At 47.4% G+C, this 56,680-nt stretch overlaps 1 protein-coding gene, 1 long non-coding RNA gene and 1 other non-coding gene across 6 annotated transcripts; all 3 read right to left on the reverse strand.

Moving 5' to 3' along the window:
- Positions 1-7,894: 7,894 nt before the first annotated feature.
- Positions 7,895-18,336, reverse strand: SNRPB (small nuclear ribonucleoprotein polypeptides B and B1). Of its 2 annotated transcripts, none has more exons than XM_019826739.2 (7): positions 18,178-18,336; positions 15,221-15,372; positions 12,243-12,354; positions 10,036-10,188; positions 9,354-9,492; positions 8,910-9,035; positions 7,895-8,044 (listed from the first exon to the last, which is right to left on the reverse strand). In XM_019826739.2, exons 1-7 carry the CDS (start codon positions 18,178-18,180, stop codon positions 8,007-8,009), a joined length of 723 nt encoding a protein of 240 aa, XP_019682298.1. In that variant the 5' UTR covers positions 18,181-18,336; the 3' UTR covers positions 7,895-8,006. The 2 variants fall into 2 exon arrangements, with proteins under 2 accessions (XP_019682298.1, XP_003983780.4); XM_003983731.6 differs by having other exon boundaries at positions 8,032-8,176.
- An 8,151-nt stretch (positions 18,337-26,487) lies between these two features.
- Positions 26,488-28,257, reverse strand: LOC105260424. The gene is made up of 2 exons (XR_002154621.2): positions 27,786-28,257; positions 26,488-26,615 (listed from the first exon to the last, which is right to left on the reverse strand). It is a non-coding gene; the product is annotated as an uncharacterized LOC105260424 (transcript).
- Positions 28,258-31,659: 3,402 nt separating this feature from the next.
- LOC102901908 lies at positions 31,660-38,862 on the reverse strand. 3 transcript variants are annotated; one of them, XR_002154614.2, is made up of 4 exons: positions 38,796-38,852; positions 36,263-36,348; positions 33,501-33,631; positions 31,660-31,805 (listed from the first exon to the last, which is right to left on the reverse strand). It is a non-coding gene; the product is annotated as an uncharacterized LOC102901908 (long non-coding RNA). The 3 variants fall into 3 exon arrangements; XR_002154613.2 differs by lacking the exon at positions 38,796-38,852 and adding an exon at positions 36,695-36,754; XR_002154618.2 differs by lacking the exon at positions 36,263-36,348 and having other exon boundaries at positions 38,796-38,862.
- Positions 38,863-56,680: the final 17,818 nt, after the last annotated feature.

The raw sequence follows: 56,680 nt of genomic DNA on the forward strand, positions 1-56,680 counted from the left end.
TCTTACAAAACCGCCCAAGACAGGTGCCTGGGGAGGCTGCTGGTCACGGGGTGCTTGCTGATGGCCGGTGCATTGCAGGCGCCAGTGCTAACAAAGCCATCTTCCCTGCGGAAGCCTGGTGCTGCCGAGACCACCGGGGCTGTGGGAGCCGGGCCCTGGGGAAGCAATGGAAACTGCAGAAGCCCGCCGAGAGCACGCCGGAAGCGAGAAAGCAAGCCCTCTCCATCCTGCAGTGTCTCTCCGGCGCCCTCTACTGACAAAGGTGGGTTTGGAGCCGAGATGGAATAAATTTGTAACTGGGGCTGTGCCCTTCTTGATGTTTTCTGAAAAATACAGAGCGCTCCGACCTCAGTGCCTTGGCAGTCGCTGTACCACCCACCTGGAACCCTTAGGGTCCATCCCCAACCAACACCTACCAGGTTTGCTCCCTTGTTCTAACAGGTTTCTGCTCAAACTGCTCTTTATCAGAAGACGGTCCCTGACCACCCTAATGTTCACAGCACTTTGCATCTCCCTTTCTGATTTGTTTTCCTCCGTAGCAATTGTTACCATTGGACATAATTTACTTACATGTTTATTATTTACTGTCCATCTCCCTCTTGGAGAATGTAAGTCCATCAAGTACAGAGAATTCTCCTATTTTGTTCATTCTTATACCCAGCAGAGTTGAATAGATCAGTGCCTAGTACATAGGAGGCATGCAGTAAATACTTATTGAATGAATGAATGAATGAATGAATGAATGAAAGTAAATCAGAAACATACAAAAAGAGGGGCGCCTGGGTGGCTCAGTCGGTTGAGCGTCCAACTTCAGCTCTGGTCATGACCTCATGGCTTGTGAGTTCGAGCCTCATGTCAGGCCCTGTGCTGACAGCTCAGAGCCTGGAACCTGCTTCGGATTCTGTGTCCCCTTCTCTCTCTGCCCCTCCCCCACTTGTGCTCTGTCTCTCAAAAATAAATAAATGTAAAAAAAAAAAAAAAAACATAAAGAGTTGGGAAAATACCAGCCAGTCTCCTCGCCTAGACACTACCACAGTTAGCATAGTGGGAAGCTTCCTTTTACATTTTCCCCCAATGAAAATTTCATTTTAATTTTTATAGGGGCTTAACATGCATACAAAAGTGTATTTATATCAAAAGTGTGCAGCATTGCTGCATTTTCACAAACAACCCACTTAGGTAACCGGCGCCCAGATTAAGAAATAGAATATTCCCAGCACCCCAGAAGCTCCCTTTGTGTCCCCTCCCAGAGTAACCATAATCCTAAATTGTGGAAGATTAGTGTTTGTGCTTTATATGAATGGAATTGCATATATGTATCTTTTATTTGGCCCTGACTCCTGTCACTTGACATTTCGTATAGAAGATTCATCTATATTGCTGCGAATTATTGTAGATCTGTCATATTCTTTGATGTGCAATATTGCACGGTGTGGGTATACTGCAATTTATCTTTCCTATCTTTCAAACTGTATACTACAATTTATCCCGCTTACTGTCGATGGATATTTAGGTGGTTTCCAGTTTGGGCTATTGTGTATGAATAGGGTTGCTATCTATATACATTCTTGTGTATTTCTTTTTGTGAGCATATGCCAGCATTTCTGTTGGGTACACATCTACGAGTGGAAATGCTGGATCATAGAACATGCATATGTTCAGCTTTACCAACCAGCCTCCCCACCCCACACCCCAGGGATATTCTCTCTCCTTCATGTCAACAAGCATTCCCTGACATAACACATGTGAAGCACCCAGCACTATCCAAGGCCCTCAATACAAGGCATTCTGGGAATGAGCATGTTCTATCTTTGATTTCATGCAAAGCACTGTAGCTAATCCACCGGGATGAAAAAAACAAGCCACATCCTACATAAGAGTAGCCAAACCCTGTAACTATAGATCCCACTCCTGAAAAAAAATATTCTAGGGTTATATTCAAAAGGAAAAAATCCCTTTACGAAGTTAAAATTGAAAGACTCAAGAACAATACTAATGACAAGTATTTACCGGCTTCCTTTGTGCTAACCTTATTATGTATATTATATAACGTCGTCTAATCTTCAGTGAGGTGCTGTTCCATCACCCTGTAATACAAAGTCCAATTTCATTTTTTTATGTTTCACTGCGAACAGCTTTGAAGCCCACAAGAAAGCCTTTGGGCTCCCTCCCTTGGCACGTGTGGTCCCTCTCAAGGGACCCTCACCACAGCCCCACCCTGTAAGCACAATAAAATGGGACAGTCACCTCTCCTTGCTCTCTCAAGCCATTTTCACACCTGCTTAGGAGCCTGCCCGCTCTGCCACAAAAGCCACTTTATGTCAACAATAAAAATTTTCATATCCCGTTGATGCGCGTGTAGGGTCATCAGTCCCAGCTATTCAATCAAATTTGGATGGGAGGGGTGTCAATCCCCCCAACAAGACAACGCTGGCATTTTACAAATGAGGAAACCAGAGCCTAGAAAATTTTTCATTCATTCAACATATGTGGAGTGCACAAAGCCATGGGAAACAACATGGATGAATTTCCTGCCCTCATTCGAGTGGGAAGAGTCTCTCACAAAAAAATAAATATACGAAAACATCACTATCCTTCCTTATAACTATTTACTAATTAAAACAAACCTTTTTTTAAATTTGTCAGATTGAACAAGATCTAACAATGTATCAACACACCGACTCGGCAAGGATGTGAGAAACAGGCACCTGCCTACACTGTTACAAACGGTGCAAGATAACACAATTGGAGGGTTATTTATTTGGTGTATCTATCAGCATTTTAAGCGTATCCATTCTCTCCTTTGGTAATCTACTTTCAGGAATTTATACACACGTACAGAGGCATGGCCCACAGCCAAAGAGGGGCAGGGCTTGACACTTCCTCCTTTGCTTAAATAAAGTGTAGTTTATCTCTGTGTGGGTCTTTGTAGAAAATCCGAACAATACAGAAGATGAGGAAGAAAAAAGATCAACCCACAATCCCAGCACAGGTGCAAGACTGAGCTCAGACACTGGAGGCTCCCTTCCTGACAGAGCAATGCTGCCTCCTGGTGGATTTGTTTTTAAGTACATTCATTATTCGCCATTTTTAACGTTTAAAACGTACTGAATTTTTTTAATGAGGTAATGCGCTCACATGGTTCGTAGTTTAAATGTTCTACATGGTATACAGTAGGAACTTCCTTTCATGTCTGTTCCCCTGGGACTAGATTCCTTTCCCCACAGGCAACCTAACTGGCTGGGCCCAGTACATAGCCCCTCCAGAGGGTGTAGGCACACGCCCCCATTCAGTAAACGAGAACTTCCTTCTTTCTAGTGCCCGCCTTTGAATCATGAGTATTTCTCCTAAAAACTTACAAAATCCAAAGAGAACGTATTTCTACACGCAATATTCATTACTGCCTGGTTGTAGTCATGAAAAATCAGAGATAGTATGAATTCCCAAAATAAGAAGGATCAGGTGACATCCATCCATCATCATTCTTAGGACTTAGGTAATAACAGGAAAACGTCTATCACAAAAGTTCTTTTCAAGACATACACAAAAGAGGAAATTGATAACTTAAGCTGCCTGGGTAGCTCAGCTGGTTGACTGTCCGACTCGATTTTGGCTCAGGTCATGATCCCAGGGTCATGGGATCCAGCCCCTCACTGGGCTCTAAGCAGAGCATGGAACCTGTATTGTATTCTTAGCCTGAGCTGGAAGGCATTCTCTCTCTCCCTCTCTCCCTCTGCTCCTCTCCCACACTGGCACTAAATAAATAAATAAAACCTACCACTTTGAAAAAAATAAAGAAAAAGAAATCCCCCCCTTGGAAATAAAAAGAACACAATGACATAACAACGATATACCATTTTCAGGAGCGTATTTCTTCTTAACGACAATTAGCAATTCTCAGGAGGATTCTGTGAAAAGTGTAGTCGTGTGTTTTGGAACAGGGCAAATCAACTCGGGTTTTAATAAAGTTAACGAAAACATCTGCAACCTTTGACTCAGAAACTCCTTTTGAATTACCTAAAAACAGAATGATCTTTATGCACAAGTACGATTATCACGTTATTTGACAGCGAAAACGCTAAATGTCCAACTGCAGAGATCTGGTTAAGTAAACAGTGATATGTTCAGTGTTCCCTTAATGAGACACTAAAGTCATTATAATGTTTGCAAAGATCTGGAGATGTTCTGATGTTAAAACAAACAGAAAGTTGAGGCTATAGCAAGATCACAAAACCCAAGGAGGCAAAGATTCACGTTGAACATTAAGAGTGCTAGGACCGAGTATTTTTTCTACATTCTTTTTTTTTTTAATTTTTTTTTTTAACATTTATTTATTTTTGAGACAGAGAGAGAGTATGAACAGGGGAGGGTCAGAGAAAGAGGGAGACACAGAATCTGAAACAGGCTCAGGCTCTGAGCTGTCAGCACAGAGCCCGACGTGGGGCTTGAACCCACGAACTGCGAGATCATGACGTGAGCCGAAGTCGGCCGCTTAACCGACTGAGCCACCCAGGCGCCCCTCTACAGTCATTCTTAAATGAACGCTTATACAATTAAATATTCTTAAAAGAAACCAGCAGAATATATAAACTATGGAATAGTATGCATATGGGTCTGACCAAGAATTTGGATGTAAACCCACAGCAAACCTGATGGTTTTACTCATGTTGTCTCTTTCAATCCTCAAGCCACAGACCAATTTACTAACTGAACTAATGTTAGAAAGGCTTAATACAAACACCGGAGCCGAGAAAAGCCTACAGGCAGGTCAAATGTACATTCAATCCCAAACCTCTTTCACCACCAGAGACACAGGAATTATCTTCAAGAGAAAATAGTTGGAATGCCCAGATGTCTGACAGCAGACTTTTTTTCTTTTTCTTGTTTAGTAAATGGTTCCTAAGGATTTTTCTGCATATGGTTGTATACACAGAACCACGCAGACCATACTTCAAGAGGGTTTTATGGATTTTCAAGGATAGTTGTAAGCATCTCGTAGTTTTACTTTGCTAATTGCTTGGCAATGCGTGACTCTCTATATTTTTCTTGTTGAAGAAAATGTTTTTTGTGTGTGGTAAAGTAAGAAAGAGTCTATGCCTTCCAGCTCAGGCTAAGAATACAAAACCCTTCTGGGTCACACCTGGCAGGCAAATGGGAAGCTAGCCGGGGGAGGGGGGCGGGTGCCTCAGCCTTGCTTTGCGGTTTGTGCAACTCAGGGTATAGGTTCCGGTGACATTGTCTGAGCCAGCCATTGATTTTTCTGCCAAAAATCTACTGCCAAGCACCTTACTCCTCGGCCTTTTCCTCTGCTAACATATCCCGCCCACAATAAAAAGCCTTGGTAAACTCTCCACAAAGAAACTGTCTCTTCCTTCCTTTTTAATTCAGGCAACATTCACCCAACATTAACAATTAACCACTTTAATGTGACCATTAGAAGCCAACTGTATTTAGTTGCATTCACTATGTTGTGCAATAACCAGCCATCTCTAGTTTCAAAACCTATTCATCACCAGGTAGAAACACCCCATATCCACTAAGTAATCAATCTCTATTTCCCTTGGCCCCATCCCTACGCCCTGGTAGCTTCTAATCTGCTGCCTCTGTGATCTTACCTATTCTGGACATTTCAAATAAAAGGAATCTTATAACGGGTCCTTTTGATTCTGGCTTCTTTCTCTTTGCTCAATGTTTTTGAGATTCATCCAGATAGTTCGTATCAATACTTACATTTCTTTTATGGCTGAATAATATTTTATTGAGCGTAATATCCCACAGTTTGTTTCTCCACTCATCCATCGACGGACCGTTGAGTTGTTTCCGCTTTGTGGCTATTATGATTCATGTACTGTAAACATTCACATACAAGTTTCTGTGTTGACATCTATTTTCATTTCTCTTGGGTATATACTTAGGAGTGGGACTGCCGGATCATATGGTATTTCTATGTTTAACTTTTTGACGAACCGCCAAACTGTTTTCCACTCTGGCTGCACCATTTTGTTTTGCCAGCAGAGCACAAGCGTTCATTTTCCCCCCATCCTCCCCAGCCCCACCTCTGGCCCTTTCTCTCCATGAAGGCCATCCAGTGGGTATGAAATGGTAGCTCATTGTGGTGTTAATTTGCATCTCTTTAATAACCAAGGATGTTAACCGTCCTTTTCCAGTGCCTGTTATCCATTTGTATACAGATCTTGTTTGAAGAAATGGCCATTCCTTTGCTTTTAAATTGGGCCGTCTATCTTTTTACTGTTGAGTCGTCAACGTTCCTTACAGAGTCTGGATATTAAACCCAAGTCAGATCTAGGATTTGCAAGTATTTTCTCCCCTTCTACAGACTGCCTTATCGCATTCTTGATAATATCCTTTGATGCACAAGAGTTGTTCTTTTGATACCAAATCGAAGAAACCATCACCAGACCCCAGGTCAAGATTTACCTGTTTTCTTCTAGTAGGTTTATAGTTTTAGCTTACAGACTGTTGATCCATTTTGAGTTAATGAGTGACATACGGAGTGAGGCACAGGTCTAACTTCATTCTTCTGCGTTGGCTATCCAATTGTCCCAGCACTGTTTGTTGGAGACTTCTTATACCAGCCGTGCACGCAAGGGTTTGTTTCTGGATTCTCAATTCTATTCCATTAGTCTATACGTCTACTCTTATGCCAGTACCGCATTGCTTGGATTACTGAAGCTTTGTACTAGGTTTTACAATCAGACATCAACTTTGAGCATTTTTCAAGATCATTTTTGCTAATTAGGGCCTCTTCCTTACAGCTTCATGCGAACTCCAGGATCCGCTTCTGTTCCTGAAAGAAACAAACAGAAAGAAGCCATTGGAATTTTGACAGATATAGCACTTGAATCTGTGGACCACTTTGGAGTGTATTGCCATTTTAACAGTATCAAGTCTTCCAAGTGGACCTTTCATTCTATATCCTTACCTAATTGCTGTGGCTGTAACCTCCAGGACAATGTTGAACAGCAGTGTTAAAAGCGGGCACGCTTACTGCTTCCTTCCACTAAAGGGAGAGTTTTCACTCCTATTCTGTTGGCTGTAGGTTTTTCAAATAAACCCGTCTGTTTACAAAGTTCCTTTCTATTCCTAATTTGTGGAGTGTCTATCACGCGTGTCAGAATTTTGTCAAATGTTTTTTCCCCATCTATTGACGTTAACGATTGGGTACTTTTTTCTTCTATTAATGTGGGGTATTCCATGGTTTGTGTTGAACCACCGTCACGTTCCTGGAGAAACTCCTAACACCCCAGTAGTGCATCACCTTTTTTCTTCAAGGGCTCCTTTGCATCTAGAATCGTCTTCCCCCAGACAGTAACCTAAGAGTAGCGTCCACTTCCTATTTCTGTAACCTCAAAGCTTGATGTACTAAGCACTACAGTACTGCTCAGTGACCATCAACTGAACATGGACTCTAGGGGGAAGAAATCACGGAGCCCCACGACTTAGGCTATATGCACGTGTGACAGTGGGAGAGTTATACTAAAACTGTTCCTCTTCCAGTGGGATTTTCATTTTTACTACTTGCCTCCTCCCTTATCATATAAAAATGATTATAATCTCAAGTAATGCACAAGAGGCTATCAAGGAGTGCCTTCCAAAAAGGATCTGCCAACTCACAACTGTCGCCAAGGGTATGTGAGTGTTTACTTCAACAAACTAATTTTGCCAGTCTGATACGTGGAAATGTCTCGCAGTTCAATGTTGCTAATTCTCTCAGTAGGAGAGAAGTTTGTGCTTCTCTGCAAATGCGCTGTAAAATATTTCATAAGGGAAGCAGCAGAGATTAGGGCTAGCTTTTCCAAGGCAACCTTTCCTGACTCTATTAACTACCCAACAAAGGCTTTCTAAAATTGAACAGACACACCAGACACGTTCATAATATTCTTGAGAGTTTATTATAAACTAGTTTCACAGGCCACAAGGAAGTAAAAGGACTATGTACAGCCTTACGGGAAACAGGCAGGGAGCTGAGGAGGGCCAAGATGAGTCTAGGGCCTTGGTGGGCGCATTCCCGGGGGAGGGGGCCCTGAAAGGGAAACCAGACAATCCCGTGAGACTCCGAGAACAACGGCATAACAAACAAACAGGTCTGTGGTAATCGGGCCCACGCCTCTGTGGAGCTACTTCCGTAACTCTGTGGCCAAGGGTCAAAGAAGGCCTGAAGCAAGAGTAAGAAGTTTAGTCAGTGCCTGATCTGCAACTCAAATCCCCAGCCCCACCCCAGCCTCCCACACCCTGCAGTTACCCGATGATCAGAGGGACATATACGACATATATGCTAACTAGGGACTTCTCTGGGACAGACTGGGCTCCTAGGCTTATAAAACCCATCAACAAAAAACCTGAACTAGAGACACAGGGGTCAACCAGTGTGGCTGTGGGTTATCTTCGAGACCACCATGGCTTGCTGCAAAGAACACCAATCTGGGAGCCAGGACACTAAGCTCTCGGGGCCCATTTCCTTATCTATAAAGTGAGAGGACGAGTCTGTCAGCATTTCTCAAATTGGAGTTAGAGAGATATACATAATAAGTAGTACGGCAACCTCTTCATTACCAGACATTGTCAAGCCAAAGGACACAGGACAATCCCATGACCTTTGTGGGGGACTCTCAGAATGCATGATTGCACAGTGCCCTGAGAACACCACCGTGGACACTGAGAAGTACCCGGGTGTAGGACTGCCCTAACTGCTCTAAGAGGGAGGGAAGGCCAATTTCAGAACTACTTTTCCCCTCTTCCCTTTCTGGACAAAGTTGCCCTCTAAGAGTGCATATCCTTAGGCTTAAGGCCTGAAAGCCCAGAGGGTATGGTCAAAATTCAACCTTCCTTCCATTCCCCATCCCAACATGCTTTCTAAGGAAGTCCAAATCACTGCTATTGGCACTTACCTCGCATCCCCGGGGGAGGGGGCCGCATCCCCGGAGGGGGCATGCCCATCGGAGTTCCCCGTCCAGGGGGGATCCCCATCGGGGGACCCATGGGAGGCCTCATGCCAGGTGGTGGGCCCATCATGCCTACGAGAGAAAAGCCCCAAGAACACAGCTCAAGTGTCTGTCTTGAAAAGGTAGCAGGGAACGTAACAAAACTGTCCACCAAGTTCTGAGGATGGACCATTCTACCCTCCCAGTCTCTGGGCCTTGAGCCAAAGAGGTGGGGCTCCCCATGGCTCCTGTCCAGCTAGTTCCGTGGTCAGTCAGTCAAGGCTGGATCTCAGAGTAATCCTGCTTAATTACACAAACTCATCACCAGTTTCAGTCAACGTTATGTCTCATCACGAATCCAGCGCAGGCACCTTCCATCAATTAGCAGGGGTCTCCTTACAGGCTTCTCACCTGGAGGGGGTGCCCCTCGGCCCATAGGTGGGGGAGGACCCCCACGGCCGGGTGGATACTGGGTTGGGGCCCCTGCAATACTGGCTGTGGCGGCGGCGGCGGCAGCAGCCACAGTGCCTCTTCCTTGCGGGGTCATCACCTAAGAAGACACGGGATCGGGGTCAGGCAGAACAGCAGAGGGCAATGCAGCATCCCACTCTCCTGCCCCCAACGTGGTTAAGACGGAGCCGACACCCAATCGATCCCCCACGCTGCAATTCCCGGCATCAGGCTATCTGAAACCACCTGCTAGAGAAGATCAAGCCTGAATGCTCAGTTCCCACCTTCTAGACCGGAGTTGAGGAGGCCCACTCCAAATCAGAGAAGGCAACTGCATTTTCAAGTATGACGGATAACCGGTTGTAAGAGAGCATTCCCTCACATGCCGTTGTGGAAACATTTTGCCCCAATGTGGTTGGCCAAAATACCTTTTGTGCATCTCTTTACTTCAGTAGCATCAACATTAATTTACAACGTTCGGTTTCCCTTCTCACGGGAGTCTGGGACTACATACGAAGGACAATGAAATACTGATGGCCTGAGAGTCACACGTTGGTCCTTCTGGACTCTTCCCGAACCGTGGGGCCCCTCTCCGTCCTCCATTTTAACCATGAGAAGTTGGTGCCCTTCCCCAACCCCTTACCTGTTGCGACGGCCCACCAACCCCTCGGACTGGCCCGGCAAGTCCTGCAGGAGCCTGCGGCATTGGAACACCAGCTGGGATTCCTCTGCCGGCAGCCCTGCCAATCCCTGGGCCCCCGGCAGCTCCAGCAAGTGGCACTCGGGCAATGCCAGTCTAAAAAATAAAGAAATATGCTAAAATGTGTAGGGCCTAGAGAATCCGTGCACTTTGGAACACCACTGCCAAGAGAGGCCCTCAGATTCACAGGACATCAAACCAAACAGCTTAAAAATACTACCTAGCCACCCACGTGTTAATGACATTCCTCTTCCATCCAAGATCATGTGCCTAGCTGTCACCCTTGCACAGGCTAGAGAAACTTAAGAGTAAGTCTAGAGAAAACACACCACAACTCAACCTACGTGCATTCCTATGAAAATTAAACCAACAAAGGGCCAGGGCTCCATTCAGAAGGGTATATACCACAGGGGCTCCTGGGTGGCTCAGTCGGTTGAGCACGTGACTCTTGATTTCGGCTCAGGTCATGATCCCGGGGTCATGGGATCGAGCCCTGTGTCGGGCTCTATGGGGAGTGTGAAGTCTGCTTGAGATTCTCCCTCTCCCTCTCTCTGTCCCTCTCCCCTGCCTGCTGGCACACCCTAAAATATAATAAAATTAAAATTACAAACATTTAAAAAAAAAAAAAGGGGGTATAGTAGTCAAGAGCACTTGACCTGGCATCAAAGAGAAATGAAGTCCAGTCCCAGCTCTGATTCTCACCTAGCAGGTGACAGTGGGCAAGTAATCCCACAGTTCTGGGGCTGTTTCCTCACCTGTAAATGATTGGGTTATAACAAAACCAGTTGCAGTCATGAAGATTTAGAGTGAGTAGCAACTTCTACTGGAAACAGACACCAGGAGTTACGAATACAGACGTATGCTTCAACCAAAAAATGTGATAAACCCCTTGCAGGCATTTGTAATTGGAAAGGCTCCCTATTCCCTTTGGATTCAATGTATGAGTCCAAAAAAGACAGAAATGACTAGGGGGCACCTGGGTGGCTCAGTTGGTTAAGCATCGACTCTGGATTTCCACTCAGGTCATGATCTCAAAGTTGGGGAGTTTGACCCCTGGGGGATCCGCTCTCTCCCTCCCAATATAAATTAAATACACATTAAAAAAGAGACAGGGAGATGACTAGGATAACTACTCTGTCCTCACTTAAGGGAATATTTTAAGTCATTAACATGCCTTTTAAAAAGCATACAGCAGGGGAGCCTGGGTGGCTCAGTCGGTTAAGAGTCCGACTCGAGTTCAGCTTAGGTCATGAACTCACAGTTCAAGCTCTGTGCTGAGTGTGGAGCCTGCCTGGGATTCTCTCTCTCCCTCTCTCTGTGTCCCTCCCCCATTCTCTCTCTCAAAATAAACAAACTTAAAAGAAAAAGAAAAAAATACAGCAATCAGAAGAATGTTTACAATGTTAAGGGAAAAAGCAGAACACAGTATTACACACATATTATGTGTTAAAAAAAACGTACATGGACAAAAATAAGAAAAATTATTTCTTTGATGACAATGTCTTAAAACGAAATCAAGAAAACTTGGTTAGATGCTCTAAAGTCTAGTCTATTTCTAAGTGCAGGCTGGTGTTTACAGAACCAAGATTGCCTGGGATCAAATGCCAGCCTCACCACTTAATGGCTGAGACACCTTGGGCAAGTTACTAACCCCCAGTTTGTTTTCTCTTAAGTGGGAATGATTTATCTCAAAAAACGGCTTACAAGAAGTGGCTAAAATACTGAAGTGCTTCGCACGGCAGACGTTTCATAAATGTTAACTAGTTTTCTCCGACTGTACAAAATATATACATTCTGCTGTTTGGAGTTAGGACTTTTTACTGTCCAGCTAGACTGCCATCACATTAAGAACTGACCAGATGGCCTTAAGTGCCTCTTCTTCTGACTCACTCTGTACATCAACTGAGGAAGAAGAGAGGGCTTTAAAGTTGGAAACCCTCAAATTCTAGTTCCCCATCGCTACTTCCTACTTAGAGGGTAACCTCTTGGAGACTCTATTGTCTATAAAAGGAGGACAAAAATCTGAGGATGCCTGTGAATTATGCAATGAAATGCAGAGAACCTAAGGCAGAGCCTGGCTCACAGCAGGGGCTCTCTTCTCCAAGGCTTCCTGGCCTTGCACTGGCGAGCTCTGCTCTACGCTGACTTACGTCTTTGGGAGGAGGTCCCTCTACAGTCATGGAGACTAGGTTCTCCCCGCGAAGCAGCACCAGACCGAGGACTCGCTTCTCTTCTCTTTCTGCTTGCTTTGAGTTCTTTGGCCTGGGGATGGGTTTAGGGAAAGAAACAAAAAAAGTAAGCATCAGAAAGAGGGTAAAGCTCCCGTTCACCTGCCTAGGGGCCTCCAAGATTTTTACACTGTATCTCTCGACAAATGGTACAAAAACTTTCTCTAAAGCAACTCCTCTGCACAGTCCTCACAGGCTGACTCATACATAACCCCTTAGGTGGCTGTCTCCCACGCCAAGAGGACGCACTGGCCAAGAGATAGGACAAGAGTTAAGAAAGCCCAGCCGTGGCTCAAATGTTACTCTGTAACCACGGTGAAGGTCTTTCCTCAGTCCACTCTTCTTTGCCATTACCCTATTCCCTCCCTTCAGCTTAAGGCCTCTTCTGTGTGAAGAGGCAGCCTGAACAACTCCAGTCGACCGAATCCCAGTCAGCCCTCTTGCGCGCAAGCCTCCTTCTGCCATCAAGTCAACCCCGCAGAACTATTAACTCCATCCCTCAGGTCACCTCAGAAGTAGAAGAGAGGAAAAATACCTTCATAGAAGTTACACCTCTATCCTCAAAGCACAAAAACAGAAAGTTCCAACGCAACAACCAGAAAAGGATGAACAAAACATACCGCTGACCCTTGAACAACCTGGGTCTAAACCGTGCGGGGCCACTTAGATGCGGATTTTTTTCTGATACAGTGCTATAAATGTATTTTCTCTTCCTTATGATTTTTAAAAACGTTTCTTTTACTTTACTGTAGGAACACAGTATATACAAAACAGAACACACTAATTACATGCTAATCAAACGTCTATCTTATTGGTAAGGCTTCCTGGCCAACAGTAGACTAGTAGTTCAGTTTGGGAGAAGTCAAGAGTTACACGTGGATTTTCAATGGTGTGGAGTCTGCACCCCAACTCCTGGGTTGTTCGAGGGTCAGCTGTAAATGTAAACTGGGAAATAAAATAACCGTAACAAGACAGGGGAAGGGAAGAAAAAGCCAAAACCAATACCCTAAGAATAAAGGAAAGACAAAATGCCTGGATTTTTAAAAGCTTAAAGGTTTCTGGGGCGCCGGGGTGGCTCAGTCGGTTAAGCGCCCGACTCTTGGTTTTAGCTCAAGTCATGACGTCACGGTTTATGAGGTCAAGCCACACACAGGGCTCCGTGCTGACAGTGCAGAGCCTGCATGGGATTCTCTCTCTCCCCCTCTCTCTGGCCCTCCCCCCGTCACTCTCTCTGTCAAAAATAAATAAACTGAAAAAAAATTTTTTAATTAACAAAAAAAAACGTAAAGGTTTCCTTTTAATGATATTTTTTATATTAAATTAAGAGTTTTCTGGGGGTAGATAGTTCTTCCTTTTCTTTTGGGCCTATCTTTATTTTCTCTTTCTTTCTTTCTTTTTTTTTTTTTTTTTATACTAAAAACACGTATTGTTCTTTCATTAAAAAAAAAAAGAAAGAAACAAACCTTTCTGGGTATTTAAATTTTTCCTCATATACTTTTATGTATTTTTAAAATGTATCTTCTAATAGACATTTTTTAATTATCAGAATAATTTCATTAAAAAAAAAATAAAAGATGGAGCGCCTGGGTGGCTCAGTCGGTTGAGTGTCCAACTTCAGCTCAGGTCATGGTCTCGCGGTCTGTGAGTTCGAGCCCCACGTCGGGCTCTGTGCTGACAGCTCGGGGCCTGGAGCCTGCTTCGGATTCTGTGTCTCCCTCCCTCTCTGCCCCTCCCCCGCTCATGCTCTGTCTCGCTCTCTCTCAAAAATAAACATTCAAAAAAAAAAAATTTAGGGGCGCCTGGGTGGCTCAGTCAGTTAAGCGTCCGACTTTGGCTCAGGTCATGATCGCACGATTTGTGAGTTCGAGCCCCGTGTCGGGCTCTGTGCTGACAGCTCAGAGCCTGGAGCCTGCTTCGGATTCTGTGTCTCCTTCTGTCTCTGCCCCTCCCCCACTTGTGCTCTGTCTCTATCAAAAATAAGTAAATGTAAAAAAAAAAAAATTTTTTTTTTTATTTAAAAAAATAAATAAATAAAAGACAGAAGAGACCATGTGGAATAGTTCTACACTGATCTGCTGGCCCCTCTCTACTGTGTCCCTGGCACTTGGCCATCCTTATTACACTGTATCCTGTACTTCTTGACCTCTTGCCACAAAAAGAAAACAACAGCCCCAAGGGGAATCAAAAGGAAATCACAGCCACCGACAACCTAATATGGACCACCGCATGGGGCAGAAGAGAGCTGACTGATCATGGAAGTCACGTAACCTCTTTGGGCCTCAAGATGCCTCGAATGTAATACGCACAAGCTAGCCCACGTCTTTTAAGAGGCCAGAAGCTCAAGATCTGTGAGTCGTGAGACAAGGGAGCTATCCAATTGCATATGGAATTGTAGAAAAGTAGAAAAGATCTGATCGTGTCTATAAACGCCAACAAAAATCACTGGCCCCAAACCCACACGGGAAGCTGAGCACTTACCCTGAAGAGGGTCAGAGGCTTCTTAAAGCAGTTTCAGACCAGGCTGCATTGGGAGAGCCCTTTAGGCTACAGCTTTACAAATAGGCAATGAGGCCAGAAAATCAAGCTCTCCCCCCTCACACACCTGTGGGGAGAACATGAGAGCCCTTTACCCCAGTACCCAGGGGCACACACAGTCAGAGAAACAAAAAGCCTAGCAGCCCTCCTTACAACGTGTACTCCGCTAGAACTAGAGAGCGAGGCTTGCTGGGCTAAGGAAGATTTCTTGGAGTCCAACGTCCCCATTTAAATCTGCCCTCTAACGCAGGAGAGCAGACCAAGGAACCAGCTAGAGCTACATCGACCACCTGTCGCTTGGCCCACCCACCCGCTCCACTTCCCTCGCAACTCACATCCCACCCCCCGTGCGGCCCACTTCTCACTTGATCTTCCTGAACTCATCACAGTCACAGAGGATCAAGTTCATGTGCTTGTCAAAAGCCTTGAAGGTGCCAATGAAGATGCGGCCGTCTTGCAGGATGCACCTCATCCTGTAGTCGATGTGCTGCAGCATCTTGCTGCTCTTGCCCACAGTCTGCAAGGAGAAAGCAACGGGATGAGAGGCCAGCTCTCTTGGACCTGTATATCCCCGGCGCTTCCTAAAACCTTCAGCTGTGACTTTCTTTTCCACCAGGCTATCTTGCTCCGTCGAGTCTTAGCTCTGTCTTCCAGCCACAGCCCTCCCCTGGGAATTCCCCTGCATCACCCTGTGCTCAGCCCTAACTTCTGCCCACTTGCCGGTTACTCCCTGCCCTTAAAATAAATCTTTTTCAAAAAAAAAAAAATCATCTTTACTTTCATTCAATTTTTTTTGAATGTTTATGATTTATTCTTTTTGAGACAGACAGAGAGAGAGACAGAATCGGAAGCAGGCTCCAGGCTCTGAGCTGTCAGCACAGAGCCCGATGCGGGGTTCGAACCCACGGACCACGAGATCATGACCTGAGCCGAAGTCGGACATCTAACTGACTGAACCACCCAGACGCCCCTAAAATCACCTCTTTTTTTAGGAACAGGCATATTACAATTGCCTATGTCTATGCTGTGTCAGTCTCAGGGGTGAGGGTGAAAAGTACCTCCAAATGAATCCAGCACTCCCCTCCACCAAATTAGCCATCTGCCACTGTGCAGATTATAGGTGTGTGACTCCAGTGCCGTGGAACACCCACAGCCCGTTTAAAAGACAGAGTAAAGGGACACCTGGGTGGCTCTGTCAGTTAAGCATCTGACTTCGGCTCAAGTCATGTTTTGCAGTCTGAGTTCGAACCCCACATGGGGCTCTGTGCTGACAGCTCAGAGCCTGGGGCCTGATTCAGATTCTGGGTCTCCCTCTCTCTCTGCCCCTTGCCTGCTCATACTCGGGGTGTCTCGGTCTCAAAAATAAACATTAAAAAAAGTTTTTTTTAAATAAACAAATAAATAAATTAAAGACCAAGTAAAAGAGGTGCTGGAATGATTGGCACTCAAATCCAATCATTGAGAAATCGTCATCAGAAAGGAGATGATGGGCTTGGAGGCAAGAGGCATGGAATCTCTAAAACAAAAACATGGGCGTGCCTCCAAGACTACCTTTAAGAGGGAGACCTTCTGGTGGTCAGGGCGCTAATCAGTTCGAACACATAATGGTCTTTAAGAATAAAGAACTTGCTTTCACTTCTTTATTAACCCAACAACCTTTTTTACTTTGTAGGCCGGATTCCAATGTAGCTTTGCTAAGAGACAAAATAGATCTTGCAGTGCAAGCTGTCAGATGTCTTTGGCAGTTCTCTCTCTCTCTCTCTCTCTCTCTCTCTCTCTCAATAAACAACCTGGCATTTCGTTTGCAGATCAGTCTCCTGTCAGCCTGATTGGTGTGGGCCAGTCCTAACTCACCCAAGTACCTTCTTTGTGGCAGGCACCGTGCTTGCTGTTCATCTCTGTGAGCTTAGACCAGAACAGGGTTTTGAGCGCACAAATGTATGGATCAGAACCTTGACTGACACCCTGTAGACCCTGGTTATGTGGTTTACTCTCCCTCAAACGACTATTTTAACCGGCTTGTAACTGCACAGCTTCGAGCCACACAGATCTGAACCTCTATGGTCTACCTTGTAGTAGCTTAACGCTTCCTTGGTGCTCACTGTGTACCAGGCACTGTGACAAGCACTACACATCTCATTTAATTCGAGAAATCAGAACTGTTATTCCTGTTTTACCGACAACAGCCACTGAAGCCAGGAGAGGTTAAGTAGCTTGTCCTGTCTCACAGCCAGGAAGCCGGGTTGGAACCTAGACAGACTGAATCCAGTGCCCACTCTTCCAACCAATCCCACAAACAATTCCCTGCTTTCAGTTCCCCCCAAGTGTAACAGCTACAGAACGCAGTGATCTTTCTGAACACAACTAAGTTTGTGTTATTTTGCTGGCTAAATCCTTGACTGGTATACCTCATCATCCACAGGATTGTACGTAACAGCACGTAAAATTCCTCCCGCCTTCCTCCTCTCTTCCTCCTTCAGAAACTTTCAATAGTGCTACCCTTCCTGCTTCGCTCTTGTAGTCCTTCCAAACTAGAATATTCCCTTCCATTTTCGCTGGGAAGACGCTTCTAACGACGTCTAAGGGCTCTGCTCAGGAATCCTCTACTCCAGACGGCCTTCTTACCCCGCCCCTCCCTCGCCGTTACTTTTACGTAATGCCTAACTACCTATCACTCTGGATTAGATTATCTGTGTCCCCACCGAGAAAGTGAACTGGGTGAGGGAAGGAAGCATTTCATTATGTAGCTCCAGGGCCTGAAAAGTCAGGCATACTTAAAACACACAGACACGCGGAACAAACGAGCTGAATTCTTCCCCCCAAACATTGCCGTTCACCCTCCCAGTCGCTCCTATCTACCGGACCCAAGCACTCTCTCTAGATTCGGCCACAAGTCTTCCCCACCTCTTTCCGCAACTCCTCCTCAGACCCCGTTTCACACGTCTGAGTCTCTCACCGGGTCTTCCCCAGTCCTCCCGCGGCTCTAAATGCCTGCTCCGAAACCCCAGACGTGCATTTATTCTGCAAAAGTTTACTTCGTGCCTGCAGGAACCCAAGCACTGTGGCTACAGCGGCGTGGAGGGCCGGAGTGCTATCCTCGCCACCACCGAGCGACTCAGGCCTCCGTTCCTCAGTTCCAGCCTTCCCCTCCCCCACCCTACCGAATGGCCAAGGTCCGGGTCTCCCCTGCCCGGACCGGGCGGCCGCGGCCCGGGCCTTCACCGCCATGAACCCCCAACCCGTGACCTCCTCCCGATCAGTCGCGGCCCCCACTCCACAACAGACTCGGAAGTTCCCGCGCCTCCCGCCTGCGCCTCCTCACCATGGTGGCGGTTCTGATGGCTCCGATTCCCGCCGGATTCCCCTCGGCAGAGGCCTAAACGCCCGCCAGTAATCCGCTTCCCGCCGCCGCTACCGGAAGAGCGGCCTCGTATAAAATGGGGTCGGGCGGAAGCTACTTCCGGTCCCTGCGCGGGCTCAAGAGTTCCGGCCAAAAGGCGGAGCTGTGAGCAGGGAGCCCTCCGGGGCTTGGGGCGGGGCTTGGGGCGGGGGTTGGGGCGGGGCTAACGTCAAGGAGAACTTCGCGGAGATGTTTGGTCACCTTCCTAGTTTCAGTCCGTTCCTGAGATACTCCTCCACACTTTCCTTTCTGTCCTCCACCCCGTGTCCCGGCCCATTCTGTCTTGGTCCTCATCTCCCACCACTCTCCCCCGGCTCTCCTGAAGCCACCGCCCTTGCTTTCCTGTTAACTTGCTTGACGCGCTCCTACCTTAGCATGCTTGCGTTTGCTGTCGCCTCTGCCTGGAATGCTAGTCTTCCAGGTATGTGCACAACTTCACTTCCTTGAAGACTTAAGCTCAAATAACATTTTCCCACTGAGGACTTCCCTAGCCATCCTGTTGAAAACTGCAGCCTTCCCACCCATCCCTGCTTTACCTTTCTCCTTAACAATGATCCCTAATATACTATATATTTGTTATTTTTCCTCCCCATTAGAATGGAAATTCTGAGGGTACAGATTTTCCTTTGTGTATTTTTTGTTACTGCAATGCCTAGAACACTGCTTAGCACAAAACAAGGGCTCAAAACATATTTGAATGAATGAATGAATGAGTCAATCAACCAATCCCATCCAGTCCTATGACCTTTGAATATTACGTAAATGCTCAGGAATCTCAAATTTATTCCTCTGACCCTGGGTTCTTCATTTAACTCTTGGCCTTTTACATCCACCGCCTGCTTGATCTGGATGTCTAATAGGTATCCTAAATTTAACACAGTGAAAATTGGATTCTTGATTGTTGTATTCCCTTTTCTTCCCAAACCCACTTCTTACCAGTGTTCCCGATCTCAGGAGTTTCTCGAGTTAAAAAACAAAAAGCAAAATGACAAACTTGGGAGCATCCTTGATTCCTCTATTTCTCTCCCACCTCATAATCAATCAGTCAGCAAATCCTGGGGACCTCACTTACAAAGTGCCTTGAATCTGACTGTTGTCATCTGTTCCACGGCTAACATGCCAGTCCTAGCCACCATCAGCCTGTTAATTTCCACAAACGAGGACAAGGGGGTCATGAATTCACTTGGCCTTTGGTAAAGTGTTCTTAAGATTCAGTCTAGAACAGGGACTGACAACCTTTTCCAGCTAGTATTTTATGGTTTGTGGGCCACGTGGTCCCTGCTGCTATTACTCAACTCAACCATTATAGGATGAAAGCAGCTATAGACAGCATAAATATATGGCTGTGTTACAATAAAACTTTACAGACACACATACTTTTCTTCTTTTGATTCTTTCAACCATTTAAAATGGAAAAATCACTCTTAGTTCACACGCTTTACAAAAACAGGTGGCAGGCCAGATTTGGCCTTCAGGCCTGTAGTTTCCCCTCACAGGGTCCAAACCATTATATTTCTGTGTCTGGGTTCAGGGCCATAGCCCCAGCTAGTAGTAACAATAACTTTGACTTGCATTGTTTCTTTGGCTTATCGCCGGGTTCACTGAAGATACAAAGTTCATGCTTTTGCTTTCATACAAAAGCTATACACATGTGGGGCGCCTGGGTGGCTCAGTCGGTTAAGTGTCTGACTGTGGCTCAGGTCATGATCTCTCGGTTTGTGAGTTCAAGCCCTGCACCGGGCTCTATGCTGACAGCTCAGAGCCTGAAGCCCGCTTTGGATTCTGTGTCTCCCTGTCTCTCTGCTTCTCCCCTGCTCATGCTCAGTCTCTCTCTCCTTCAAAAATAAACACTCAAAAAAAATTTTTAATATTTATTTGTTTTTTAATTTCCATCCAAGTTAGTTAGTATATAGTGCAACAATGATTTCAGAAGTAGATTCCTTAATGCCCCCTTACTCATTTAGCCCATCTCCCCCCACAACCCTTCCAGCAACCCTCTGTTTGTTCTCCATATTTAAGAGTCTCTTATGTTTTGTCCCCCTCCCTGTTTTCATATTATTTTTGCTTCCCTTCCCTTACGTTCATCTGTTCTGTGTCTTAAAGTCCTCATATGAGTGAAGTCATATGATATTTGTCTTTATCTGACTAATTTCGCTTAGCATAATACCCTCCAGTTCCATCCACGTAGTTGCAAATGGCAAGATTTCATTCTTTTTGATTGCCGAGTAATACTCCATTGTATATATATACCACATCCTCTTTATCCATTCATCCATCAATGGACATTTGGGCTCTTTCCATACTTTGGCTATTGTTGATAGTGCTGCTATAAACATGGGGGTGCATGTGCCCCTTTGAAACATCACACCAGTATCCCTTGGATAAATACCTAGTAGTGCAATTGCTGGATCGTAGGGTAGTCTATTTTTAATTTTTTGAGGAACCTCCATACTGTTTTCCAGAGTGGCTGTACCAGTTTGCATTCCTACCAGCAGTGCAAAAGAGGTCCTCTTTCTCCGCATCCTCGCCAACATCTGTTGTTGCCTGAGTTGTTAATGTAAGCCATTCTGACAGGTGTGAGGTGGTATCTCATTGTGGTTTTGATTTGTATTTCCCTGATGAGGAGTGACGTTGAGCATCTTTTCATGTGTTGGTTGGCCATCTGGATGTCTTCTTTGGAGAAGTGTCTATTCATGTCTTGTGCCCATTTCTTCCCTGGATTGTTTGGGTTTTGGGTGTTGAGTTTGATGAGTTCTTTATAGATTTTGGATACTAACCCTTTATCTGACATGTCATTTGCAAATATCTTCTCCCATTCTGTCGGTTGCCTTTTAGTTTTGCTGATTGTTTCCTTCGCTCTGCAGAAGCTTTTTATTTTGATGAAGTCCCAATAGTTCATTTTGGCTTTTGTCTCCCTTGCCTCCAGATGTGTTGAGTAAGAAGTTGCTGCGGCCAAGGTCAAACAGGTTTTTGCCTGCTTTCTCCTCTAGGATTTTGATGGCTTCCTGTCTTACGTTTAGGTCTTTCATCCATTTTGAGTTTATTTTTGTGTATGGTGTAAGAAAGTGGTCCAGGTTCATTTTTCTGCATGTCGCTGTCCAGTTTTCCCAGCACCACTTGCTGAAGAGACTGTCTTTATTCCATCGGATATTCTTTCCTGCTTTGTCAAAGAGTAGTTGGCCATACATTGTGGGTCCATTTCTGAGTGTTTGGCTATTCTCCAAAACAATTTCTAGATTGAAATTAGTGATGAGGATACAGGGCTAGACAAAAATAATCTTTACATAAGGAGAACATGGATTTTTATCCCTTATACATATCATACATATTAGGAGAAAATAAAAAAGCATAGCATGGTATTATAGCACATTCCCATTAGGAAAAAGATTATGCTGTGAATCTCAGTGCTGAAAAACAAGGGCAGGTGTATGACTAGGCTGTCTGTCTTTGACCAGTGAGTAGAGGGATGATGGTGGGGTCACTAGCAGGACTGGCTCTGAGGAATGGAGGGCTGAGTGGACACCATATTGGAGCCATGCTTAGGGGTCTTTAGACATATGAACTGACATGGGGAATAGCTAAGCAACCCAAAGCAACGATTCATGGCTGGAGAACAGGTTGGGTGTGGTTAAAGGACCTGACCCTGGAATCTGGAAGGCCGCAGAAGGAATGTGGTTAAAGGATCCCCAGAACTGGAGGACATAAACAGACGATTAAGGAACAGCAGTGCTTCCAGAGGGTAGAGAAGGATTCAGCAGGGACCTGAAGAGAGACCAGAAAGAAGGAAGGAAGGGAACGTTCCCGAGAAAGGAGCTGTCACAGAAACCAGAGGGAGATCTGGTTAGGAGATCTCCAGTTAGGAGACCAGTTAGGAGAGGAGACAACCTGTCCCCCAGAGACCTGGGAGGGCCCTCCCTTCAGCTGGCATGTCTCCAGAACCTAGGTGGTCCTCCCCATGCAAAGGCTCAGATTTCCCTACAAATCTATTGGATTGATTCGGGACTCCTTTATTCTCAAGGGTTGAATTCATGCAGGAAATCCAGGTTGTGGACTTGAATTCCTTTCCAGGTTGCTCAGAGACGAAGGCACACAGCCTGAGCTTGTCAAAGATTTCAGTAGAACAAAAGGACAAGAGGACCTGGGAAAGAATCGGTGTATGAAAATTAAACGAGACCGTTCTTGGATTACTTAAATAAAGCCTTCCACGTTTTTATTCCATCTGACCACAAACAGTGGAAAACCCAGGTCTCTAGCTGTGAGTGCCATCTTCCCTCTCATCAAGACTTCTGAAAGCCCCTTAGAGGTGAGTGACGTAGTGGTCTGCGGCGGCCAGTCTCTGTCCTCGTGAGTCTGTCCAGAAGAGACATCAGGATAAAGTTCCACCCGGGAGCCCTCCCTGAGCGTGTCCGCTGGCGCGAGATGGGGCCTCACATCCTGCTTAAGCCTCTCAAAGCTTCCCTCCTTGCCCACGGAAGGCTTCTCCCACACGAGCTATTTTCTGGTGGATACGGAGGCTTTCCCCGAGCCCTTGCTCACCCTCCCACACACACACAGCTTCTCTTTGGTATACCCTGGGGTCTGTTGAGGGGTGACGTGTGGCCAAAGCCTTGTCCACACTCCTCGCACGCTCAGGATGTCTCGGAGTGGATTCCCCGGAGAGACCATGAAATGGGGGTTGAGTGGTTTACTGGGGGAATGAAGGCGGGACTGGGCAGAGGAAGCAGCAGCCCTGCGACATGTTTGCAACCAAATCACTCAGTCTGATGGGGGCCTCTGGATCTGAGATGACCCTCTGGGATCGTCCCTACTGGATCAAGCGTTGGAGTTCTGTCGCCCCGTATCAATCGGTCACTGGCCAGGAGCCCCCGCCGTGGGGAGGGTGAAGTTCCCTGTGGCTGCAAGCAAGTCCTAGTGAGGAACTCCTCTGTGCAGCCACCAGGGGCGGTAATCTGACCCCTGAATGGGTCATCTGGACGGAGTTCCCCAGGATCTCCACGTACGGATTACCCTTCCGGTGTGTGAAGAAGGCTGACTGAGCACGAGAGTCTTACACCCCCTGCAAGCACACGGCTCCTCCCCGAAGGTGCCACCTGGTGCCCGCCTGCCTGCTCTTTTCCGAAGGTCTCTGAACACAGGCCGCCTCTCCCAAGTCGGCCGCTGGATGTTCAGTGAATCCGGATTTATCGCTGAAGCCCCACCCGCGCGGTCCCTGCACACACAGCACTTCCCACCTACGTGCATCCTTTTTGTTCGGTGAGGGTTGACTTACAGCTGCCGAGTTGCCCACACTCTGCACAGATAAGCCTCCTCTCCTGAATGTGTCCTTGAAGGCTGTTGAGGACCAACATGCCTCTGAAGCTTTACTCACACTCCGTGCACAGATAGGGATGCCTCCCCATCTGTCTCTCTGGTGCATGATGAGGTTTGACTGATTAATAGAGTCCTGCCCAGGATCCACCCCCCCCCCCCACAGAAGCCTTGTCGCCTCAGCGTATCCTCTGGCGTCTGATAAGATTCAACGTGGGGCACCTGGGGTGGCTCAGTCGGTTAAGCATCTGACTTCGGCTCAGGTCATGATCTCGCGGTTCATGGGTTGGAGCCCTGTGTCAGGCTCTGTGCTGACGGCTCAGAGCCTGGAGCCTGCTTCAGATTCTGTGTCTCCTTCTCTCTCTGTTCCTCCCCTGCTCTCTCTCTCTCTCTCTCTCTCTCTCTCTCTCAAAAATAAATAAAAATTAAAAAAAAATTTTTTTTCACATTTGCCTTATGGCTAAAGCCTCGCCCACACTCCAGGCATGCGTAGTGTTTCTCCCGGGAGCAGGAGCGTGTCCTCTGATGTCTGACGAAGGAGGACTTCTCGCTGAAGGCTCACCCACACTTGCCGCAAACATAAGGCTTCTCCACAGAGTGAATCCACTGATGTCCAATGAGGACTGACTTATTTCTAAAGCTCCCCCCACACTCCCCGCACACATAAAGCTTCTCCCCTGAGCATGTCCGATGGTGTCTGATGAGGGTTGAGTTCACTTTAAAGCCTCACCCGCACTCCCTGCAAACATCGGGTTTCTCCTGGAAGTGGGCCGTCTGCTTTGTAATGAGGTCCGATTTGGGGCTACGGTCTAGTTCACATTCCGTACAGCTGGCTGCTCCAGATCTTGTGGCTTTTTTCACTCCTTTGTCTGTTTGCACACGGGCTAGGGCTGAGGGGGGCCCTCTCTCGACCCGCCACGTTGCCTTCTCTAGTTCTTGCGGAGCGTCCTCGGGGCGGGATGGGGAATGCGCCCAAAGTCTCCGTCTCCTCTGTCCTTGCACACCAGGGAGGCCACCTTGCCTCCCATGACCTTCTGTGTCTCCAGTGCAAAAGCTCTGAGCAGAATACTGCTGCTCTTGATGCCCTGGGCCAGGACCCCCTGGATGGGAGTGATGCCCTACACAGAAGCCCAGAAAGATCTGAGGCACATGTTGGCTGAGAAGTTGCCGGCAGGAGACGGCTAGAAGGCAGGAGGCATGGGGGTAGATTTCTGCCTTTGGTTCTGGTGAAGAGAGTTTTTCAGTTAGAGAAGCCCTCAGTGGGGCCGCTGGGCTGCTTTGCCTTATCCTAGGACAGCGCGTCTTATGGCCACATCTATAATTAGTAATAAACATACAGCACAATTTGTTCCTCACCAGTAATCCTTCACAGTCCATTTCCGCACATTCCATTTTCTACTGCAATCTGCAAAGTCGGGCAAAATCATCTTCTACACGTGAGCGTAGGAACCTTGCGAGTAGCCACTGTGTGCTATAAGCAGCTTCAATTACCCTTAGCCTTTCCTTTCTACTAAATAAGCCATCGGCACTCACAGTGATACGTACTGTCCACAGTTCAGTTCTGCTTGGACGTAGCAAGTCTCTGTGACCTATGTGGACACCTTCATGAGTTTTCTTATTATAAAACAAGACTGATACACATAAAAAGCCACGGGGTCTGGGGCGCCTGGGTGGCCCAGTTGGTTAAGCAGCCAACTTCGGCTCAGGTCGTGATCTTGCAGTTCACGAGTTCGAGCCCCACGAAACCTGGCTTTCTGGGCTCTCTGGAGAGTCTACAAACTAAGAATGGCTCAGAAATTGTTAAATAGTTGGGGAAAAGTCAAAAGAATAATAATATTTCATGACACATAAACCTGATATGAAATTCGGAATTCAGGGTCCGCAAATAAAGTCTTATTGGAACACAGCCTCGCTCATTCATTTACATGCTGTCTGCATTTAGCACTGCAAGGGAAGACCTGGGAACAGCCACAGACAGACCATACAGTTACTATGTGGCCCTTTTACAGAAAAAGCCGGCCAACTCCTGATCCAGGGGAATGTCCTAATTGAAAGTGTTTACCAATCTAGGTTTAAACAACCAATGTAAGTTTTTAAATAAGTGAAAACGCAAAAAACAGGACTTATGAAACCCCCAAAGCCATACAAACTGACACGTAATTGTCCCTTCCACTGCAGAAGGCACCTCTCTCTTCTCTCCCCCTCGCGGACTGTGTCTCCAGTCTCACTGGCCTCCTGGCGGGCTCCTCATGGCCACAGGCACAGCCCTTCCTAAAGGTCTTAGCACCGAGTCCCTGCCCCTGAAATGCTCTTCCCCCACATCCCCAGAGTTCTAACTCCCTCACCACGTTATATTTTGGGTCCCATGGTCCCTCCTCATTGATTCCAAATCCCCAACTGCAAAAGTCAGCCAGCCACCCTCTCGCACTCCATACTCCTTTATCCTGCTCTGGTTTATTATGATTTTATACTATGTAGCGTTTATCACTTTCCAACCTACCATGTTGTGATATTCCTGGGTATGAAGCTTATGGTTTATTGCCTGTCTCCACACCCTAGAAAGTAAAGATCAGAAGGCGGTTACTAGTAAAGACTAGGAAGGGATTACTATTTTGTTACTTACGTGTTCTAAGTGTCTGGAACATTTTCTGGCACGTAGTAGGTAGCCAATAAATCTCTACAATTTTTTTTAATGTTTATTTTTGAAAAAGAGAGCACAAGCGGGAGAGTGGCAGAGAGAGAGGGAGACACAGACTCTGAAGCAGGCTCCAGGCCCTGAGCTGTCAGCACAGACAGAGCCCAATGCAAGGCTGGAACTCAGGAACAGGGAGATTATGACCCGAACCAAAGTCAGACGCCCAACTGACTGAGCCACCAAGGCGTCCCAAATCTCGGCAATATAAATAAAGGAAAGAACACAGCCTCGCCCAACAGAGCAGATTCCTGTAATTCTCCAGCATCACTTCTTTGTGTAGGTTCCTCTGCTCAGAGCTCAGTCCCTTCCATTCTGAATCTGCGAAGACCACAGCCACATCCTGGAATGTAAGCGGCACCTACAAATAAGCAGTAAGTTAACGGACAGCAAATCCCCATCCATTTTCTTTTTTTTTTTTTAATGTTTATTTATTTTTGAGACAGGGAGAGACAGAGCATGAACGGGGGAGGGGCAGAGAGAGGGAGACACAGAATCGGAAACAGGCTCCAGGCTCTGAGCCGTCAGCACAGAGCCCGACGCGGGGCTCGAACTCACGGACCGCGAGATCGTGACCTGGGCCGAAGTCGGCCACTTAACCGACTGAGCCACCCAGGCGCCCCAACCACCCATTTTCTCAGAGTGGGAGGTGTTATCTGGTGGCCCTGGAGAGCCCGGATATGTGAGAAATTGATCTAGTTCTCTGAAAGCACACGGTTCTCCCTATAAAGCTCTTCTAGGCATTCCTAGGCTTTGTGTTAACATCTGAGGGACGCACAGCTGATGCATGAAACACACTTCTGGCCCTCAGACGCTTGGGATTTCCTCGCGGAAATGATCGGTGACTCGACCTGCAAACCTCAAGCAGTGCCGGGGAAAGTGACCTTGAGGATCATTCTGGGGGAATTCTGAGGTGGAAGCATGGGGCCTGGGCTGAAGAAGGAAAGAAGCACGGGGCTTGTGCTGGGCATCAGGGGATGATGAAGATTTAGCGGAGAAAACGGAACAATCTTCAGCTATAGAGAAAAGCGGGAGTGAACAGACGGGGACCACAGTGAGAATGTTTGAGGGATGCAGGTCACTAAGTGGGATCTGTAAAAAGCTGTCTTTGCCTGCTATTTTAAAAATAAAGTCCTGGGGCGCCTGGGTGGCTCAGTCGGTTAAGCAGTTAAGCATCTGACTCTTGATTCTGGCTCAGGTCATGATCTCATGGTTCTTGAGCTCCAGCCCCAGGTCTGGCTCTATGCTAATAGCACAGAGACTGCTTGGGATTCTCTCTCTCTCTCTCTCTCTCTCTCTCTCTCTCTCTTTCTGCCCCTCCCCCGTGCCCACTCTCTCTCCCTCTCTCTCAAAATAAGCCCCTAATGCTTCACTCATCACGTAGCGCAGTATGTCACATATGCAAAACAGCTGGCAAGGGGAATGGCAGGGATCGTCAAGGAAAGGGGCACTTACAGATCATTTCATCTCTTTCAAAAATCTGACGCTTTATCAAGATATAATTCAAAATGCACGGCTTCCTAAAACTCACCCCTTCCTTTCAAGTACAGGCACCCCTTGCTTTGCACGGTTCCGATGTGCACAAATCGGAGTCGCCACGGTTTAGCTGAATAACACCAGACCCCGACCACAAGGGTTCAAACGTCAGTTACTGCGATATGGCGACCGCAAGCGCGAGCTCTGCCGCTAGCTCTCCAGTCCGCCAATCACTATGTAAGCGACAGATGGCGTCGTGACCAGTAACCAATCACAGCACTTCTGGGGAAGGCTCCCTTCCCGCAGCTCCCCTTTGCTAGAAGGCCACCGTCTATGTGCTGGCCTATTTCTGTACGCTCTTCTGTGCCACTGGTCTACCCGTCTGTCTTTATGCCAATCCCCTGCTGCCTTAATGACACTGGCACCATGACAGATCTTTCTCCAGCTTTGGTTCTTCTTCAAGAATACCCTGGCTAGTTGGGGCCTTTGCGTATGAAAACAAGCTGCAGTGCAAAAGGAGGTACGAATCTTACCACAAACGAATCCCAGACACAAGGTTGAATAAAAGAAGCCAAACGCGGAAGAGTGCGGACGATGTGATGACATTCATTAAAAACCAAATAGGAAGCGTAATCTGTGATGCTAGGGGTCAGGATAGAGTTACCCTCGGGGGAGACCGGAGGACTGGAAGGCTTACACGCCTGTAATGCTCACAAGTGGCAGTGTTCTGCATCTCGATCTGGTCCCATGGCTGTGTTCGCTTTCGGAAAATCAGAGTACGTTTTTTTTTTTTTTTAATGTTTTTTTTTTTTTTTCAACGTTTATTTATTTTTGGGACAGAGAGAGACAGAGCATGAACGGGGGAGGGGCAGAGAGAGAGGGAGACACAGAATCCGAAACAGGCTCCAGGCTCCGAGCCATCAGCCCAGAGCCCGACGCGGGGCTCGAACTCACGGACCGCAAGATCGCGACCTGGCTGAAGTCGGACGCTTAACCGACTGCGCCACCCAGGCGCCCCATGGAGTACGTTTTTTTAATGTTTATTTGTTTTTGAGAGAGAGAGCGCAAGCAGGGGAGGGGCGGGGGGGGGGGGGGGGGGGGGGAGGGACAGCGGCTCTGAAGCGGGCTCTGCGCTGACTGTGGAGAACCTGAAGCGGGTTTGAACTCACAAACCGTGAGATCATGACCTGAGCCCACGTCAGATGCTCAACCGACTGAGCCACTGAGGCGCCCTGAGTACATTTTTGAACTACGCACTGTGTTAACTATGACACTTCCATCAAATTTCAAACAAACAGAAGAAACACCTTGCCCGGGCCGGGCGAGAGAGTTCGTGCTTTCCTGACATTTAAATTGCTTCTTTCCCAGAAAACTGCTGACGACAGCATTCCATATGCGTCGTTCGTCAAATAATTACAGACCCGTTCCTGAGGGCTGGAAAATATGCTCCCACATTTTTTAGATTGGGATTTATGTTGCAGCAAGAAGGCTATTCAACACATTAGAAGATATAGGAGCTTAGGAGTCAAGGAAAACCGGGTTTAAATCCTGGCTCCACCGTGTGGTAGAGGAGTGTGGCCAGGTACCAGTCACACGCCCCTCCAGGCCAGACTTTCTCCTTCTGAAATAAATTGTATTACCACCACCACCACCACCACCCTTTTACAGCTCTTATTAAGAATTACTGAGCCTGGGTGGCTCAGTCGGCTAAGCGTCCAACTTCGGCTCAGGTCATGATCTCACGGCTCGTGAGTTCAAGCCCCACCTCGGGCTCTGTGCTGCCAGCTCGGAGCCTGGAGCCTGCTTCGGATTCTGTGTCCCTCTCTCGCTCTCCCCCTCCTCGCTCATGCTCTCTCTCCCCCTCTCTCTAAGAATAAATAAAACATTAAAAAAAATTTTTTTTAAAGAATTATGGAAGAAATGTTATCGTGTCCAAGACTTGTCTCTAAAATAATCCAATGAGGGAAGTGAGGGATCGAAATGGCATAAGACTGGCCATTATAGGTGACTACTGAAGCTGTATTGACGGGACCTGAGGCCTTATTACAACTTTGCTCCTACTTCTCTGTATGTTCCAAAACTTCAGCGATAACAAGGTAGAAAGATGTCCAGGGCACGATAGCATTAGATAGGGTGGATATGGGGTCAAACTTGACAGTACACTTAGAATGTTCAATACTCGGTTTTTCAAAAATACCCCGCGTGTTGAAAAGTCTCCTGAACCCTTAATATTAATCTTGGATACATTTTTCAACAAAGACAATCAAACACAGCAACACAGCCCCTCATTGTGAAGTGAGTCAGTGTCTGACGCAGGCATGGACGACCGCCTTTCCCCTTTTCACGAGAGAGAATAGATGCTGTTCTCTGGGAAACAAGCCAGCATTTCGGGGAGGGCGGTGGGGAAGTAACCCACCTCCCCAGCATTTGGGGCTTGTCCTCTTTCTCAGAGCCGGTCAGTAGCACAAGAAGGCAGCCCCGGGGAAAGGGGCAGCAGCAGCTGTGGGGCGCCAGGCGGCCCATGGGCATTTCCAAGGCAGCGACTCCAGGCCCCGCAGGGAGGAAGGAGCCCCTGGGCGCACCTGTGGTCACTGGGGCGCTCTTGCTGAACCCGAGCTCGCTTCCCCCCACCACGGTGCCTCTCCAGACCCACCAGCTCTCACCTTCTGCTGTATGATTTTGGTCTGTGTCTTCATGGCCTCAAGTGCCTTCCCTGCCCTCCAGAGGCAACACCTGCCCCCCGGTCCTGCTCGCAGTGGGCAGAAGGATCAGGCAATGCCGGGGCCCCACGGATAGCCCGGAGTCTGCCTTGAAACTCTGCCAGAGGGCCGGGGAGAAGTTACTTTGTCTCAACTTCTGCTGTCTGGGGTGACTTCTCAGAGCCTTACTTGTGAAAGCCCGTCTTGCTTCCACGAAGCCAGGACGTGTGCGATGGAAAAGTCACTCAACGTTGCCGGGAGCTGTACCGTGGGCCCTGAGCCCATGCCTCCTGGACAGGGGCCCTGTCCTCTCACGTCTCCTCATTCAACATGGCGCCTCGGGCTTCAGGACTTACTCGGATTCCTTTACTTCACCCCTTTCCAGCCTCTACGCCCTCAAGTCTGTCCCCCGCCCCTCTTCCTCAGCTGTCAAAATATACAATTCCTATCCACCCTCACGCTGCGGATTCAAACTCCATGTCTCTGCTCCCTGGAGCGTGAGTCAGAGTGAAGACGTGGCATAATGCCTGTGGATAAAGAGGCACAGAATGTCTCCTCCCAGACCAATCTGGGCATGCAGAACTCAGCTCCCGCCTCCCTTGGCCCTGGTTCCAGCTGTGTTGAATCCCACGTCCCTGAACTCTTGAGGGCTCGGGGTCTCAACTGAGTTCTTCCTCTTTAGGTCATGCTCCAGGCCTCACGGTGACTCTGTGAAGGTAGCCCCCACCTTCCTTATCACCTGGCCTTATCAGAACGGTGCATCTGTGTCTCCAGATGAACCCAAGAGGAGATCCTCCATTCATGCGGTCCCAAAGGAGGCAGGTGGCGTCGAAGCTAAACTACCATCAGAAGCAACTCGGACGGCCCGCCCAGGATCTCAGCCCCGAGGACTGTGGTCGCCCTGTTGCCAGTACTCTTTGGAGGCTGGCCAGGTCCCCCTTAGGATTCATCCCTTAATTCCATAGGCAGAGACTCACTCCCTCTTCTGTCCAACCTGGGCATCTCACCTTCTTCACACCACGTTGCAAAGTTTCTATTTATTTGACTACCTTCACTAGATTCTGAGCCTCTTGTAAGAAGAAACATATCTCAGTCATTTTGCTAATCCTAGGGACTAGGATAAAAGAGGCCTTTATGGTGGATTTTTACCACTGTTCCCAATTATTTATTTCTCTATACAAAGACGGCCCCTCCCTGCCCCTGACATCAGGCTTGGCCTTGTGACTTGCCTTGGATGATGAAATGTGACTGAAGGCCGCCGTGCCACTTCTAAGCACTGCCTGATTCCACCATCGCTCACGTTCTGAAAGAAGCATGCCCCCAGAAGGGGCTTTGGTTTCTACTGTAAAAGATCACGGTACAGAGCCAAAGCCGACCTACGAAGGAAGAGGAATTAGACTGGGGTTAAGGTCAGATAGCTGGGTGGGCCACGGAGAGTTGGGGGTCACGTGTCACTGCAGCACAGCTTGGCCTAAGCTGATAGAGCCCTCTGCTCCTAGTAATACCAACATCTATAAAACGAGTACTGTCCAGAGCTCACGAATCCTTACAACGTAGCCAAGAGGAAGGCACTGCTATTCTTTCCATCTCACAGAGGGGCAAGCTAAGGCACTCAGAGGTCAGTTGATGTGTCCTTAAGATCATAGCTACCAAGCATCAGGGCCAAGCCTAGAATCCAGAATTCTCATCCCAAAACCCGTTCCTTTCAGCGTTGCTACGGCAATGCCCAGTGAACAAAGGACTAAATGAAAACGCTGAGAGCAAGCGTATGTCCACAGGGTTCTGAGTTCGCCCTGAAGGAGACAGGACCCTCACAGCAAAAGGGAGGAGGGGTCAGGAAGGGCCAAGTTACTCTGGAGTGACAAATGCTTCCCCCCAGATCTCCGTGGCTTAGAGTTATGAAGTTTCTTTCTCACTCCGGCTCTGTGTCCATCATGTGTCATCTGCAACTGTGCTCAAAGCCATCTTCAGTCCAGGACCACGGCTGCCGGGACCGCCTCTGTTTGGAAAACGGTCAGTAGGAATGATAGAGGGAAATGTCAGATAGAGAACCGTACTCACGCTCTCACCAACTCTACCCAAAGTGACACCTCGGATATAGCTCATTAGCAAATCGAGACACATGGTCACTTCTGAGTTCAATCGGGCAGGGAGAGACCACATAGGAGGGATGTCAGGATGTCCGGGAGACGTTGACATGGCATTCCACTATAGGGTCAAAAGGCCATAAATTGATTGTCCGCCTCCCCCAGGCCCCACTGTGATTGGCAGTTCAGTGTGCTGGGATCTGTGGCTGTGCCCAGGCTGTAAGACTAAAGGCACGGTTCCTTACACCTGCCACACCATTAAGAACAAGCAGGGATGCCGACCAGGAGAACAGGGCTCTGTCACAGAAGACCTACAGCCGTGAACATTATGCTGCCACTCAGAGCGTAAGGCAGAGGGGGCCCAGCCAGCCAAGAAGGGGCTCTGCAGGGAAGGGGGCAGCGCGGCCAAGAGAGAGAAGGAGAGAAGAGAAAGGAAAAGACTAGGAGAAATGGGGGGTTTCCTAGAAGAACAGAAATTGCCCAAAATCGAGTCCAAAAAAAAAAAAAAAAAAAAAGCAACCAATTATTAACCGAAAAAGAAAAGCAAAGGGCAAAGGTCTCTCCCAAAGGCACGGGCCTCAGACCATTTTATTGGCCAATTCCAGCAACACTTCGAGGAATAGGTCACTCTGTAATAAAGCTTAAGTGCCCCAAAGCATTAAAACCAGCTTCCTAGCTCATTCATCAAGGACACCAAGAGCAAGCAAGGACCCTACAGAAGAAAGAAAACCAGGGGTCAATGCCACTTATACAACGAGGTGCAAAAGTTCTAAATAAAACGTTGGCGAACTGGATCCAGCTGTGCCTTCAAGACATAAGACTACATCGTCACCCAGTAGACTTTATCCCAGGAAGGGACAGGACGGTGTAGTGTCAGAAAACCTACTAGGTGAGGAAAACTTCCTTCTTTTAGTAAGCTGATCGTGTCTGTGTGTCTGTGTGTACGGGTGTGCATTGTATAAATATGTGGTAAAATATTTCTACCTGAGACTCTTCCTGCTAACATACGACCCAGTTGTCAACATTTTGCTCTACTGGCTCTTTCACATCTATCCATCCATACTGGCGAGTACGTGGACATTCAGAACAGCAAACTCTTCAACTTTTCTGCATGCCTGTAAAACGTCAGAAGAAAACGTTGGGGGCAGATGGGATCCAAAGAGACTTCCATATTCACACGATCTATGAACGAGTGTAAAACACCAACTTCAATCTGCACACTGCTATTTCCCAGAGAAACCAATTTAACATTGTCTTGTTCTCCCAACGGTGAAGAAATGCATCTCTTACGCCATCGTAAGAGACCTCAAGGGTGAGACGCTACGGCTAGAAAGAAAGTGCGATGTGAAACCTGCAGAAAACACTGTCAGCACGACTTGGGTCCTAAAATGCTACGTCTCAACAACACCTCAGGACGGGATCTTGTGTCAGCGACGTTCGATTGTAACAGGTGTCCCTGAGATGGAAACTGCTACAGTTTTGTTTTGTTTTGTTTTGTTTTTAATTTTTTTCAACGTTTACTTATTTTTGGGACAGAGAGAGACAGAGCATGAACAGGGGAGGGGCAGAGAGAGAGGGAAACACAGAATCGGAAACAGGCTCCAGGCTCTGAGCCGTCAGCCCAGAGCCCGACGCGGGTCTCGAACTCACGGACCGCGAGATCGTGACCTGGCTGAAGTCGGACGCTTAACCGACTGTGCCACCCAGGCGCCCCGCTACAGTTTTTTTTGTACACTGCAACCAAATTCACCACACACTGTCTTCTATTTGCCAAGTCCACTGTGACCAATCTATTCCCTTATAAAAAATATGAACACATGAAGGGCATAATCTTCCTCAGGCTCCTGTGGAATTACGGAAGAGACGGCTTTAAGGGATCTACATTTCCCACTAACCATTTGATTTGATACAACACAAGAACATTCCAACTTGCTCTGCCTTCTTGGTCAGCACTTTTTTCTCGGGATCTCTCCAGCTATTATTTATTTGTTCCAAAGCCGGTAACGACGATGTTTCAAGTACACTGACCCTGTGTTGGTCTGGTGGCAATTCAAACTGGGTAACCGCAGAAAGCTTAGCCTAGGGACTAGTTACGGAGGTGTGAGCAGAGTTAGGGGAAAACAAACAGATGCTATAGCACCACGGATGCTTACGAGAGCCGAGGGTCTCGACCAACGCCAGGTCTAAAGGTGGAGGGAGCGGTTACCAGGTTCAGGAGCTAGAGTCATGGAGAGAGGGTTGCTTGGCAGAAGTTTTGGCTTTCGGCAGAGGTACACCATTAACCCCTGGTGACCCAGTAGGGAGGGAGCCATTGGAATAAAATACACAGAAGCAACAGAGGTTAGCAAAGCTATCTGAACCAAATCTTCTGAAGCAAATGAGTAATTATGGGATATGCTAATTCCATCAACCCCCGTGGACTAGAAAATCTAGAATTTTGGTATAGAAGTAAGGAGACACAAATGTGATACTCGAAGGGTTAGGTAACATCCCAGGAATCCTGAATTTGGATCAGGAATATCAGTGTGAAGAATGAGGTCCTTCTTAGCTCTGTCCCCTGCCAAAGGCTACAGTGACCAATTCAACTGCAGCGCCCATCCCTGATTTCCAGACTGTGGCCTTTTTTTTTTTTTTAAGTTTATTTATTTATTTTTGAGAGAAGAGGGTGCAAGTGGGACAGGAGCAGAGAGAGGGAGAGAGAATCTCAAGCAGGCTCTGCACTGTCTGTTAGCACGTGGAGCCCAAAGTAGGGCTCGAATTCACTGTGAGATCACGGCCTGAGCCAAAATCAAGAATCAGATGCTTAGGATGCCTGGGTGGCCCAGCCGGTTGAGCATCCGACTTCGGCTCAGGTCATGATCTTGCAGTTCGTGAGTTCGAGCCCTGCGTCGGGCTCTGTGCTGACATCTCAGAGCCTGGAGCCTCCTTCAGATTCTGTGTCTGCCTCTCTCTCTGCCCCTCCCCTGCTCACGCTCTGTCTCTCTCTTTCTCTCTCTCAAAAATAATAAATAAACATTAAATTAAAAAAAAAAAGAGTCTGATGTTTAACTAACTGAGCCACCAAGATACCCCCAGACTGTGGTCTTGACTTACTATTTCCCATTAAAAGGAATACGTGCTTCCAGAAAAAAGAAAATGGCTTGTGCCTGATTTGTTGCAGGAAATGTACAAGATGAGCCTGAAATATCCTGACATACCAGAAAGCAAGGATTCACAAAGACTCTTTAGAATCATATCACTCTGACTTCGTGGTTAATTAGATAAGGCTGCCAATGGCCAGAGATGGGACAATGTTAGTTTCAACAAGAATATGACTTGCAATAGATTGAAACCCATCAGATGTGTTTAAACCTACGAGTTTAGAATATTTTTTAAAATAAAGGTCAACTTCTAATAACAGGTAACCAATTCACTTTCTTGAAAACTCGTTAAATGGAAGACTGAAGCATTTAATCTCCTTCCCGATATGAATCGTGCCTCTGGGCAATCAAATAGTAGATGAGGGGAAGTGTCTCCTTATAATATTATTCCAGCGAAGACCATTTAGCATATCACCATTTTACATTCCTCAGTGAATGAACACATCTAGGCATTACGAGTCAAGAACGGCTAACATCAAAGAAAACCAAAAGCAGATGTTATATGCATCCTGATAAAAGCATACATCACTTAGATTCTTTTCAAAGGGATTGAACCTAAGTGTGATGAAACTCCACACCAAATGTGGGGGAAATACAAAGGAATACCTTTATCGGCAATGAGAATATATCAGCAAAATCCAGCCTGCAGGAAGCTCCACATATCAAACGGTCTTGGTCCTTCAACAGATAAACTGGCAGGAAAGGAAGAGGATGAAAGAACCTATAAATTTTAATTTTTTTAATGTGTTATATATTTTTGAGAAACATAGAGAGGCAGAGACAGAGAGAATGAGCAGGGGAGGGGCAGACAGACAGGGAGACCCAGAATCGGAAGCAGGCTCCAGGCTCTGAGCTGCCAGCACAGAGCCTGATGCGGGGCTTGGACCCACGAACTGTGAGCTCACGACCTGAGCCAAAGTGGGACGCTTATCCAACTGAGCCACCCAGGTGCCCCAAGAATCTATAAATTTTAAAAGACACATTTTAAAAATCACTATTAGATTTTTTTTTTTTTTTAAGATAAAAAAGCTAGGGTACCTCAGTTGGTTGAGAGTCCAACTCTTGTTCAGCTCAGGTCATGATCCCAGGGTCATGAGATCGAGCCCCATGTTGGGCTTCGCGCTGAGTGTGGAGCCTGCTTAAGATCCTCTCCCTCGGGGTGCCTGGGTGGCTCAGTCGGTTGAGCGTCCGACTTCAGCTCAGGTCATGATCTCACGGTTTGTGAGTTCGAGCCCCATGTCGGGCTCTGTGCTGACAGCTTGGAGCCTGGAGCCGTCTTCGGATTCTGTGTCTCCCTCTCTCTCTCTGCTCGTACTCTGCCTCTCTCTTTTGCTCTCAAAAATAAAGAAAATGTTAAAAAAAATTCTCTCTCTTTGCTCCTCTCCCCCACTCCCGCACTCCATCTCTCTTTAAATAAATCAGTAACTATAAAAATAGCAAAATAAAAGGTAAAAAAGCTAACCTATGAAGTTTAGAGATGCTTACTCAGGTGACGGACCTTAGTGACACTCAGGGAAAGGTTGCTTTTGTTTTGTTTTGTTTTGTTTTAATTTTTTTTAATGTTTATTTATTTTTGAGACAGAGAGAAACAGAGCATGAGCAGGGAAGGGGCAGAGAGAGAGGGAGACACAGAATGTGAAGCAGGCTCCAGGATCTGAGCTGTCAGCACAGAGCCCGACGCGGGGCTCGAACTCACGAACTGTGAGATCATGACCTGAGCCGAAGTTGAACGCTTAACCAACTGAGCCACCCAGGCGCCCCAGAAAGGTTGCTTTTGAAGGGAGGGACTAAGTTGTGACTGGGGACCATCCGGGGAGACCAACAAAGCACTACTTTTTGACCTGGGTGTTCACTTCCTGTTCGTTCTACACTATCCCTTCTGTGTGCTTTACTTCCTGTGTTGTATTTTATAATAAAAATGAAATTCTACAATGAATTCTACAATTCATTTTATAATAAAAATGAAATTCTAGGGGCGCCTGGGTGGCGCAGTCGGTTAAGCGTCCGACTTCAGCCAGGTCACGATCTCGCGGTCCATGAGTTTGAGCCCCGCGTCGGGCTCTGGGCTGATGGCTCAGAGCCTGGAGCCTGTTTCCGATTCTGTGTCTCCCTCTCTCTCTGCCCCTCCCCCGTTCATGCTCTGTCTCTCTCTGTCCCAAAAATAAATAAACGTTGAAAAAAAAAATTAAAAAAAAAAAAAATGAAATTCTACAAAATAAAACCCGTGTTAAGTGCAGCAACAGACAGTAAGTGGAACAGAATAGAGAGCCCACACATTCTTGGGGTTTTAGGTAATACAGCCTCTCAACACAGCCAGGAAAGGATGGCCTCTGCGTGAAAGAGTTCAGACAAGCCGCTGTCAGATTGGAAGTTAGATTCCTCGCTCACACCTTGCATAAAAATAAATTCCAAGTAGTGTGAGAGCTAAAGATTAGAAAGAAACAAAAATACAGACATTTAGAAACATACAGGGGAACATACAGAGGCCCTTGGGGAAAGACAGATCTTTTAAAAAAAAAAAAATCCAGAAGCCATTAAGGAAGAGGTGAATACATATCAATTAGTACATATCAATTAAATAGTGCTGTTTAGGGGTGCCTGGGTGGCTCAGTCTGTTAAGCGTCCAACTGCGGCTCAGGTCATGATCTCGCGGTCCGTGAGTTCGAGCCCCGCGTCGGGCTCTGTGCTGACAGCTCAGAGCCTGGAGCCTGTTTCAGATTCTGTGTCTCCCTCTCTCTCTCTGCCCCTCCCCTGTTCATACTCTGTCTCTCTCTGTCTCAAAAATAAATAAACGTTAAAAAAAATTTTTTTAAAAATACTGCCGTTTAACCAAAGACACCTCTAGGAAACGTGGGGAGGGCATAAACATGTATGTGTGTATTTAATCTCCGATTGTCTTTACATTAAAAAAAAAATGCCAGAAGAATACACAGAAAGTTAACAAAACTGATTACCTATGGGAAATAAATCTGTCTTGAAAGTGTCCTAGAATCCAAAAAACAAAACAAAACAAAAACAAAAACAAAAAAAAACTTCAATAGTTGAATTTAAATTTAGCAAGGTGGCAGGACTTAAAGGGTCAATATACAAACACCAATTGTCCTTTTATAAATACTAACAGAAATAGTTGGAAACTTACCTTTTAAAAAACATTTCCAGGGGCGCCTGGGTGGCTCAGTCGGTTGAGCGTCCGACTTCGGCTCAGGTCACGATCTCACAGTCTGTGAGTTCGAGCCCCGCATCGGGCTCTGTGCTGATGGCTCAGAGCCTGGAGCCTGCTTCCGATTCTGTGTCTCCCTCTCTCTCTGCCCCTTCCCTGCTCATGCTCTGTCTCTCTCTGTCTCAAAAATAAATGAAAACATTAAGAAAAAAAAATTTTTGAAAACATTTCCAAATGCATCCCGGACACAGACGCGTGGGAATAAATGTACAGAGAAATGTTGCTGGGACAAGGATGGTGGTAATCTGGTCCGGGGTAATATTCTCTGTAAAGGCTCCTGCCCTTAAATCAGTCCTGGATCCTAGGGGACCGAGCAAGGCATCTGAGCCTCAAATGGGACACTGTAGGACACAAGATGTCAGAATAGGCAAAGGAAACCGGCCCATGATGCGGAGCTCGGAAGACACTGTAGGAAGGTAAAGGGTGAGTGGTACACAGCCGAAAGTGGGCCGTCAGGAGCCCAGAAGCCCTCTCTTTCTCTACCAGTCCTCCCTGGGCAAGAAGGGATACAGCAGGCGGCAAGGATGAAAGAAGCAGGGTGAGAGCCTCAGTTCTGTCTCCCAGCACCCAGATACCCGGCTAGAAATCCCCAAGTTTCAGTGAGGAGTGCTCCTCTTCCTTTCAAGGCAAAAGAAAAAGAAAGCCTCAGATCTGCCAGAGAAGAACGTGGACAGCTTCTGAGGGACAGAGTCGGGTGTGGGCATCACTACACAACCTGCCCTGATAGGCTCTCATTAAATAGGGAACTGAGGGGCGCCTGGGTGGCGCAGTCGGTTGAGCGTCCGACTTCGGCTCAGGTCACGATCTCGCGGTCCGTGAGTTCGAGCCCCGCGTCGGGCTCTGGGCTGACGGCTCGGAGCCTGGAGCCTGTTTCCGATTCTGTGTCTCCCTCTCTCTCTGCCCCTCCCCCATTCATGCTCTGTCTCTCTCTGTCCCAAAAATAAATAAACGTTAAAAAAAATTTTTTTTAAATAAATAAATAGGGAACTGATCCTTTTTCTACCTATGGGCCTCAAGGTGTAATATTATTATGAATAGTTAACGTTTACATAAGCTAGGTCTTGGGATAAACTGAGGCGGTTATAAATCTCACTCAAGCTGACAAAGCTACAAAATCCCTAGATTTGAACTCTAGCTGCAGAGTGCCAAGGCAGTTGGGTCAGTGGTCATGTCTAGTGGTCAAGCCCTGTGGGGTGTGACAGTTCCCAAAGTGTATCCACACATAGGGTCGAGGGGATGTATGTGAAATAAGACTGGCTGCCAATTAATAAATGTTGAATATAATGATAGGTCCATGGCGGGGGGGAGGGGTCCACTGTACTATTCTACTGGTAGGTTTACAATTTGTCCTTGCCAAAAAAATTAAAAATAAAATTAAAGTCCTGACACCTGGGCCCCATAGGATGCCAGAGGAGATTTGGATAATCGCCCAACAGCCCTCAAAGGTTCCCACTAAGTTCCAGGCAACAGGTTTGACCCCCAAGCACAAGAGAGAAGCAGACAAGGGGGAATCAGCCAAACTGGCCACCCACATTACAAACAAACCCGAGATCCCTGCCACAAAGCAGAATGCCTAGACAAACCTTGGGACCACAGGTCCCAGAGCAGCAGACCTACCCTTAGTCAAAAAGCTGCTTAGATGTAAGCCCCAGCGATGCAGTCCACCATCACTGATAGACGTGTGTCCCAGGCCAAAACCTGCCCCACCCCCTAAAAACCCAGGGACTCTAGACACTCCCCCATAACTCCCTAAGTATATCTATTATACCGACATCAAGCTCACCTCCCCCCATCCCCAACAAACCGACGCACAGTGAGGCCTGAGAAGTTCCACAAACACCCTGATTATGGGCCCCGAATAGTATAGAAGCCCTCTTCGGCCCCACCAAAAACCACCAACCAAGCCAAAGCTTGACATTCTCTATCAGTCCCGGGTTTCCACAACTACACCAAAACGCAGGACCCAAGTAAGTGCTTCCCCACCAAAACACACCCGAGCACATATGGCCCTAGGCGAGCCTCCACCGCCCCCCCCCCCCAGGGGATGTTTGTTATTTGGCCCTGGCTGAACTCATCCCCACACCCAAATAAACTCAGAGGATGCACGCTGGAGCTCCCCCCATTCGTAAATTGTTTGGCTCTGAATATATCCACCCCCTTCAAAAATGAAAAGTTGTGGAGTTCCATGTCACTCGTCCCAGTCGGGAAAGGAGGTTCCGCGCAGCGCCCAGCAACTCAGGGATTCAGGGCTGGCTGAGCGTCACCCTACTCCCCTGCCCCAAATGCGCCCCCCCCCCCACACCTCCTAACATTGAACCCCCCAACCCGCGGGCCTGAGCCGCCGCACTCCCCATTCTAGACTTGTCCCAGACCCTAGGCCCTCCCTGTCCCCATTTGGAAGGATCTCTCGGGGCCAAGGACGGGGGCCGGCTCCGGTCACCGGGGCCGGCGGGACCGTCCAGCCAGCCCTCGGCCCCGGCCGGTCTTCGCCAAAACTACACTTCCCAGAATCCCCGCAGGCGCCGCCCCCCGTGGGGGCCAACGCAGCAGCTTCTGGTTCCCGCGGTTGATTCACTAGGACAATGGCTATTGCAACGACAGCCTACGCATAAAATACCCGGGCGTGAAACAGGCACTGGCTTCTGTGCAAAATCGCTCCTCCTCTGCCCCTTCTCCGGAGAAACTACACTCCCCAGAAGCTACTGCGGCAGCTCTGTACACGACTTCCCGATCCAGATCCTCGGTGGGAGGGCGGGGGGTCTTCGCCTCTCGAGGCATTTTGGTTTGGCTACCGGCCCGGGTTTTTGCATTTCAGCTTTGTTTGCTTTCCTCCCGGGACAGAGCTGAACTCCCTAGCCTTAGGCTCTGTGACATACACACCACCCTCTGTGAGCGCCGTCAAATGTAACAAATGGTATAGCCACTTTGGAAGACAGCCGCCAGTTGTTTATAAAACTAAACATACTCTTAACCATATGATCCAGCAAATGTGGTCCTTGGTGATGTGATGTGGACCTGGAGCGAGCTGTCAAGAAAGAATTCTTGAGAGGTTTGGGGTGCAAAAAAGTGCTTTCATTATAGCACAGGGACACAACCCACGGGCTGAAAGCGCTGCACTGTGCTTGTGAGGAGGGATTGATTGTATAGTTTTAAGTTGGGGGGTGGGGAGAGATAAAGGAAGTCTCTATAGAGATTTCCATTTGTTAAAGAAGACTTACAGGATCCTGGAGGTCCAGAGAATGCCAAGCTAAGTTTGCTTGTTACTTCTAGCAAAGCATGAAAGGAGGCAGTTGTGAGCTCCTTGAGGAATGCCATACTTTGCCTGTCTCGGGTATTTATCGATGGGCTGGAAGTCGTAAGGAAATTTAATTTTATCTACATTTCTTTCGCCTTCGTTCTCCTCATCGGTTGTGACACTTACAAAAATGAGCTCAGAATCACATATCAATTTTCAATAGATTTTCAAATGTAGTCAAAAGCACTCAAAAGATTTCTTATTGTGACGCGGAGGAATTCGAATAAGCCAAAGCAGGATTTGTATCAACAACCCCATAATCACACACTATGTTAAAAAATCCTTTTCGTTGAGAGTTCAAGTGCACCAAGAGTCTAAGAGTATTTGTGAAATCAGCTCAGAATCACTTATTATTCTCCAAGGAACATTCAAAAGTATTCCAAAAGACAGAAGTATTCAAAAGCACTGAAACTCCTTTTTTTTTTTTTCTTGTTAAAATTAACATAACTAGATAAATAGTGACAACTTCAGACACGTGTATCTTCTGGAGCCTCTCTTTTACATTCTCTAGTTTTCTAATCATATCTAGTTATGTAGTTCTGGATTATCTTGTTATCTCTACTAGTGCTAGCTCTTACTAGTTATATTAACAAGGAATAAATTATGTTTAAGAGGAATATATGATTCAGAGGTTCTTTGCTGAACCTGTTGCTTTGACTTTGACCATAGATATGGATTTCAACTTTAGATTGTGAGGGTCAATATGAGGGTGAGAGGCAGGGTCAGGGTGGTAGGGTCAGAGTGAGCATTACACAGTCAGGAAGATGATCCATATGGGTCATGGTGAGGATCAGAGTAAGCGTAAGTGTCAAGGGTCAGTGGTCCTGTTAGGGGGCAGGGAGAGTCAGACTCAGGGTATTTTAAGGGTCAAGGTCAGAGTCAGAATGAGGGTAAGTGTACAAGTGTGAAGGTGATGGAGTGAGGATGTGGGTCAGGGTGAATGAGGGTGAGAGTTACAGTGAGGGTCAGGGATAGGGTTTGGGAAAGAGTCAGACTGACTGTTTGGTTCAGGTCAGAATCAAGATGAGGATGAAGGTCAGGGTCATGGAGAGGTTACGGGTATGGTTTAGGGTGAAGGTGAGGTCAGAGTGAGGTCCAGGGTCATTGTTAGAGTCAGGCTGGGGTGGGGGGCAGGGTCAGTGTTTGACTTAGGATAAGGTAGATCACAACAAGGGTCAGGGCCAGAGGGAGAACGGAAGCAGAGTGTGAGGGTCAATGTCAGGACTCTCAACGGGGAGAGTGAGATCAAGGTCAATGTCAGGATAAACACCTGTTTGAAGAATAAATTTAGAATGAGGATGAGTAAGAAGGGGAGGTGAGGGTCTTGTTTAGAGTCCAAGACAAGGCCAAGATGAAGCTGAGGGTCAGGGTGAGAATGAGTGTGAAAGTCAAAGTCAAGTGTGAGTCAGGTCCCAGTATGAGGCTTAGGGACAGATTTAGGGGGAGAGTCAGGATCAGGGTCATGGTGATGTTCAGAATCAAAGTGAGAGGGGGCAGATGAGTAGGAGGTTCAGGGTCAGGATGAATATGGTAGTGAGATTGAGTCTGAGCATATCATTCATGATCAGCGTTAGTGTCATGGTCAAGGTCATAGTTAGGGTTAGGATGAGAATGACAGTCAGGGTCAAAAAGAGTCTGGTTCAGTGTGCAACTCGGGGTCAGGGTCTGGGTCTAAACATGCTCTAACTCACAATAAGAAATTTCATTTGAAATATTACTGGACCTGAACCTGGACCTTAATTGAAAGTGTGGTTTCCTGCCTGTTTTCAATTATTCTGCTTATTTTATATCAATTTTATCTAAATCATCATAGGAAGTTAGCTTAGATAGGAATGCACTCAGGTTCAGGAAGGGAGATGTAGCCTCTGGGTCATCAGGTCACCGCTGCGGCCAAAACTGAGACTCAGCCTCTGCAAGGGGAAACGTGGACCTAGCCAGCCAGGGCATGTGGTGGGGATTCTGCCTCTGTATGGAAAAGTAGGATCTTAGCCTCTGTTATGGGGAGCTGGATCTTAACTCCTCAAATGGAAGATGGAGACTTAGCTCCTGGAGCCAAAATCTGGACTGTCTCTGGAGGGGAAAGCAAGGACATAGCTGCTGGTGGTCTCACACAAAACCGTTTATTTCTGGAGAAAAGAGAGGCCTTTATGCCAGACCTGAAGAGCCCCTCCCCGTGAGTGAGAGAAGCAGGAAATTTTAAGCTTGTTTGCACATGTAAAGTTTACAAAGTACTTATGAAGCTTACAAGATTTGTTTGAAATGAATGAGTGGTTTCAAGCTTGATTTCACATAAACTCTTAGCTACACTCTAAGTTACTCTAAGAATGTCCTTTTAAGAATGCTCGAGTGGCTCTCGTGTTAATATCAACTGTTACATTTGAATTCTCTTTAAGGGGCAATAAGAAGTTTCATTTGAAATGAATGAGTGATTTGGAACTTGATTTCACTGAAAGTGCTTAGAATTGAATATATTTACTCTAATTCCTTCTAACAAGGTAGATTAAGGAATAATGACATATTTCCTAATACCGCTTCCACTTATCTAAATTGGTTTTAACTCATTTTTATTTGCTTTCACACCGTTAGAAGTTTCCTTAGAGGGGAATGTCTGATTCTGAGCTTGTTTACAGAAAAACTGCTTGTTTGTACACATAGTTTAGTTTCATCTTTATTTTCACTAACTCAACATGTTACTTTTGATTTACTTTACCTGTAAATGTGTGATGTGACACTGTTTTTACTTAACCTACTTAATTTGCTCTAATTTGCCCTAAGAACTTTTGAGGTGATGGTGTGTTTCTGAGTTTATGTGCACATCAAAAATTCTTACATAGCACTTTAAAGCTTGTACATTTGGAGCGCCTGGGTGGCTCAGTCAGTTAAGCATCTGACTTCAGCTCAGGTCATGATCTCATAGTCTGTGAGTTTGAGCCCCCTGTTGGGCTCTGCGGACAGCTTGGAGCCTACTTCAGCTTCTGTGTCTCCCTCTCTCTCTCTCTCTGCCCCTCCCCTTCTCACGCTCTCTCTCTCTCTCTCTCAAAAGTAAACATTAAAAAAATTTAAAGCTCATATATTTTATCACAAATGAATGATTTTGAGCTTGATTTCACAAAGATGCAATTTGTTCTAATTTTCCATAGGAAGTTATGTTTAAGAATACTACTTAGATTTATCTTAATTTGCTCTAACTTGCAATAAGATATTTAGTTTGAGATCTATCTTTCTGGGCCAATTTGTTAATTTGTCTTTCTGAGCTAATGTGCCCTAGCTCCCGATAAGAAGTCAATATAGCTTCGTCTTAATTTTAACATGAACTGTTTAGTTACATTTTCATCTGCTCTAACTCACAATAAGAAGTGACTTCTGGGGCACCTGCGTAGCTCAGTCGATCAAGCGGCTCTTGATTTTGGTTCAGGTCCTGATCTCACAGTTTGTGAGTTTGAGTCCCGCCTAGGCTATGAGCTTACAGCACTGAGCCTGCTTCAGATCTTCTGCCTCCCTCTCTCTGTCCCTCCCAACCTGTGCTTGCTGTCTCTCAAAAATAAATAAATGTTAAAAATTTGGGGCGCCTGGGTGGCTCGGTCGGTTAAGCGTCCGACTTCAGCTCAGGTCACGATCTCACGGTCCGTGAGTTTGAGCCCCACGTCGGGCTCTGTGCTGACAGCTCGGAGCCTGGAGCCTGTTTCAGATTCTGTGTCTCCCTCTCTCTCTGCTCCTCCCCTGTTCATGCTCTGACTCTCTCTGTCTCAAAAATAAGTAAACGTTAAAAAAAAAATTTTTTTTAATTAAAAAAAATATTTTAATAAACAAAGAAGTGACTTTTACTACAAAAACACAAATCTGGTTCTGCCTGTCTGCATCAGACTTGCAACGTCCTGGTGAACACCTGTTCTGCCTTCTTGTGTCACAACCAAAGCCGTAGTAAAATGCTGATTGTAGTCATCCACATAATTTGTTGCCGTTCCAGGCTCTTCCTTTGTTTTCCTATGAATTCTAAGGAAAATATATTTGGGAAACTGAAGTTCTTTGGGAATGCCTAATAACCTAACGCAGAAATCTTCAGCCAAAAAACATAATCATTGACTACAGCAGCTAATGTTACTCTCAATCTCTACTAATGCTAATTATCCTACCATATCGAGAAATTCTAATGTTGAGAATAAAAAATAGGGGCGCCTGGGTGGCTCAGTCGGTTAAATCCTCGAACCCTGGCTCAGGTCACGATCTCATGGTGTGTGAGTTCACGCCCCATGACGGGCCCTGTGCTGACAACTCAGAGCCTGGAGCCTGCTCCGAATTCTGTGTCTCCCTTTCTCTGCCCCTCCCCTGCTCACGCTCTCTCTCTCTGTCTCTCTCTCTCTCTCAAAAATAAACATTTAAAAAAAAATTTTTTAAGAATAAAAAATAAAAAGCGACTTTTGAGATCAAAGATCTGAGCCTCTTAAATTCTATGTTAAAATTTACTTTTACAATTTAAAAGTAGCCTCTTTTAAAACTGTATTTTAAATTCGATTTCTCTAAAGTTGCTCTAACTCATAACAAACGCTGACCTTGGCAAAGAACGGTGCGATTTTGAGGTTGTTTTCACACATGCCGGTTAGTATCTACCCGGGCGGCAGTTCACTCAGTCTTCCAAGGCCCCTGCGCCGGGGCTGGTTCTGGTCCTTGCTGCAGGATCTGTCCCCACTGCCCGCCCCAGACGCTGAACCTCTGGTTTGTGCAATCGCCAAGTCCCGGCTTGGTCGACAGGGGGCGCCCGACGGACCGGCCAGGACCAAGCACCTGCGAGCAGCTTCCCTGGCCAATTTTTTTTTTTATTTTTTTTTTTTAACGTTTATTCATTTTTGAGACAGAGAGAGAGCATGAATGGGGGAAGGTCAGACAGAGGGAGACACAGAATCTGAAACAGGCTCCAGGCTCTGAGCTGTCAGCACAGAGCCCGACGCGGGGCTCGAACTCACGGACCACGAGATCATGACCTGAGCCGAAGTCCAACGCCCAACTGACCGAGCCACCCAGGCGCCCCCCTGGCCGATTTTTCTAGTCCGGGGGCGGATGGGTGAGCGCCTGGATCCGCGGGGAAAGCACCATGAGGGTGGAAGGCACGGGGGGGAGGGGGGGCATGGGAGGAGCGTGGGGGCTTTGGCGGGGAGGGACCTTGCTTACAGCCATCCTGAGAGTCCAACTTACCCATTCTCGATCCAGAAACTGAGTCCTTCACTCAAAGTCTACCTGAATCCCGCCGGCCACTCCCACCCAATGCTCTCCTCTCTCTTCAGGGGCTCCAGACCCACTGTTCCCTCAGGAGTCCCGAATTGTTCACCCCAGAAGCGGAATCCAGAATTGTTGACCCAAGGTCCAAGTCCGCACCCTCGGCTCCAGAGACTGAGATCAAGGACCCACAGACAATTAAAACAAACTTAAAAAAAAAAAAAAAAATGAGGACTCAGAAGAGTTTACCAAGTGACTAAGGGAGATAAATGGTGTCCCTGACACACATTTGCACCTCAAGGGAAGTCCTCTGCACCCTTTCCGGCTTTCTTTGTCGTGACCCATGCAGCCCCTGGTCTGGTGGTTTCGCAGGGATCTTAAAAGCGGGGATTTCCTGCTCAGTGTAAGTGCTTTTTCTCCACCCCAAACTGTGCAGAATTACCCTGACGTTCTAGTGTATCCGATGAGCCCTGGCTCGCTAAGAAGAGGGGGCTCTCCAAACAGAGCAGCAGAAGAAAACATCTGTGGGATGGGGGAGTTCTTGCGGCAGAGGTGGCCAAGGATCTTCAAGCTGTTCAGTTGTCCCTGTTGAGGGTGTCCTGCCCAGAGCTCTGCTGTAACCTCAATCGGTGACCCGCAGACTGCTGGTGAAGATAATCGCACACCACGGTCAGGGTTTGGTGCTGCTCTGTGGAATAGAGTAGAAACCACTACCCCGCAGAGCCAAAGGAGCCGGAGGGACCACAGCAGAGGCCAGACAGAGGTGGGGCAGTAACGGGGTGAGGCTGACCCTCCTGCCACTGTGGTCACACCTCAGTGAAGCAGTTCCACACATTAAAGAGCTCTGTGGCAGGTGCACAGAGGAGCAGAGGAAAAGGGGCTGGTCTGTGCCCTGATAACAGTGGGGCCCGAGATGCACCTCAGGCCCACGCATTGTGGCCGTGAGCCAGGTGACGGTGAGCAGGCACCCCAGAGACCCCTCTGAACTCTTCAGAGAGGGAGACACAGAATCCGAAGCAGGCTCCAGGCTCTGAGCTGTCCGCACAGAGCTCGATGCGGGGCTCGAACTCGTGAACCGTGAGATCATGACCCAAGCCAAGAAGCTTAATCGACTGAGTCACTCAGGCGCCCTGATGTATGTATGTATGTATATACATACATATATATATGTACATATATATGTATATATATATACACATATATATATATATATATACATATATATATATATGTTTGGGTTTTTTGGTAACTGGAGAGATAAGTTAACAAGATGGCCCAAGAAGCTTCCACATTAACAAAAGCTTTGGATATGAAAGCACCACTGGCTTTAGATGCCTTGTGACTTTTAGTTGAAATTATAAGTTATTTTTGTTGTTGTCAGACTGGATTTTAGGGTTTTATTTCTCAGATCAGGCCGCTCCCAGTGAAAGAGGATTACTACAGGGCTCACCATCCTCAACCCTAGCAAGATAAATGTTCACCATCCTGGTGAGATATGCAGAGCAAACCACTCCAATGTCTATTTATGTGGGGTTGAAGGTCCAACAAATGTAACTCAAGTAGTAAGTGGCCAAAGCCAGAGAACTCTGTTGGGAAACATCGTTCCAAGTCATATTTTTATTTTTTATTTATTTTTTAATGTTTTTATTTATTTTTTGAGAGAGAGAGACAGAGAGAGCATCAGTAGGGGAGGGGCAGAGAGAGAGGGAGACAGAGGATCCGAAGCGGGCTCTATGCTGACAGGCTGACAGCAGTGAGCCCAGTGTGTCCGAGGCTCTACCACAAATCCTGAGGGCATCGTCCTTCAGAGTTGTGCCCCAGGCAGAAAGGACAGTAGCAAAGGAAAATTATAGTCCTGGAAGAAGAGCGAGTTGCATTATTGGGTTGGAATGGGGACTGAAAAGCAGAGACAGAGGGGACCTGGAAAGGCCCAGAGCTCTCCGGCCTTAAATGGCACAACAGGGAGTCTGGATTTCATCTTGAGGCCATGGGGTTCCAAGGCAGGGTTTCAAAGCAGGGTCAACTTCTGCTTTAGGGGCTCCCCTGGCTGCCGTCCAGGAGAGGGACTGAAGGGGCAAGACCAGAAGCCAGGTTCCCCGGGCGGGGGGGGCGGGGGGGGCGGGCAGACGCAAGGACCTTTGGAAGGAACGACATGATATGGTGTGGTCCAGAGTTTTCTTGAGAGGTGAAGAGTGTGCATGATAAAAGCCTGGCCCAGGTGTGAGGCCGCCTTCCCCCTTTCCCTGGGGAATGTGGGGACACATTACTTATCTCAGCCTCACTTTCCCCATCTGTAAAGAAGGAGAAGGAGAAGGAGAAGGAGAAGGAGAAGGAGAAGGAGAAGGAGAAGGAGAAGAAGAAGAAGGTAATGAGATGATCTGCCTTAGATGGTTGTGGTGATGATTAAATAAATCATTGAGAGCTTGGCACATGCCTGGCAGAAAGGAGTAGAGAGATCTTTCCGAGAGCTCCTGGCCAGGACAGAGCACACGGCCCTGTGCAACACACGCGTGGCATGAATAAGAGTTATAAAATATTTAAATTTTTTGTACATTTTTATTTATTTTTGAGAGACAGAGAGAGACAGAGCACAAGTGGGGGAGGGGCAGACAGAGAATGAGACACAGAATCCGAAGCGGGCTCCAGGCTCTGAGCTGTCAGCACAGAGCCCGACGCGGGGCTCGAACTCACAAACTGTGAGATCATGACCTGAGCCGAAGTCGGACGCTCAACCGACTGAGCCACCCAGGCGCCCCGAGTTATAAAATATTTTAAAGTCTAGATTGTCTGATACAAGTATGGCTACTCCGGTTTTCTTTTGTTGGCCATTAGCATGATAGATGGTTCTCCATCCCCTTATTTTCAGTCTGAAGGTGTCTTTAGGTCTAAAGTCAGTCTCTTGTAAACAGCATATAGATGGGTCTTGTTTTCTTTTCCATTCTATCACCCTATGTCTTTTGATTGGAGCATTGAGTCCATTGGCGTTTAGAGCGAGTACTGAAAGATATGAATTTATTGCCATTGTGATGTTGTAGAGCTGGAGTTTCTGGTGGCGTTCTCTGGTCCTTTCTAATCTTTTTTGCTTTTGATATATATATATTTTTTTTTTTTTCATCTTTTCTCCCCTCAGAGAGTCCCCCTGAAAATTTCTTGCAGGGCTGGTTTAGTGGTCACAAATTCCTTTAATTTTTGTTTGACTGGGAAGCTTTTATCTCTCCTTCTATTTTGAATGACAGCCTTGCTGGATAAAGAATTCTTGGCTGCATATTTTTCTGATTCAGCTCATTGAATATATCCTGCCACTACTTTCTGGCCTGCCAAGTTTCTGTGGATAGGTCTGCTGCAAACCTGATCTGTCTTCCCTTGTAGGTCAGGGACTTTTTTTCCCTTGCTGCTTTCATGATTCTCTCCTTGCCTGAGTGTTTTGTGAATTTGACTATGATATGCCTTGTTGATGGTCGGTTTTTGTTGACTCTAATGGGGGTCCTCTGTGCTTCCTGGATTTTGATGTCTGTGTCTTTTCCCAGGTTAAGAAAGTTTTCCACTATGATTTGCTCACATAACCCTTCTACCCCTATTTCTCTCTCTTCCTCTTCTGGGACCCCTATGGTTCTGATGTCGTTCCTTTTTTTTTTTTTAATTTTTTTTTTCGACATTTATTTATTTTTGGGACAGAGAGAGACAGAGCATGAACGGGGGAGGGGCAGAGAGAGAGGGAGACACAGAATCGGAAACAGGCTCCAGGCTCTGGGCCATCAGCCCAGAGCCTGACGCGGGGCTCGAACTCACGGACCGCGAGATCGTGACCTGGCTGAAGTCGGACACTTAACCGACTGCGCCACCCAGGCGCCCCTGATGTCGTTCCTTTTTAATGAGTCACTGATTTCTCTAATTCTTAAATTGTGCTCTTTTACCTTAATCTCCCTCTTTTTTTTTTTTTTTGCTTCATTATTCTCTGTAAGTTTGTCCTCTATATTGCTGATTTTCTGTTCTGCTTTGTCCATCTTTGCCACCCCTGCATTCATCCGTGATTGCAGCCCAGTTATAGCATTTTTAATTTCATTCCATTTTTTACTTCTTTTATCTCTGCAGGAAGGGATTCTAATCTATTTCTGACTCCAGCTAGAATTCTTATTATCGTGATTCTAAATTCTGGTTCAGACATCTTGCTTGTGTCTGTGTTGGTTATATCCCTGGCTGTCGTTTCCTTGTGTTCTTTCTTTTGGGGTGAATTCCTTCATTTTGATATTTTGAAGGGAGAAAAGGAATTAATGAGGTAGAAAAATTGAAATTAAAAAAATATTAAAATTAAAAAATTAAACACACACACAAATCGAATAAATGATGCTGGATCCTAGGTGTGTTTTGGTCTGGGTGTTGAAAGTGGTTTGACATATTAGGGGGAAAAAAGGGGGGGGCAAGAAAAAAAAGGCAATCGGTTGAGAATTTGAAAAACTGAATACACTGAAGTAGACTAAAATGAGATGATGGGAGTAAAATAGAATTTGAAAAAATATATGCAATAGTAAAGAATACAGTAGAAAAAATTAAAGAAAGATATTTTAATAAAAATTAAAAATAAAAATGAATTTTTTCTTTTTCTGTAGTCAAGAAAAAGAAAAGAAACAAAAAAGAGAAAAAAAGGAAAAAAGCGAATACACTGTCGTAGACTAAATAAAATGATGGAAGTAAAATAGAATTTGAAACAACTTACATAAAAGCAAAAAATATAGTAATAAAATTAAAGAAAAATATTTTAATAGAAATTGAAAGTAAAAATGAAGTTTTTCACTTTCTGCATTCAAGAAAAAGAAAAGAAACGAAAAAGAGAAGAAAAGAAAAAGAAAAAAAGGAAATCGTTTGAAAATTTGAAAAGGTGAACACACTGAAGTAGACTAAAATGAGATGATGGAAGTAAAATAGAATTTGAAAAAATTTACACAAGGGTAAAAATATAGTAATAAAATTAAAGAAAAATATTTTTAATAAAAATTGAAAATAAAAATGCATTTTTTCTCTTTCTGTATTCAAGAAAAGAAGTGTAAAGGAGGAAAAGAAAGAAAGAAAGAAAATTGAATAGATAGACCTGCTAACATATTGAAGTAGGACTGAAATTACTTCATTTTCCCCTAGAAGTCAGACTATGAAGTGCTTTATAGTCCATAAACTAAGCCGGCAGTGTGACTTGTGTTCTTGAAGAGCGAGGTTGGCCCAGTTGGGAGTGGCTCAGTGTAATGGCTCCGAACTCCACTAGATGGCGCTGCTAGCATACTGGGGTGGAGTGTTGTGGCACTCGTAGGTGCGTATGCACATGCGCGGGAGCGGTGAAAATGGCGCCACCCAGCTACCCAGTCTGTCCTCCCTGATCACCAATGGCGCACCCATCCTCCATTCTCAGCTCTCATCCACTACCCACTCCTTCACTCTCCGTGACCAGGCCCCAGGCAGTATCTCTCTCCCGAGTTTTGTCTCAGATGCGGCTGTTTTCCCCGGCCCCTCACTTCTGACGGACTGTGGCTTTGACCCGTTCTGCCCCTCTGCGGGAGGGTCTCACCGAGCAATGGCCGAATGTCAGCTGCACCCAGGAACGCTTGCTGGATCCTGCTGCTGCCGGTGCCCCGAGTCGGCAGCCAGGTGCCAGCCCGTGCCAGAAAAAGTTCGCGAGATAGTGTAGCAGCAGCTTTTGGGGGATTATGGAAAATCACAACACACATCTGGCACCAGGCTTCACCCTTAATGACCTTGTTCCAGCACCAGCGAATGTGGCCGTTCTCTGGGGTCTGCTGGGACCAGGTGGCTTCCACAGTGTCTACCAAATGTCCTTCCAGCAGTGGAACCGCTTTTCCCCTTGTGGCCCGAGAGCCTCCCGGACCCCACTCTGCTGCTGGGGATTCACTTTTCCCACCAGAGCACCACCAGGTATGGAGCTGCGGAGTTGCAGCCTTTGCCCTCCCCTTGTTTACAGTCTTAATGGAGTTTAAACCCTCTCCTTTCTCCTTTCTCCCTTTTTAGTTTAGTCCCTGCGGCTGTTTCCAACTTTCCACTTTCTTGCTTTTGGGGAGGGGTGCTTTTCCCGTATTCTCCCCCGCCCCCAGTCTCCATCCTCTCTCCGCCCGCAAAAGCACCTCCCTTCCTGCGCCTTCTAGCTCCCCAAGTTCACCTCTCCGCACCGCGCACCTGCTGAATTCTGTGGTTCAGGTTGTGCAGATTGTGGTGTTAATCCTCCAATCAGTTTTCTAGGTGTGTGGGATGGTTTAGTGTTGCTCTGGCTGGATTTCATGGACGCGAGACGCACAAAAAACTTCCATGCTGTTCCGCCATCTTGGCTCCTCCCCGCCTAGAGTTATAAAATGTTAATGTCATCTCTTTTTGTCACCCCTTGAGCAAGTAGCTCAACCCCAGGTCCCTGGGCCTCACAAACCCTGTTGGCTTTCCCCGTCCCCTGCCGCTGTGGGTGGACCCTTTGGAGATGAGGACAGAGTGACCTTGCTCCCTTCCTCAGGGCAGAGTGACACCTGCACGTGTGTTTACCTCAGCAAGCCCCGGAACTGATATTTACGCGGCGTGCCGCGAACAAAGCAAAATACTCCGTGTTCGGTTTGACTCCCAAACCTGGACTTGGAATTCCGTAACAACAGTTGTCATAGGTTTTGTTGTGAGAATTTCTGAATTCCCAGCTTCCCCCTTCAGATGCCAAGGCCTCACCCGCCCACCTGGGACGGCAGAGACAGCCCCTCGAGGGTAGGGGTCTCCGCTTTATTCACTGATCATCCCCCCCGTGCCTAGAACTGGGTCTAGCCCTGGTGCCTGCTCGGCATTCTCTGGCGGAAACAGAGAAGTGATGTGCTCCCTGGTGTAGACAGGCCAGGTGCTGGAATGCGAGGAAATTCCCCTGCGGGAGTGAAGGTGATGTAGAAAGCCTTTCCCCCTCAGACCCCAGAGAACCGGGAAGGGCTGAGAGGGTCCTCACTCATTAGGAGAGGCGGGCAGACAAGCTGGGAGCCCCCTCAGCCACAGGGATTGCCTGGCTGGGAGAGAGGCTGGCTGTAGTCACTCCAGGGCCCCGGGGCTGCAGCGTGGAGGCCAGAGAGTACAAGAGTCCCCTCCCTGTCCTGGAATCCTGGGGCTGGGGAGAGGCCAGGTGACAAAGAGAAAGATCTAAAGCCTGAGCTAAAGCGTGTGTGTTTCAGATGCTCCTTCACGTGGTGGTTCTTTGGCCCTTCCCTTCACCAAGGTGGCCAGGCAACAGGCCCTCCTAACAAGTAAATAACAAGGTCTAGCAACAGGATTATAATTGTCATAATTTCGAAGCAGTGATAGGCATACATGGAACTTTGAGATTCCCCCCCACAGCTTAACGTGCTGAGAAAATGTCTATGACTTCCACTGGGGGGACGAAACTCACGCGTTTTTGAGGGAAATGCTGAATTTCAGTTGAAGACAAGGAAAAATGAAATGGTTGTGTTTCCCCCCTTTTCTGCTCCCGGGGATCCCAGGTTAAGAACCCAACACCCTAGGGCCTGTGGCTGCCTGCCAGAGAATCAATTCTGAACCTCTGGTTTGCAAAGCAGCCAGATGTGCCCTTTTGCAAGGCGGGCAACGGTGGGAAGAGTGGCCGAGCAAGTGACAGGTGGCAGGAGTGGGAACCGTTCATCAGAGGGGCCCGGGGACTTGGCATCAGGATTCAGAGAGTAGACTCCTCGGGCGCTGCCCCGACCTACTGATTCTAATGCCCAGTGTCAGTCCTGGGAATCTGCATTTTAACCTTTATTTATTTTTGAGACAGAGAGAGACAGAGCATGAACGGGGGAGGCTCAGAAAGAAGGAGACACAGAATCTGAAACAGGCTCCAGGCTCCGAGCTGTCAGCACAGAGCCCGACGCGGGGCTCGAACTCACGGGGCCACGAGATCATCACCTGAGCCGAAGTCGGACGCTTAACCGACTGAGCCACCCCGGCGCCCCAGGGAACCTGCGTTTTAAACAGAAGGCCTGGTGATAATTTTCACCAACATCCCACAACTTTCCTGGTGCCTTGTCCCAATTAGGGACTCCGGGTAGAGGAAAAGGGCCCTGGGATGCTCTTCACATCCCCCCGCGGCCAGAGTGCAGGTGGCGTCAGAGCTGGGAGGTGAGCTGGCAGCTCCTGGCCCCTCCAGGGCCCCTCCGTGTGTAAGTGATGCCTGAAACGTGAGGCCACACTGCCCCTCTGCTGGGAAACCTGAGCGGAGGAGTGTGTGGCCGGATTGAAGGGCTGGGAACTCCCCGCCTCCTTCCTCACCTCTCTCCCGACCTTCACCCACCTCCAGTTCAATCTCGAACAAGCCAAGGGGCCCCGGCTGCCATCAGGGCCCAGAAAGGAAGCCGGGCCACCATGAGGGCAGGAGAGCGCCCCAGGCTGAATGAAGGTGCACGTGGGCCAGCCATCGGTGTGAGCCAGCGTGGGGGCTGAGGCGCTCCTCTGACCATGAGCCGCCAGCCGAAGAGCCTGGGGGAGGAAGGTGAGTGGTCCCCAGCTCCGAAGGGCCCACCCACAGCCTTCCGGAGCAGCAGCAGCGAACCAGGGGAGCAAAGGGGTCTCTTGAGGCACAGGGACTGGGCTTGAGCCCAGGGTCTGCCACTTGCCGGCTGAATGGCCCCAATCTGGATATCCAGCCTCTCCCAGCCTCACCCGTGAGATGGACGAAGGCAACTTGCTCCCAGGCAGGACCATCGAAGGGACTGCCAAGGGCACATGTAAAGTGCCCCGCACGGTGCTCCTGTTGGCAGAACCCTGAGACCCCAGCAGGGGTCTCAGTCTGCTGCTCTTTTGGTTAGAATCACCTTTCCTCAGCAATCCCCTCAGCAGACTTCTCTATCTGTCCGTCTGTCTGTCTGGGGCGGGGTGGATGGGGGATGCGGGGATGTTCTGACCTCGTGTCCGCTCCAGGGCGTCAGAGATATGTCAGGACTGGGGATGCTTGTTAGTAAAATTATCGGGGCCAGGTCGTCATCTGGGGCAGTGGGGACCGGCTGAGGGCTCCCCCACAGCAGAATGGGGGTGATCCAGGGAGGGGGACGCCCAGAGGTCGGCCATCTGTCATGCTTCATCTCTTCCAGCAGGCAGTGGGGTGAGAGGACAGGTGAGGAGCGGCTCCCCAGGCACAGGTGAGGTGGGGTGACGCCTGAGTTGGGGTGTATGTGAGATGGGGTGATGCGTTCCTGGTCTGGCCGCCACCCAGCATTCTCTCCCACCCTCCCCTCCCCTCCCCCCTCCCTTGTAAGGACCCCTGGGGGCGGGGCGGGGGTGGAGGGGGGTG

The sequence above is a fragment of the Felis catus genome, chromosome A3 (assembly GCF_018350175.1).
Source record: "Felis catus isolate Fca126 chromosome A3, F.catus_Fca126_mat1.0, whole genome shotgun sequence".
Taxonomy (NCBI): Eukaryota; Metazoa; Chordata; class Mammalia; order Carnivora; family Felidae; genus Felis; species Felis catus.

Coding starts and splice junctions, on each gene's coding strand:
- SNRPB (XM_019826739.2), bottom strand. Junction 9,036..9,353: donor CCGAGGGGCACCCCCTCCAG/GTGAGAAGCCTG, acceptor TTTCTCTCGTAG/GCATGATGGGCCCACCACCT. Junction 8,045..8,909: donor CCCTCCCCCGGGGATGCGAG/GTAAGTGCCAAT, acceptor TTTCCCTTTCAG/GGCCCCCTCCCCCGGGAATG.